This window comes from Mangifera indica, chromosome 19 (assembly GCF_011075055.1).
Source record: "Mangifera indica cultivar Alphonso chromosome 19, CATAS_Mindica_2.1, whole genome shotgun sequence".
Taxonomy (NCBI): Eukaryota; Viridiplantae; Streptophyta; class Magnoliopsida; order Sapindales; family Anacardiaceae; genus Mangifera; species Mangifera indica.
In genome coordinates, this window is record NC_058155.1 from 3,041,633 (window position 1) to 3,113,721 (window position 72,089).

General features: G+C 32.2%; 1 protein-coding gene, 1 long non-coding RNA gene and 2 pseudogenes across 2 annotated transcripts; 2 read left to right on the forward strand and 2 right to left on the reverse strand.

Annotated features, from left to right (window-relative positions):
• Nucleotides 1–422: 422 nt before the first annotated feature.
• Nucleotides 423–37,910, reverse strand: LOC123203442 (annotated as a pseudogene).
• A 14,474-nt stretch (nucleotides 37,911–52,384) lies between these two features.
• Nucleotides 52,385–58,291, forward strand: LOC123203443 (disease resistance protein RPV1-like). The gene is made up of 6 exons (XM_044619799.1): nucleotides 52,385–52,956; nucleotides 53,401–54,469; nucleotides 54,655–54,954; nucleotides 55,047–55,595; nucleotides 56,040–56,969; nucleotides 57,087–58,291. The coding sequence occupies exons 1-5, from the start codon at nucleotides 52,481–52,483 to the stop codon at nucleotides 56,892–56,894; spliced, it is 3,249 nt and encodes a 1,082-aa protein (XP_044475734.1). The 5' UTR covers nucleotides 52,385–52,480; the 3' UTR covers nucleotides 56,895–56,969; nucleotides 57,087–58,291.
• Nucleotides 58,292–59,160: 869 nt separating this feature from the next.
• Nucleotides 59,161–60,329, forward strand: LOC123203611. The gene is made up of 3 exons (XR_006499322.1): nucleotides 59,161–59,359; nucleotides 59,574–59,735; nucleotides 59,980–60,329. It is a non-coding gene; the product is annotated as an uncharacterized LOC123203611 (long non-coding RNA).
• Nucleotides 60,330–62,116: 1,787 nt separating this feature from the next.
• On the reverse strand, nucleotides 62,117–65,729 carry LOC123202547 (annotated as a pseudogene).
• Nucleotides 65,730–72,089: the final 6,360 nt, after the last annotated feature.

Sequence of the window (72,089 nt, forward strand, 5' to 3'; positions counted from 1 at the left end):
TGTACTCTGTAATGTTTTATATTTTAGTGTTCCTCCTTCACTGAACAAACACTGTAATTTCGCCCCTTACATGTAATTTATTATTTCTGTCATTGATTTTAAACTTTACTACGAAGGAACTAAGCTAATTTACATGGATTCATGGTAATTTCGATGAACAGACAATAGAGATGGATACAATGAATGATCTTCAAAATAGACATCCAGAGTTGAAGACCATCAAGATCCAAAGCACCAAACCATGGCAAAAAGTAGGGAAATTTTCGAAGTCTTGCCTTAAATCGTAAGAAAGTCTATGCAATTTGCAAAGTAAGCTAATCTGAATAAACTTTTCATTTGGGATCAAAATCATCATGTTTCTAAAGAATCCTGCATTTGATTAACCATTTAATATTGTAAGCTTCGAACATACTATCGATCGTGTAATTTCCAAGAACTAACATTATCATTTTCGTACAATAGTCAATTCCCTCCTGTTTTCACCCTTTGAAGACATACAATTTCAACAATTTATATGAATATGTTAGTTCTAGGCTAATGCTGGCATTCTCTCAATCTAAAAGAACCACTTGTATTCTTTTTAACCTTTTCTGTGTACATCCTTTCAATCCAGCCTGTATACACCTTCCACCAACAATCATTCTACCATCAGAAGCAAACCCAAACAAACTAAAAATAGGCAAAATTCCACTTAGCTCTTGCATTTCTCCCACCTTTTCTGATAACAGCCTCACACAGCCAGCAAGGCGATGTATCTGAGGCTTACTGCACGAGTCTTTCCATAGTTACCCAAGACACCACATCTCCTCCAAGCATGGTACCCTGCATAGGCCACAGGGTCATTAGCTAGGCCCTTGACATAAGAAGCTAATGATTCTAAGGATCTGAATTTAGTTCCATCTATTATTGAGTGTGTGGTGGGACAAAATCCCAAACGTTTGGGGCTCCGAAATATATGGGAATTGAACCAGAAATCTAGAGCGTAAAATAGTTTCTCTGTCACATAACTCTGTGTCATGGTGTTCTCGACAGCTAGTACAAATTTGTAGTGAGACATGGCACAATGTAAATGATCCCACCATCTTGGCTTGACGCTGGCATCATTGTTGCAGTCAGGATAGATAGAAAGAGCCATGTCTGAGCCACCAACATTGTTCAAGCACTTGCCAAACGAATGGTGAGGCAGCAAGCTCAGGAGATTTTTGGCCAGTCGATTTCTTTGAGGAAGACAGCGTGACGAAGACCAATAAACAAGTGTATCCTTCAGAAAAAGGAAAAAAGTTAACGGTATAATTTGCTGAAAAAATCCGTGGAAACTTCAAAAGAAGCAAATAACTTTAGCTAACACTATTGTCCTTGTAAGATGAGACCTGATAATTTCGACCATTGTGAAAGAGCGCACCAGCATACGTTGACTGCACATCATCTTTAGCATGATAACCAATAAATATATCCTCAAGACCTGAACGCTTTGTACCACCTTCAAGATCCATGTATACTCGAAGTGGATCACCTTTACGTCTCTGAAAAAATATAGGGAATGCATTGAAGTTTGTTAGCATAAATAGTAGAAAATGATGACGCAAAATGCAAAACAAACAGTTATTTGTACAAACCACCGAGTCAACTTGCACAACAGAGGACATTGGACAATGCTTATAAAAATGTTAACAGTTGAAAACCACAAAACAAGAACTTCAGATGGAAAATCAAGACAATAGCAACCAGTAAGTTGTTACATTAAACAACATTGTCAATACCAATGTTATATGAGGATCTTCACTCTTTCAATCAAATGAATATTTCAGTCTACTCTAAGCAGGGTAGAATGCTGTAAGTGTGACAAAAAATTCTCTAATCCATGATAAGATATAAGGCTTGTGAACACAATACCATTTGACTTCTTTATTCCACTACATAGGAAAGTCATCTAACATCTCACCATATTGCATTACATTTAATGAAAAACATGTAGAAGTTTTCTATTCACTCAGAAATGCCTATACATTTGGCACAAAAAGCAAAGATAGATTAGACACTTATATTTTCTGTAAAAGGCCTAAAATTCACTATAGATGAAAAGGGAAAAGGATTAAAAAAAATCAACAAAATGTACAATGACACCTTAAGATTGATTTTGGTAATTTCTGATGCTAATGTATAAGTTATTTGAAATCATATAAATTGTCTACATATAGAAGATCCCAAACTTGCAAACTAAATTACCCTAAAACTTTCCCTGAGAAAACCCAATGCCGATTGTCTATGTCTTGAATCCTATCCTAGGTCTATTAAACTTTGTAAGCATTGTGCTACTCTAATGTTGCTTTGAAACCAAATAGATTATTGAAAGATTAGAAGAATAAGACCATAAAACCAAACCGAAAGGATTGACAAATAAATTAAGATGTGGATCACAGGCTACCAATACTATTATCCACCAACTCCAGAACTTGACTCTTGTATTTCTTTCTAAATTGGGCACAACCCACTTGAGAATCTCATTTGAGACTTCGATTCTCAGTTGGGTTGGGTTTTTTCTCTTTAGATGGATCTCTAGGTTTTGGTTTTGAGACTTTTAGACTGTAGACTTATACATTTGTTTTACATTTTTATTATTATTATTATTTTGTTGAAGAAGAAAAAGAAAATGGGAATTGATCAACGAATTCTTTGAGTAACGATGACTTATAACCAAATCATAGTAGTCTAGTTTCTGATGTGTAATGGTTAGAGTTTAAAATATTATAGTAACACATTCGTCCAACTGAATTATAAATAGTATTATAGGGTACAAATATTATTTTTTCAAAATTATAAGGGTTAAATAGATATTAGTCTTATCTTGTTTTCAAAATCATCATATATCCACTTTATATATTTTAAAAATATAATTATAATGTTTATAAAATGATATTTACACCCTAATTTATTACACGCTCTTCAATTTTTTAAGGGTACAAATATCTTTTTCAAAACTATTAAAACGAATATTGAAATTTTCAATATTTTCACCTCTTAAAATTTTATTAACATTTTCAAAAATTATTATTCACCCTTTAAACATAAAATTATATATTATTAACATTCAATTTATTTTTGTACTAATAAATTTGTTTATTATTTTTAATTAAAATTAATATAAATTGAGGTACAAAATATTTTTAAAAAATTGGGCAAAGTGTTATTTAGTTATTATTATTATTATTATTATTATTTTGTCTTTCTAATAATTTTACAAAAATTTTAGTAGTTTTTTTAACAAATTTAGCAAATAGAATGAGTAAACTTATTTCAACTTAAAGAATGGAATGATCATTTTGTCAAATCTTGAGCAAAACTAATCATTTGGCCCTGTCAAAGGTAATGAAATTATCATGCTAATTATCCATTTAGATTTCAAGAGACTAATTTTGATTCAATGATCTATCAATTAAAAATCTATTTAATATCTAGGGATTTTTTTTACCTTTTAATTAAATTTGTTATATGCCCCTTATTGTATTAAGTCGTGCTTTAAAAATGTATACAAATATTTTAATCATCCAACAAACTTTAAAAAATTACTTATTCATCCCCAAACAAATTTTTAATTAAAATTCTCATCCTACAATCAAAAACTTAGCATCAAAATTCATCCCTAAACTTAATTAAAATCTAATATTCAATATCTATCAATAATCTCATCAATTCAACCTTATAAAAAAACAAAAATAAACCCTAATTAGTGGAATATCAAAATATATTTGTGTCGATTAACTTTAATTGACAATTTGACTGAAATAGGTGTTATGATTGTATTTTTTTGGTATTCACAAAACATGTGAAGTTTTTAGAAAATGCTTATTTAAAAATACTAAAAGTAAAGTGATTTTTCATTCTAAATTTAATTAACATAAGACAACACGTGTAAATTTATTTGTAAGTAAATATATTATGTGAAATGAAGGGGTGATGAATATATTATGTGAAATGAAGGGGTGATGTATTGATTACATCATAGTTTTTTTAAAAGTATGTTTCTTCTTTTAAGTGAACAATAAAATAACACGTTTAAAAAAAAGTAAATTAATCAAATCGTTGGCAAAGTAATTTGAAGAGATACAATTTGTTTAACTCCTAATGGCGAGAGTGGGGCACCCAAATAACAAAGAGGTTATGAGTTTGAAATTTACTAATAATATATCAAAATTAAATTTTTTATTAATCTAGTACAAAATTTAAGGTTTTACATATTTAATAGAATCGATTCACTTTGTTTGATCATTTGCAATGTCTTTTTTTTCTCGCTCACTTAATGAAGGTATAGGAGAGGTTTTGTTTTCTTTGATAAGTAGCTTCACATGAAACTCCAACTGCGGCTCAACTTGCCTCTAGAAGCAGTTGGAGCTTAAAGATATATGCACTCTTCCAGTGCATAGAAACTTATGGGTATTTTTGGCTACACTCCAAATTTTATAGAAGAACTTAGCTTTATTTTCTTTGACTTTACTTATTCTCTAAAAATCACACTTTTATAGTCTCTTTGGTGTAACAACTATGCAAAGACAATTGATGAGTTTGAAGAAAGAAGTATTACAAGAGCTCAAAGGGCCATTTTGTAGCGTATTTTAACAGTAGTGATCATCATGAATTAAAAAGGTATGTTGTTCACATGTCTTTCTTAAAGGTTCCCTATTATGATCACTATCGAATCCATGGCCTCGGCCTCGACCTCTCCTTGCGACTCTAACAAATTGTCGATGAGCTATTCTGGAATAGAAAAAGAAAATGTAGTAATTATATCTGTTGTGGAGAAAGGAACTGCAATAGTTATGTCTGTTGTAAGTAAATTAATTGGAATGGAATAGCATGCCTTTATTCACTAGTCTTGCATCCTTGTATATACATGCAAGCCAATGTTACAAAATAGGATAAATTAAAATATCACAAGTCCTACAATCCTACATGACCATGTCTATACCGAAACTAATTTGAAGATAATTAATTTGCTTTGTGGAATAAATCTAGTCTTCAGCAAAACTAAGAGAGTTGGTGAGACAAATGTGCAACTTCCTCACACTTTATTTACATATAAGAGACTAAGTCTTATAAAGAGAATATTTTGTCTTGCATGTCTACATTTGAGGGAATGTTTATGAACTATAAATGTGGACTGTAACAACTTCTTCCCCCTTAAAAAAACCTTATCCTTAAAGAAATAGGAAATTGGGGTAATCTAGGTAGAAGTTTCTTCGATTAACCCATGAAGTTTTCGATTCATCATAGCCTTGCCATTTGACAAACACTTCTTACCTCCATCCTTTACCATGAGCAACCAAAATGTTCTTTGGTTGCTTAAAAACACCAAAGAAATTATTTTCACACTCTAGAAGAGTTAAGGTGGCATTTTCATTGGTGTCCACATGTTTCTTAAGTAAGGACATGTGGAAGATAGGGTGTATAAGACTACTTTAACACAAATATAGTTTGTATGCCACTTTGCTTATTTTTTGGATTACTTTTAATGGACCATAAAAAAAAGCAGTAAGTTTTTGTGAGGTACTCCTTGAAACTGAGGCTTGTCAACAAAGGGTGCTAAGACCTAAGCCAATCTCGACAAATTTGATGGCATGGTGAAAGCAAATGACACCTTGTATGTGTACTCACTATCGTGCCTTGCACACATCCCATGCAGTCTATTGGACTAGCTAATTATGATACCATGGTCATATGGGAAATCTGGTCATAATCTCTCTTTTACCATATATGCTAGCTATAGGATTACTATTTGAAAACCATATTCGGATAGCCCCTACCATGGATATATTTATGATGCATCTCACTAACCACATGAAAAAATAACTAAGAGGCCATATCCCTTACCATGGACACATGAACTAAACTAAACTATATGGCTAATGCATCTCGGTGTTGAGTGCATGATGCTGCCTTACACCACCTATGTTCCTTTTTATGCTTATACACCAGCATGTATTGTGATATGCACTTTGCCCTTATGAGTTTCTAAACATTCCGACTGATTTTTGACAATTCAAAGGCATACGAAGGTTCTTTAGCTAGTCTCTATGCATCCTAATGTTCATTTCATAACCAAAAACATATATATTCACTTATAATAACATATCATGGCGTTTAAACTCAAGTTAATTAAACATTTTTCCATTCAATCACTATATTCACATATATATAATCAAATAATCATATATTCAACAAATAAATCTCATTATCGCTAAGTTAATAATCATCACAGCAAGCTCAACAACACAACCACAATCAATCAATTATCACAAAGCATAATTCTTCAAGAAAATCAATTAAGAAGTCACCACACTTACTTGTCCTCCTTAGAATGCACTAATCTTCACGTGGCAATAGGATTTTTGGTGATTGGCAGTTTCCTTCAACGAATAAATAAGCTCCTCTCTCTTTCCTCTCTTTTCTAGTGTGCAGCTAGGGCATACAAAATAATGAAAATTAAGTTAAATACTCCTTTTTATTTTCACTGTAAAACATAATATAAAAGCATGTATTTGAAGTAAATAGGTGTGTATGACATTATAGCTACTAAGACAATCTCTAATATTTTTATGATTCTTATTTTATCTTAATTTCAAACTTTGTCGACAATGTATGACCATGTATACCAACATATATGAGTGTGCATCCCGCTAAAAACTTCATTATTAAGTCGATTAAATGTCAGGGAAAAGACTAAAATGTCTTTGGATGTACCTATGGGTGTTGCAACTGTAAAGTGAGGGATCAAAACTTTAGCTTCTTGTTCCTTTTGGGATAAGGCATCAACAACAATGGTAGTCATCTTTTATTTATACATAATATTGAAGTCGTACCCTAAAAGCTGAATAATCCATTTTTGTTGTGTTTCAATGGCTATTTTTCTTTCCCACAAATACTCAAGGCTATGATGGTCAATTTTCTCAATAAAGTATCTTTCAAGGAGGTAAGGACGCCATTTTTTCACTACAAGGACCAACACTGTCAATTTTTTCTAATAAGTGGAGAGGGAAAGGTTTTTTCCTTTAAGACTAGAACTTAAGTATGTTATAGCTCACTTATTTTGCATATAGATTGTGCCAATGCCTATGTTGGATGCATCACATTCCACAATGAATGGAATGGAAAAATCTAATAAAGTGAGGACTAGACTCTTTGTCAAAGCCTCTTTGAGCCTGTGGACAGAAGTGTATGAAGCTTGGTTACATTGAAAGGCATTTTTCTTAAGCGTTTTAGTCAATGATCAAGCGATAACGTCATTGCCTACTATGAAACAACGGTAATATCTAGTTAGGTTGAGAAAACCCATTAGCTCTTTCACATTCATGGTTTTTAACCAACTTGCCATGGCCTCATTCTTCTTAGGTACTCCATGAGATCTGATTACATGTCTCAAATAATTAATCTATTGTCTAGCAAATCAACATTTTTCTTTCTTTTATGATCAACTTAGTTTCTCTTAACATCGAGAAAACAATTCTTACATGACTTAGATATTCATTCCATTCTTGACTATAGATTAAAATATCATCAAAAAATACTAAAATAAACTTTCTGAAGTACTGTTAAAAAATTGAGTTCATGATTACTTGAAACGTTGAAGGAGTATTAGAACGATCGAAAGGTATTCCCATGAATTCGAAGTGTTCATAATGTGTTTGAAAAGCTATTTTTGCAATGTCTTCCTCTATCATATGAATTTAATTGTACCCTGAACATAAATCTAGCTTGATAAACCATTTGGCACCATGTAATTCAGCCAAGAATTCTTTGAAAACTAGAATTAGAAATTTGTCCTTAATGGTGACTTTGTTAAAAGATTGATAGTTAACACCAAAAAGCCACAAGCTATCATTCTTTTTTACTCAAAGGATAGGGGATGAGAAGAGGCTTTGGTTTTGTCAAATGAGACCTCGTTCCAACATTGTTGAAACTTGTCACTCATTTAGAAGTATGGGTAGCTAAAAGGTCAAACACTAACTAGGCCACTTCCTAGTTGTAGGGTATGTGATGGTCTTGCTCTCGTTAGGTAACAAGCCTTTAAGATCCTTGAACACTTTAGGAAATTCTTGTTGAAGTTAATTCCATGTCGCTGACTCAATTTGATTTTCAATGTTTGCATTTACTGACGAAATTTCGAGGAGGGTTCCGTTTCCGCTATTTTGCCACAAAGTATTAGTGAAGAATTTTTCTTTAACTCGTTGAACTTCTAAAGATCCAATTTCCTATAATGTCACCATACCTTGGTTTGTTTTGAATTTTAATAACATATTCCAAATGTCCCAAATAATTGGTTAAAATGTTTGGATCCATTAGGCCCTAAGAATTATGTCACAACCTTTTAAAGGATAAAAAAAATCAATTGAAATTGTTTTAATGTGAAGAGTGAGAGCTACTCCATGACATTCCCCTTTGTTATGTAATTTTTCTCTATTGGCAACCATCACTGATAACATCGGTCTAGGTTTAACAGGAAGTTTTAGTGAATGTGTAATTATTTTATGTCGGAAACAATGGGTAAACTCTGAGTCTATCAATACTATAAAATTCATTCCTATGATCTTAGCTTGGATGCGCATCATTTATGGTATGGGTACCCCAATAGGAGTGTGGAGTGAGATTTCAGATTGCTCGAATTCATATGAAATGAAATTGGTTGCTAGTCCTCCATTTTCATTTTTCATGCCTTCTTCAAGTGCCTGCTTTAATTATATGTAAAAAAAGCTAATTGCAAATGTGTCTTGTCGTGAAAGGTTCATCGCTATGGAAACAAAGGCCTTGTCAGTAACACTCTTGTATTTTGGCTAGTGTGAAACATCAAATATAATTGGCGTTAGTTGTTGATAAGGTTCCTCTTATTGGTACATTTGTATAATTCTAAGATTGAGGGATACCTTATATGAGTTCGTTGGACCCTTTTCGGGGGTCCCTAGTCATGGTTCTAACTTTTGAATTCAAGATTGGAGAGTATGGTTTCAAATATCTTAAGTAACTTGATTATTGCGCTAAGATTGTGAGGACATTGTATTTGTACATCAAGTCTTATTTTTTTCCTAAGTCCATTATTAAAGCATCCTACCTTTTGATCAGTAGTTAATGTTTCAATTGTGATAAAAGTCTATCAAATTGCACCCAATAATCACACATTATACTGGTTTGTCTGAGTTTGCAGAGGTCTGTAAAAGCATTTTGATATGAAGATGTTCCAAAATTTTGTGAAAATTCCTCCTTCATAACTTCCCACGATAAGTGCCTCTTTAGTTGTCGTTGTCATTGAAACCATAGTTGCACGTCATCATCAAGATGATAAGCAACCAACTTGTTTTGATCTTCCAAACGAGTGCTCTAAAATTCAAAAAATTGTTTAACACAACAAATCTAATTAATTGGGCCTTTTGAATTGTCATACTTCAGAAAGTCTAGTTTTACGAATTTGGGAGCAAAGTTTCTGTGAGGTGTTTCTCCATCTGAAGACCCTTACCCAGGCCTAAGCTTACTAATGGAAGCTTCTTCCTTGACCACAGACATTTCCACCACTTGTTTCATTAGTTATTCTAGTCATGTGCTAAAGCTTACTATCTACTACTCCAATTAGTGAAAATCGAAATTTCATGGGTCGTTCACCGTGCATGTCTCTGATACCACGATATTATGGTCACTGTCGAACCCACGAGCTATTTTGGAATATAGTAGTTAAATCTATTATGGAAAAGGGAACTGTAGTAGTTATATCTGTTGTAAGTAAATTAATTGGAATGGAAAAGCACGTTTATATTCACTAGTCTTGCATCCTTATATACACATGTAAGCCAATAGTACAAAAGAAGATAAACTAAAATATCACAAGCCCTACAATCTTACATGACCAAGTCTGTAGCAAAACTAATTTGAAGATAATTAATTCGCTTTGAGGACTAAGTCTAGTTTTCAACAAAACTAGGAGAGTCGGTGAGGTGACTATGCAACTTACTCGCACTTTATTTACGCTAGAGAGACTAAATATTTTGAGGAGAATATTTTCTCTTACATGTTTGCATTTGAGGAAATGTTTGTGGATTGTAAATGTGGACTGTAACATTATTGTTTTCCAACAATGGTTACATATATTTGTCCAGGAGTTTGGGTTTTACAACAATGATAGAATCATTCTACCTTGCGATTAATCTACATTTCGAGGCTTTGCTAAACTTTTCTCTTAACATACTTAATTGTTTGATATTTGTAATATAAGATTTACCATCTTTAACAATGTTTAATACTATCTCAATAATTCTGTTTGGTGTATTTTATGTCAAGGTTACAAGTTTTATGGTTTTAGTATACGAATGTTATATTAATGTATTGATATAGTGTTGTACTTAATAAATCCTCATTCTTTTCTAATATCTCACTACAATAAAATTAGAGTAATATCATACATAACCATTTTGAGTACATAAATGAATACACACTTTATCCTTTGATTGAATATTATTTTATTTTTAATTTAAAATCAATCAATCACATAGTGATACACATCGAGTATATACCAATTTGTGTACTCAAAGCATATACACATAGTTTTATTAATAAAATTATGTGTACATATTTTTTAATATACAATTAAGTATACAAATAATGTGTCATCACATGATTAAATTATTTTGAATTAAAAATAAAGTAATATTCAATCATATGATTACACATCATCTATTTATTTTTTTATATTTAAAAGTAGGTCAAAGGACTATTTCTCACATAAGTTTTAGATCAATCTAAAAATCATACCCATGACAGATTAAAAACATAAACACCTACCCATGGGCTAACTACTATTAAAATATTCAGTTAGAGACAAAAGTCAAATCGTTATTTTACCCTTAAACCCTAAAACTTTAAAAAATTTATATCATTTACCCCTTAGGTTTTATAAAACAATCCATTCCCCCCCTCCCCCTTAATGATTAAACTTTGAAAAACTACATTTTCCCCTTAAGGTCTATCTTTTCTTCTTCTTTGACGATGAAGTTCCACTCTGACCAACTTTCTCTTCCCACCCATTTTCTCTGACGATGAATTTCCTCTCTGGCCAAAGAGCAATCGCACTCAATCGTCGATTCAACTTTGCTCTCTCATTCAACTTCGCTGAATCCAAATCTCTGAATCGCCAACCGAGATTTGTGCACCATGTTATGTCTTCACTCTTTGTGCTCTTTACTGTGAATCCAATATTTTTGTTTGGACGATGATTCATCTAGGCATCATCATCTAGATGAAAATCATCTGAATTTTTAGAAGAAATTCATCAATTTATGGTCGAAGAGGTGAGAAAACTTTGACGATAATCGTTTAGGGTGGATTAGACTGTTGTCAGAGATGAAGATGGCGGCTAGAGAAGAGACACAAGCTCTAGAGGTGAAATCCAAACTTTTCAAACTATAATAATAGGGGTGAAGTGTTAGTTTTTAAAACCTGAGAAGAAATGATTTAATTTTTAAAGTTTTAGGGTTTAATGGTAAAATGACAATCTTACCTTAGTCTCTAACTAAAAATTTTAATAGCAGTTAGTTCATGTATAGGTCTAACTAAAAATTTTAATAGCAGTTAGTTCATGTATAGGTGTTTGAGTTTTTTATCTACCGTAAATATGTTTTTGAAATTGAACTAAAACTTAGGTGAGAAATAGTCTTTTGGCCTTAAAAGTATAAACACACAACATTGCTTATCTCACTATAAATGATGTGAAATCTGTGGCGAAACATTCTGTAATAATGTTTGATATTGTTATCACCATGCAAATCAATACATATAGATTTATAATCAGGAATATGAGCTCAATCCTTGTAGTGTGGATTGGGATCCAACCCAAATTTCCACCTCTAGATAGATTGACTAGTTGTTTCTCATACATAGAAGTTGCAAAATCAATGATAATACGTAGCTTATTTCAAATCTAGTATAGTGATGTTACTCGGCATACTAGATACATCTTAATTCAAAGTATTTTGATATTAATGGTTTAAACGAAATTGGTTTTCATAAGAAGTGAAAATGAAAAATGAAATGGGCCCCTGGATTCAGCCCATTGTTAGACTTCAGAAAGGCTTGCCCATGTGGTTCAACACCAAGCCTAAAGGCCCAATCATTTGATCACACCCAATAGGCCTTTCAAAGATTATTCCAATATAGAATTTTCAAGGAATTTATAATTGGGTTTATGTAACAGTATAACCACAAAAATGTTTACTTAATTTTAAAGATATTTTCTCAAATCAATAGAATAAATTATACCTTTTTTATAACCTTCATTGGAAAAGAAAATTTATTAATACAAATAAATGAAGTAAAATAAACAAAAAAATCTAAGATCAATAAGGACATAATGTATGAACACTCAAGTCTAAGACCTATTAACTTTTTTTACATTAAAAAAATTCAAATTTTAACATTCCTTTCTGACTTACTAAAAAGGAAATAGAAACAATAATACAATAAATAGTGACATGATAGAAATAGCAAAGTCAAATATTATATTATACATTTTAAATTTAGAGTAATATTATGTATACTTATTTTTGAGTATACAAAAAATATATACATATAACATATCATTATATAGTTACATATTATTTTATCTTTATTTAAAATTATTTAATTATTTAATAATATATATTAAATATGTATCATTTATATATTTAAAATTTAATATGTATATTCTAAAGTTAGAAATCCATCCGTTGAATTCCTCGTATACACATGATAAATGCTGAAACATGCTTATGTATTACTGCATCTCATTTCTCCATTCGCACACGTTTCTTGTCTCCTAACTTTTTCTTCTTCCACTAATTAATTCTTTTATGTAAACTTCTCTTTTTGTCTTTTTCTTTTTTATGAATTTTTAAAGTTAGATTCATGCTCAATATGATTTTAAATTAAATAGATACAATATGTTATTCATATTATTTATCATATATGATTACTTTTATACAACTTAAAAAACTTAATAACTTCAAAATATTAGAACAATTATCAATAATCATTTTTGTGCTTTTGAGAGATAGTTTGAATAATAAAAAATATAAAATCTCTGTGTAAAAAAATAAGTTTACGTAATACAAGTAAATCTTATTTGATTGTGATACCAACAACTATAATTAGATTTTATTTATTTGATATGATTGATTCAATCCCAAATATTTGACTTAAGTAAATCTCTATGTTAAAAAATATATATATCATTCTTATGATACAATTATAATAATAAATAATAAATATTTGGCCAAATGACTATTTCCCACCCAAGGTTTGATGCAAACCTAATTTCTCACATGTTAACTATAAAAAATCTAAATATTCATCCATTTGTTAAATTTCACTGTAACTATTAAGGGTAAAATAGTTATTTAATAAAAATATCTAAAAAATTATAAATTCAACACGTTTTCTCCCACTAAGTTTAAAAACTAACAATTCCCCCCCAAACCCTAAGTTTGAAAATTGGCTATTTCCCTTCTAGGGTTTGTATTTTCTCTTTTGTTGTTTTTCCGACAATTGAAGCTTGCAAGCCTATTCCCTCACATCTTCTAGACAAGGGTGAATTTTTTATCAATTGAAGATTGATTGATGATTTGTCAATCAAGTGTCGTAGATCTGTCGGACACACAAATTTGCTTCAGTTGGCCGACAATTCATCCTCATCCTAGAGATGGGAGGGAAGAGATTGGTCGACTTTGGTCACTGGAAAAGCGACAAAGGAGAAAATGCAAACCTTAGAGGGGAAATAGTCACGTTTCAAACTTTAGGTTTAGGGGAAAATTGTTAGCTTTTAAATTTGGGGAAAAAAACATCATGAATTTATTATTTTTTAAATATTTTTATTAAATGATAATTTTACCCTAATAGTAATAGTAAAATTTAACAAATAAGTGGTTATTTAGATTTTTCATAATTAATGGTGAAAAGTTGAGTTTGCATCAAACTTTGGGTGGGAAATAGTCATTTGGCCTAAATATTCTCACAATAAAACTTTTCCTTACATGCACGGAAAAGTGAATATTCCCATTAAGGAAATGAAAATCTAGGGAAAACTTTATAGGGGTTAGTCCATCTCATTAATTATGTTCATTATCTATGTATCTCAGTCAAAATTAAGATGATTGGATCATTTAGCCACCAACCATGTATAAAAATGTTGTTTAAGTAATTATTTAGAGGAAAAAAATAACCCAAAATGAAATTGAAGCTCGTGCGTCTTCATTGGTATATGAATGGGAGAGAGCTAAAATTTCAAAAAATTTACAACCAAGATGTAGTTGTAATACAGAATTTAGTGAACATCCAGCTACCCTCTCAATTTTTATAATCAACATGTCTTATTGTATTCGGTGCTTAAATCCATGTTGGCAATCTATGTTAATATTATAATCAAGTTTAATTATTTAATTTAGATTACAATTTTTTTTTTATGTAAATTCAATGTACACATAACTTGACAATCATGTATTTTCATAAAAGCAAAAGTTATAATATATATTTTTTTTATATTTATATTAATATTTTATAGAAATAAAATTAAAGTTTTTTTAAATGATAAAATGCAATTCAATGTATTGAATTAGAAGCCACAAAGCGTGCAAATTATATTTAAATGTGGTTCAACATTCTTCTATATAAACAATTAAATATTTATGCAAAGTTTGCTCCTCAAATTCATGCCGCAAATGGGGATTCATTTTCTCATTTTGCTTAGTGGGAGGGAAATGCACAAATGAATGTAAATAACTATTTTTTTCTCTTATAATATATAATTAAAAGATGCTTATGATGTAAAATTTAATGTCATAACCTTTAAAGGATTGTTTGAAAGGCAAATGAATGAAATTTTAAATATAAAAACAATAGTTTAAATTCCCTACGACAATATTTTAAAGGCCATAGGACTATTTTATGCCCAAGTTTTAGTGCATTGTTAAAGTCACACCCACGGGGTTTGAAAAACCTGAAGTCCCACTCATGGACTAACTTCCGTTAAAAAAAGTAATGGTAAAATCATCATTTTATTAATTATATTAAAAAATATAAAATTCATTATAGTTTGCCCTCACAAATTTAAAAACTAACAACTTCACCTATGTCTAAAGTTTTCTAACTTTCAAAAGTAACATTTCTCCCCTCTAAACCTAGGGATTATTTTTCAAACGTTCTCCGGCCACCATCTCCGACAACCGACTACAACGCTTTAACCAACTACTCGTCGACCACCAAATCTTCACTCTCCAATGGAAGAAGAGATGACAAAGATGGGTCTTCATCGATTCCAGACGAATTGACGAAGATGAGCATCTTCGTCGATTCTTCTAGAATCGACGAAGACCTTTGTCTCCATCAATTCATCTAGAATCGACAAAGATGAGTTTTCAGTGCATCATCTGGAACTTTGGAGGTGGCCGATGAGATCGTGGGTTGAAGCTCTTTCTCTAGTGACCAGAGATGGTGACCAAAGAGCCTCTAGAAAATAAACCTTAGGTTTGGGGGGGATAAAATGTTACTTTTGAAAGTTAGAAACTTTAGACAGGAGTAAATTTGTTAGTTTATAAAACTGTGAGGGGAAAACATAATAAATTTTATATTATTTTGATATAATTAATAAAATAATTATTTTACCCTTATTTTTTTTACAAAAGTTAGCTCATTGGTGAAACTTCGGGTTTTTTAAACTTCGTGGATATAACTTTAAGAATGCACTAAAATTTGGGGCTGAAATAGTCCTTTGACCTATTTTAAAATTAAACTCTTATAGTTATAGGGTTAGGTTAACCTCAAAAGAATAATCTAACTTAAATTACACATTATTTATATATTTAACCATATAGGAAAAAATGTTAGGAATTAAACAAACTTTTCCAATAAATCTTTAATACTTTATTTGAAAAAACAGAAATCAATCGAATTTAACTATCAAAAGTATATAATAATAATCTAATTATTCAATAATATAATAAACATAGAAAGTAGTGTTAAATAATCTGACTTTAATTATTAATTATAACTATAATTGCTACCATTTATCTCGCTAACTCATGACCTATTCTGTTAAATTGCTATTTTTAAAGAATTGAATTGAACCTTTTAGAAATGAAATGGCACCATTCTGAAAGTCAAATATTTTTGCTTACCCAACACGCTGCCCTTCACCGAGCCAGCCTTTGCATGAGTTTATCTGACTTTTTTTTTTTTTTAACTATTAGATTGGGTAATCCATATCAATAATATATGGGTGTGAATAGAGTTGGATAATTTTATTTTTATATATATGAAATGTTGATCGAAATTGATTTATATCCAAACTAAAAACCTGCTAAATTATATATTTACAAAATTAACTCAATTATAGCTTTTAAAAATATAATAAGCTTGATTTCTATTAATGCACAAGGAGGTACTGTAGTACGACCCGGAGGAAACTCAATTCAATCGTGGACTTATTAAATTGATTATTTAAACGTAACCAAGCCACTTGAGATTGAGTTCTCAAGTTCACCGGTGGAACTCATGGTCATGAAAGTAGGGATAATTTCCCTTCCCGCTTAGTTTTTGGTAATTAACGTGTCACTCCCTCAAATAAATAATATAACAACTACTACCAAAAAGAGCTTGGTTGGATATTGTCACGATTTCAAGTCAGGACAATCATCTACATCGATGAAGACTATTTTTTTATTGGCCAAAAACTTACTCCCAAGCAAGTTTTGGTATATTTTCGAACTCTCATCATTAAAATTTTAAAAAAATATTAGGGTATTTAGGTGTCTATGTTGACTCATAAATATATAATAAATTATAGTATATTTTGCATATGTTTAAACATAACATTTTATTCGTATAAAAATTACAAATTAATATTATTTGATATTATTTTTTTAGTAGTATTATATGTATAAATAATATTCATAATTTTATATATAAATGATGATATTTCAACATATAATTAAGTATTATTTTATCTTTTATAATTATTTAATCATATAATAATATATTATTATTTATATATATAATTTTTCATGACAAATGGTCCACTTATACCATTATTGTTATTATTCTCTTATTTAACCTTGATTTACTTATTTACTAAGAAAACTTTTTTCACCAATAAATATATGATATGTTTATTAATTAAAATAATATAATTATAATATAAACATTAACTTAAATATCAATGTTTTATGTCATCATTTAATTAATAATATTAAATTAAAATTAATATACACTTAATAACAACTTCAATTAATACTCAATATTAACTGTATGTAACAATATTTCCAGTTGAAAATTTTTCATTTTAAATATTAAATTCTTTATGAATCTCTAACTTTGACATGTTGACCAACGATCATTCTTACTTTATTATCACAATTACTTCTTTTCTTCTTCCTTAATTGAAAGTAAGTCTTGATCAAAATGAATATTATAAGTCTTTAATCAAAGAAAAAATATTTTTTTTCTTTTTTTTAAAGTAAACACATTCATTTATTTCCATATTTTTGGTTGAAATTATGGAAGCAAACACATCAAGTTGAAATTATGTAAACTGTTTACATCATAATTTGGCGTATACTATTTATCAATTGCATATTTTAAAATGAATTTTAATTTACCTCTTTATAAAGTATCAAATTTATAGCCATAATTTTATGTCTAACACTTCATTAAAATTTTAATATATTTAATTGATGATTTTAAATACCATTTTTTTACATTAAATTATTGACAATTAACTCGTTTTATCCAAAAATTTCATAAAAACATATTAATGTGTGTGGAAACTTAAATGTTATTGTGCGTGTTTCACATGCATATTGAGATAAATAAAACTAAATATATATACAATAAATATAAATTTATATACAAATAATAACATGTCACCATATTATTGAATGATTTTGAATTAAAGATAAAATAACACTTAATCATATGGTGATATATCATTATTTTGTATACAAATTTGTATTTATTATTTTATGTACATATTACTATTGAATTGAGTTAACAAGAACACTGTTAATGTGAGCTTATCGGATTATGAAATCACTGTTAATTACATGTTTGAAGCATTTACAACTGTTGATAAGAGAAAAATATGGTAATGTAATAACATATCATATGAATGTTGTGATGAGAGTGCAAAATATAGTGTTTTTGCGTGATTCATAAAAACAGTAAAATAATGAAAGAAGATTAAGTATATTAAGTGGTTCCGTTAGACTACCTATGTTGTATTGTTATTACCTTTTTTTTTTTTTAACAATGCATTCATAAAAAACAATTATAAAGAGTGATTTTAAGAGATTATTAAAAGAATTATGAGGAAAATTCAAATAAAATTTTCTTGTTTATAAAAAGTCAATTAAATAAAAAAGGATCCAAAAAGAAAAATTTCTCATATTATATTTTTTTATTGGTTTATATACTTAGAGGGAGTGAATGTTGTGCCACCGTCTATGGGCACGTGGTAACTGAATGTTTCACTAAACTTGCCAGTTCAAAGGTTATTTCCAATCTAAGATGATGAAGCCCATAAAAAAGCTTTTCAAGTTGCAATAAAATTAAAAAACAAAATATGGCCAAGCCCACTTATCATTTCAAATATTATTTCCAACCTAAAATGATGAAACTCGGGAGTAATTTTAGAGAGAGAGAGAGAGAGAGTAATATTATGTACATCTATTTAGGATACTTAAATATGTACACATTTATATAAGTCATCGTATGATTGAATGTTATTCTATCATTAATTCAAAATCACTTAATCATATAATAACATATATAAATATGTATATATTTGTTTAGACAAAGTTTGAAATATATATATATCTAAGTTATTATAAAATCATAAATTTCATTTATTTTTATTTTTCAATTCAATTCCTTTAACCCTAAGTTAAGATATGCAAGATTACATTTTTAAGATTTTCAATTTAATATTATTTAGTTATCATCAAGATTTTGTTCTCAAGTCTAATAAATTATGTTGATGATATCATCATTTATGTATAAATCATGATTTTTACTTTTCAATTACCTTTTTTTTTTTTTTTTACAATGTATTCTTATGAAACAATTACAAAGAGTGATTATAAGAGATTTTATAAAGCTATGGAGAGAGTTCAAATAAATTTTTCTAGTTTATAAAAATTCAACAAGATAAAAAGGGGTTAAAAAAGAAAAATCTTTTATATTATATTTTTCTACTGGTTTATATACTCAAAGAAAGTGGGTGTTGTGTCATCAACAATGGGCACATAGTAACTGAATGTTTCACTAAGTTTACATGTTCGTTTGATTAAAAAAATACATACATATTGAAAGAGATTGGCTTTAGTGTCAACTTTTTACATTTAATGTGGTATGCATTGTCTAATTGGTTTTGTCACTTTGTATTTTATGTGCCACTATAACATTACATCTTTTTTATATTAAATGTGATATAACTTATTTGGTTGACAAGATGATGATTATATTTAACAGTTTAAAAACTTTGTTTGATGATATTCCAATGGTTATAAATAACTTGAATATTTTCTTAATTAGAAAATATTATCTCTTCTTACTACATTAGGTTAAGAATATGTGTATTAGTATTATATAACTATATACATCTAGGCAATCCCTATTGAGTAGATTGTGTATTCTACATGTGATCATGATTTTGTATGTTGGTCATGTATATAATTATTTATGGTTTTATTTGTTATATAAATGTTTCATTTATGATTTTTTTTATTAGGTATATGATTTCATGTTTTATATATTTTATTACAATATTTATATTGTGGTGTTACTAAGAATAATTTACCCAATAAGTATGAACATAAACTTCAGCAATACATGAAACGTAATACTAACATCTTTGGCTTTTCAAAAAGAACGGTATCATTTTATTTAGGTTATTGAACAACATTGTTTTTCAATTAATGTTGTTAGAAATTTTTTCTAATACTAATTTGAATAAGATTGAGATTGAGTGTCATTTTTACAAGAGAGTTCTAATTCCACCCTCTCAATTATCTTGATTTTTAAAATTTTTAAAATTTTACTTGCATGAATACCTTTGACTTAAAAGTGTTGTTTATTTTTTAATCTTTGGACCCCATAACTTTAATTTTACTTGATTCTATTTTTTTTTATTGTATCTAATAATAAGATAAAGTCAAAAGACCACATTTTTTTTTAAATTGAAAAAAATGAGCTATGATTTATTATGCCTGTTTGATACAAGTTGTGATTATTGAATTATAATCATATGAATAAGTGATTATATGATAATTAATTATTGTTTATATGGTACAACTTATGACTATTGAAGTATAGGTTTACTCTTGTTAGCTGTTAAGAATCTTTTGTCATGTCTACGTCTACATGTTAAGAGAATAAACAAGATAGAAATGTATAAAAAGCCGATTATTTGTCTTAAAATATTTAATTTATCTAATATTTTAGCTCTATTTATTAATAGACTAGTATGCTTAAAATTTTAAAAAAATAAATTAAATGCCTCATTTTACCCTGAACTAAATAAAAATACACCCTTCTCTATTTCTCAAGTAAAAATACCTATGTTTTCAAAATTTTAAGCAAAAATGTCCTAAAATTTTTTTAAAATGTCAATATTATCATTTACCACTTTTATATAAACTCTCACTCACATCTTTCTCACATTATTTAAACTTTCACTTTCATCTTTTTTTTTTCTCAACATTTGATACTATGAATTTATTCGAAAGGAAGAAAATTTATATTCCTGAATTCAAATAGAAAAAAATCAATTTATGAGAACAAGATGTTTATACGAATTTTAATCCAAAACTTAATTTGATTTGTTAAATCAAGTTTATATATTATACAAAGTGGGTATTTGAATATTTGATAATAAATCAAGTTTGTATATTATGAGATAAAATATTGGGTTTTAATATGAGAAAAAATAGATATGAAATTTAAAAAATTATACATCAAAATACTCTAAAACAAGAAAAATCAGATATAAAATTTAAAAATGATGCGTTAATAAACTTTAGATGAAAAAAACTATTAATTTGCCTCCTTGACAATTTTCCTCTCTCCCAAAAGTATAAAATATGTAAAAATACTAAAAATTCTCTCTCTCAATGGGTTGCATTATTTAAAAAATCGAAATTTTTTTTCCCTCTCAAAGTTCCTCTTAGGATGCTATTAAAAAAAAAAAACCAATTTCAATGACAACCCAAGATTGTTAAAATGAATTTTAATTAACCTCTTTTTAAAGTATCAAATTTATATAAATTTATAGCCATAATTTTTTGTCTTAACACTTCTATTAAAAATTTAATATAATGAATTGATGATTTTAAATACCACTTTTTTACATTAAATTATTGACAATTAACTTGTATTTATCGGAAATTTCATAAAAACATATTAATGTGTGCGGGAACTTAAATGAATTGTCGTTTACTGTGAACATGAATGAATTTTTCAGGGAATAACCACGTGAAGAAATGTAATATTTATAATAAAAGCGAGAAAGTGCGCTTCATATGTCGGATTGACCACTGACTTCATTTGTCGTGGTGGAGAATGATAATAAAGTGCGCTTGCAAAAGCAGCTAAGCTGGTTTCCAGCCCTAGTGCTATGTACGGTAGGCAATTACAGTAGAGATCAATTAAAAAATGGCCAAAAAACTTGTTTCCACCCAAAATATGTTGCTATATCAAGTTCTCTCATTAATCTTGAAAATTGTATTTATTCAGCCATAAATAATTAAAATTAACGGAACTCTAACCCCTTAAAATTTTATCTCTTTTTCTCTCTTAAACTATAAAAGTTAATTATTTTCCTTTAGATCAAGTTTTAAAAAATAATATTCTTCTAGGGTTTAGTTTTCAATCTCTAGCATCAAATCCAACATTACCATGACGACGAAGCTTCCCTAACATATCACCATACTTCGACGGTCTCTCTCTCTTATAATGTCGGCAGATGCAAATTTGGCATGGAAAGACGAAGCTCTTCTTCTTTTCAAGCTAAATTTACATCAGTCAATATTCTAAAGGAGAGGAGAGAGACCGTCAAAGCATGGTGATGGGTCAAAGAAGCTTCATCGCCAGTGATAGCAATGAATTTGAAGTTGAAGATTGAAAACTAAACTCTAAGGGGGAAATATGATTTTTTTTAACTTTGTATAAGAAAAAATGATTAGTTTTTAAGGTTTATTAAAAAAAAATTAAATTTTAATTTATTTATAATATTATAGATAAAATAATAATTTTATTTTTAAAATTGTTAATTTTAGTTATCTATGAATTAATAAATAAGGTTTTTAAAATTAAAAGTTAGCAATTGGGAGTAGAGCATACCTTGGGTGATAAACAGTCTTTTGACCATTAAAAAATGTGCAATCAAATGAAAACTGGTGCGTATTTTATTATATTTTTGTTTGTGTCGGTGCGTGTTTTATTACATATGGAAATGAGCCATGTTCCACCCAACTTTTAAGCCACTCTCAATCCTATTCCCATGTTAAATAGGGAAGGAGAAGACTTTCCGGTTTTTATATTTTTGCTTGTGTCGGTGCGTGTTAGGGGGCTACACGTGCATTCACATGTTGGTTGAAAGCCCCGCTGGGCGGGTGCTTTAGCCTTTCGTTAACCAAGTAATTTTTGGAGATCCTCCTTAGAAGGGTATATTTGTCATTTCAAAAAAATATTTCCAGATTCTTCTTACCCATTAATTTTCAATTGGCCAAGATGGTATATCCCACAAGATTTGGTTAACTTATTCCTATTGAAACAGCACAAAATTTTGTAGCATTGTTTTTTATAAATTTTAGGGATATTTTAATTTTTAAAAAACATAGCTAATACATCTATAATGTAAATAATTTGTTTTATATAAATAATACTGGAATATATAATTAAAATTTTGTTTTTGTTTGTGCTTTAAAATATTTCATAAAATAATTAGGTACTAAATTACAAAGACACCCTTTGGCGTCACCATGGAAGAATCGATGTCTAATATCCAGTCAAACAGCCAACTCTGTCTCTCTGTGGTCCATAAACATTCTAGCTCAACAGCTTCTTAAAATATGGACGGTATCTCCACTGTGCTGTTAGTGAAAAATACTTAATTATTTTAGTAATTTTAATAACTTTGGGATGCCAAACCAGCCTGTACCAGTCTCACAAGGGTATATCTAACAGGCCAAAAAGCTTCGTACCACCCAAGGTTTAGTGCATTCTCACACTTATAATATGGGGTTTTAAAAACCTAAACATCCACCCATAATCCAAACCCCATTAAAAATTTCTGTTATATATAAGGCTAAGATTATCATTTATCAAAAATTTAAAAGAAAAAATTTTTATCCTTTTTTCTTACCCTAATTTTGAAAATTGGTAATTTTCTCTCTAGTCTAAAATTTTTCATTTAAAAAAAATGATTTTTTCCCCCTTCTTTACTAGAGTTTCATACTTTTCAAGTTATCATAATGTAGCTGCCCCTCTAAACTTTTTCAAAATTTTTATTTCCCTCCCCCAATATAGTTTTCGTCACTGCCTTTCTTTCGACCGCCCCCTTCCTCTGTCACCTATCACCTCTCTCCATCTAAAACTTCGTGCTAACTTCTCCAACTTATAGAAACTCGAAATGAAGTTGGCCCCCCATATTGTTGAAATTTTTTTTAATAATGTTCAATATTTATATAATTATAAAACTCATTATAATTTACACTTTGACTTATGGTCTGCTTAGCACTTTCACTTTAAATATTAAAATATTAACAAAGTGATCTTAATTTTGTTATAATTTTATCTTTATTTATTAATCTTTTAAGATTAAAATATTCTCATTTTAATTAAAATAACAAGTAAATGAAAAATATTTGAGAAATAATATATTGGCCATAAGATAACAACTTAAAAAATAATTTAATTAATTAATTTTATAATTTGACAACATAAAAGAAACTTAATTTATTATTAAGGAAAATATAGTAGAATATTTTTCTCTTGAACCCTATCATTATTTTGGTTGGCATGCACTTTTGTAAAGATGACATGTACAAACTTAAGTTATATCTTCTCTTGAACCCTATTATTGTAGGAACTCTAACAGGCTTTCAAGACGGAAATGGCTAGTCTTCTTTGTTTTTTTGGCTCAGGATTGGTTCTTGTTGTTCTTCTTCAATAAGACGGGCTTAGGTTGTTCCTGTGACCTAATTAGAGGTTGCATTTGTGTTGTTAATATATTTTTTACTTACCAAAAAATATATATATTAAAATATACACAAAGTAAAATTTTAATATAAGACATGTTAGTTTAAGCAAATACAATACTAATTTATATTCAATAATCTTTTAAGGATATTCAAATAAAATAATATATTATTATTCATTTATTATTGTTAACAAAAGATAATAATTATTTATATATATTAAATTTATCAAATATAATAATAATTTATACTTAATAATCTTTCAGTTAATCAATCTTTGTGGTAATTTTTTATTTTTAGTAATAAAAGATTACTTGAACTAAACATTCTCTTATTGATAATGAAGGTAGTGAAGATGCTAATGAATCAGATGAGCCAAAGTTTGTAGAAAACTTTGTAGCATTTACTACAAATATGCCAAAAATATTTGATGCCTAGATTGGGGAGGAGTTTGGTAATTGTGCTGAGTTTTATAAGAAGCTCTTGATGAATCCTTGAAGGTAAGTTTGGGAAAGAAAAAAGTTGATTAGCTAAAAAAATTTCTTTGTTAATCAGAGATCTTTTCAAGAAGTAATTATTGTTTGATTATACTATTAAAGAGTTTGGTCCCGCTAGAACTACAATTAAAAATTTGAATACAAGAAAAATTAAGGTACATGAAGTATTAAGCCAAACAATTATTGTTGGATTCTATTTTAATATGTTCAATGTAATAATGTTATACTGACATTTTGTTTTTTTTTTTTCTATTCAATCATTATATGATATTTCTTGTTACGAACTCCAGGGCTTTACAATCTTATACGAGCACTATGGTTTTGAATCTTGACTACATAATCATTAATCTATATATTAATGTTTTATTCTTGTTGTTCTTTTATGCATTTTCCTTGGAAAGAAATCTATATATCAATGGAATTACGCATTATGCCTTGGTTTATTTGCATCAATAATCGCTTCTTATAAAGGTTTATTTGCAAGCGATGTCAAACTAGCTTTTAAATGAAAAATTTTGAAATTTGTAAGTAATCATCAATCACTTGGGAGTGAAATGTTGTTCCCCATATATTATATTGTAAAAGTGTTTATTATTCTTTATAATTTTAACTATTGCAAATTCAAATACATAGTGTTGTTATTCCAAGTAAGAAAAAATTTTAATAGTTAGTTTGTTCATTATGTTATGGATACATTAATCTTAAAAAGTGGTTATTTTCTCCAATTATTCATTTTCATAGTATTTTTTCAATTACTTCATTTGTTGTGTATTTGGTCTCTTGTTTGTTCTAAATACATTTTCGTTGTAATTTATATAACTTGAGTGAAGATGTTGATGTCATATTTATTAATAATATTGTACTTTGACAACTACAATGGATATTTTATATATGCCCAAACGCAATTAAAATTCCACCTAATTGCAATTTTTTAGTCTAATTTGGTTTGAAGAACAAATTGATTTAATTTGATTTAAGATATTGTTAAATTATTTTTTTAAGCATGTTTTGGAAAATTTTCTAAACTAGATCGTGCATACTCTTATATTTAAGAGCCACAAATCTAGCGATAGAAGTTAACACAAGAGTAAAACTTCATGTTCACTTAACTAATTTTTAAAACTCTCATATTGACAGTTGTTTATCCTCAAAATTGAAATATTTTGAGCATTCTACTTAGTTATTCAATCTCTCATTGAACTTTGAGGCTAAAATCCTTTTAGCTTCTAGTCTTGAAATCGCTTCAAAGTCTAGTAATAAATGTGTATCCTATTATCTGAGTGGGTAAACTTACTTGCAAGATGAATATAAAAAACAAACAAAGAGAAAGTTTATCAAGAGAAATTTATATCTAATCTCAAAATTTGAAAAGACGTGTGTAAACTCATATACTAAAAACAAATAATAGATACTCATTTTCAACAATCTTTTCAATGAAATCTATCATTTTTCAGTGATTAAAATAGAGAATAATTTGATATATCATTCCTTATCAAACATTTTTAATTTCACCCTTAGTTAACACAAATAACACTTTCTCATCTAAAATCAAACTTCGTTAAAAAAACTAATGATGTAACACCAAAATAGTAATTATACTATCCATTAATTTTGAACCAAAAATTAAAAAAAAATCTTTATATCATACTCAAATATCTTATACATGATAATTTAATATTAAAAATATTTAAAAACTCATAAATCAATCTTTACAAATTTTTTTCAAATCCTTATATATTTTAAAACTACTATATAGTTTTAATAGTTATAATATCATGTATAAGAGTTTGATAATTGTAGTGAGTTTGATAAGAAGCTCCAAATGAATCCTTGAATGTAAGTTTGGCAAAGTAAAAATGGATTAACTGAAAAAATTTCTTTGTTGATCAAAGATCTTTCTAACAAGTAATTATTGTTTGATTGTACTATTAAGGAGTGTGGTCTCGCTAGAACTACTATTAAAATTTTGAATACAAGAAAAATAAACTGTGATTTTGCCTCTTGTCGTTCTCTATTCTGTCAATTCAATGGAATTATGTATTATGCCTTGGTTTATTTGCATCAATTATAGCTCCTTATAAGGGCTCATTTGCAAGCGGTGTCAAACTAGCTTTTAAATTAAAAGTTTTGAAACTGTAAATAATCATCAATCACTTGTGCATATAAGTTTGATGAAATAAGTTAAGTAAATAAATAAATAAGAGAGAGAGTAGGATCCTACTCAGTTGTTCAATTTCTTCTTGAATTTTTAGCCTATTCTGGAGGTTTTCCTATCCTAGACTTATGGAAAATTTGCTAGCATGGGAACTTGTATGTCCCTCTAGGACTATATAGGAATGACTTGAATAGATGATGGAAACCTACTCAAAGCGTTTATAGCTGCGGTCCAACAAATCTAGCAAATATAATCAGCTAAGCAATTAACTATTTGCCAATTACATACTGAAGTCAATTGACATAAGAGTAAAACTTTTTTTAAAACTCTCATACTAATAGCAGTTTATGCTCAAACTTGAAATACTCCAAACATCCTACTTAGTTATTCAATCTCTCCTTGAATTTTGAAGCTAAAATTCTTTTAGCTTCTAGCCTTGACATCACTTTACGGTCTAATAATTAATGTGTATCCCACTAAAACTTACTAGCAAAATGAATATAAAAAACAAACAAAGAGAAAAATTATCAAGAGAAATTTATATCTAATTTCTAAATTTAAAAAGACTTGTGACAAACTCACGTACTAAAAGCAAATAATAAATACTCATTTTCGACTATTTTTTCAATGATTAAATAGGGAACAACTTAGTATATCACTTCTTATCAAACACTTTTACTTTTACCCCTAGTTGACACAAATAACACTTCCTCATCCAAAATCAAATTCCATTAAAAAATCTAATGATGTAATAGCAAAATAGTAATTTTATCATCCATTAATTTTGAAACAAAAAATTAAAAAAAAAACTTTATATCAAACTCAAAACATATTAAACATGATAATTTAATCCTTAAAAAGGTTTACAAACTCACAAATCAATCTCTAAAATTTTTTTTCAAACTTTTATATATTTTAAACTACTGTATGATTTCAATAGTTGTAATATGACATTCATACCCATAATTTTTTGCGTTTTATTTAAGTTTTAGGTGTATAATTATCATTTTTGAAACTACAAGCAGACATAAAATATTTCAAAAATTTCTCCAAACTTTTTACCATTTTTTTAATAACCCCTAAAAATTTCAAAAAAAACATATAATATTTTCAAAAATTATAATTTATTCGTAATAGACAATTATATGATAAAGAAACTTTTATTATAAGAAGGGAGGAAGAAAAAGTAAGGGTAAAAAGGAATGAAAATAAGAGACTTCTTATATAATTTGGATATTTAAAATATTATTTTAAACTTTTGTTAATTTAAGATGATATAATAATTTTAAAAAATAAAAAATAGCAATATAATAGTAGTTGATCCAAAAAATGATCTATTTCGTCCTAAAAAATAAGATAAAAAAATACTCGGTTCTAAAGTATTGTATCTGAATGTCATTGGAGCCTTATTATATTTGGCTTAATGCACTAGACCAGACATATCCTTCGTAGTTAATTTGTTGCCCGATTTAGCTCTGCACCAACCCGTCGCCATTAGAACGAAATCAAACATATATTCCGTTACCTATATGGAACTAGAGATTTGAGATTATTCTTTTTTGTCAAATCCCCTAAAAATCCTAGTTTGGTTGGATATGCAGATGCTGGTTATCTTTCTGACCCCTATAAGGCTCGATCACAGACGGGATATGTTTTCACTTATTATGACACAACAATATCATGACACTCCATCAAACAGACCTTGGTTGCAATGTCTTCAAATCATTTAGAAATTCTAACTCTCTATGAAGCCAGCCGAGAATGCATATGGTTACGATCCGTCATCCACATATCCAGAATACATGTAACCTTTCTTCTACAACAGGCACTCCTTCTATATTATATAAAGACAATGCAATATGTATTGTCCAAATTAGAGGAGGATACATCAAAGGAGATAAAACCAAACATATCTCACCAAAGTTCCTTTACACTCATGAACTCCAGCAGAGTAGAAAGATTAATGTCAAGCAAATCAGATCCAATAAGGATCTTACAGATTTGTTCACCAAAACACTACCGACATCAACATTTGAGAAGTTAGTGTATAACATTGGTATGCGAAAGCTCAACAAGTAACCAAATTAATCCCACTACAAAGAGGGGGAATATTCATCAGGGGGAGCATTTATTAGGCCAATTTTTGAAGTATATCATATTGTGGACAAAATGTGCATTGTACTTTTTTTTCTTTGACTAAGTTTTATCTCACTGGGTTTTCTTAGTAAAATTTTTAATATGGCAGTTTAAGCACGTCCAATACCAACTTACAAGATATTAAATAATTATGTTCATTTACTTTGGTTCTTACTTCATTGAGTTTTTCTTTAATAAGGTTAATATAATTATTTGTAAGTAATGAAAATCCAAGAGAGAGTATTGTATAAGGTGGATTTTTCCATCACATGAGAAGAAAACGGAAAAGTTTGGGTGTGAATGCATTAAATTGATGGTGAGCTACATCATTGCCTTGGTGGACATTTGCCTTGTGTTTAGCCATCTTCCTTGACTAAGGGGGCAGCCAAATAATACCAACCCACCACACCCCACAATTCCTCTCTTCATGAAGAGAATGTGAGACACTTCTTTCCTCCGATTACATATATATAAAATCCTCTCTTACTTCTTTCTCTCAATTCTAATAAACCCTTCCTTCTTTCAATTCTCTTTTATTCTTATATATTCATAATAGAATTGATGATTTTAAATACCACTTTTTTTTTACATTAAATTATAGACAATTAACTTGTTTTTATCGGCAATTTCATAAAAACATATTAATATGTGCGGAAACTTAAATGAATGTGAACATGAATGAATTTTACAGGGAATAATTGATTAAAGTGGACTCCCACCACGTGAACAAATGTAATATTTATAAAAGCAAGAAATAGATGGTTGCATGGTAGAATCCAGCATTGACTTCATTTGTTGTGGTGGAAAATGGAGATAAAGTGCTCTTGCAAAAGCAGTTGAGCTCGTTTCCATTACTACTAATGCGCATGCAGTCATCGCATGAACAAATGTAATATTTATAAGGGAAATTATACAAAATGGCCAAAATACCCTCCCACTAAACAAAAATGCCCAAATTCACTATTCCTAACAAAAATGCCCAAATTCACTATTCCTAACAAAAATGCCCATGACTTTTTCTAAAATACCAAAATTACCTTTCTCCTCATTTATATAAACCCTCCTCACTCACTAAGATGGGTTAAATGAAATTTTATTAAAATTAGGGGTATTTTGATATTAAACATTGTAAATGCATTTTGATATTTCTTTATTTCATAACTTTTTCTAAAATACCAAAATTACCCTTCCTCTCATCTATATAAACCCTCCCCACTCATTTTTATTATACACTTCTCATATCACTCAAATACTCACTCTCATTCTCAGTTTTATTCAAGGTCAATTAGTAGGGTTTCGTTCGGAAGGAAGAAGTTCGTATTTTTAAATTCGATTCGAAAAAGGGTATTTATTCCAATCTTCGCCTAAAAACTTAATTTTATTTGTTAAGTCTAGTTTATATATCATAATATAGGGGTTAAATCAATGTTAGACAAATATAGGGGGTTAAATGTAATTTTAGATAAATATGGGGTTTTTTTTGATATTATACAATATATAAAGGATTTATATAACATGTTAAGAATAGATAGGTATTGCTTTGATACAAGACAACATACATGGGTGTTAAATAAAGAAAGAGATAATTGAGAGGTCAAATGAAATGTTATTAAAATTGGGGGGCATTTTGATATTAAACATTGTAGGAGCATTATAAATGAAATTTTAGGTTTTTTCGAATTTCACCGTTTTAGGATATATCGACTCGTATTTTCTAGATTTCTGAAGAATTTTTCGATTGTTACCATTCTAGGGTATTTCAACTTTTAGAATTCGAATTTTAGTTTCGTTTTTTCGAATTTCACCATTTTGGGATATATCGACTCGTATTTTCCAAATTTCTGAAGAATTTTTTGATTGTTATCATTCTAGGATATTTCAACTTTTAGAATTCGAATTTCAGTTATATTTTTTTGAAAATCATCGTTTTATGATATATCGACTCATATTTTCCAGATTTCCAAAGAAATTTTTGATTGTTGCCATTCTAGGGTATTTCAACTTTTAGAATTCGCCGTTTTATGATATATCGATTCGTGTTTTCTAGATTTTTGATGAATTTTTCGATTGTTACCATTCTAGGGTATTTCAACTTTTAGAATTCGAATTTCAATTCTATTTTTCTGAAAATCACCGTTTTATGATATATCGACTCGTATTTTCCAAATTTCTAAAGAAATTTTTGATTGTTGCTATTCTAAGGTATTTCAACTTTTAGAATTCGAATTTCAGTTCGGTTTTTTTGAATTTTACTATTTTAGGATATATCAACAAGTGCTTTCTAGATTTTCGAAGAATTTTTCGATTGTTGCCATTCTAGGGTATTTCAACTTTTAGAATTCGAATTTCAATTCCGTTTTTTCAAATTTCACCATTTTATGATATATAGACTCGTGTTTTCTAGATTGTTGATGAATTTTTCGATTGTTACCATTCTAAGGTATTTCAACTTTTAGAATTCGAATTTCAGTTCTATTTTTTTGAAAATCACCGTTTTATGATATATCGACTCGTATTTTTCAGATGTCTAAAGAAATTTTTTATTGTTGCCATTCTAGGGTATTTCAACTTTTAGAATTTGAATTTTAGTTTCGTTTTTTCGAATTTTAACGTTTTAAGATATATCGACTCATATTTTCTAGATTTTTGATGAATTTTTTTTATTATTGTCATTCTAGGGTATTTCAACTTTTAGAATTCGAATTTCAATTCTATTTTTTTGAAAATCACCGGTTTATGATATATCGGTTCGTATTTTCCAAATTTCTAAAGAAATTTTTGATTATTGACATTTTAAAGTATTTCAAAGTATAGAATTTGAATATCTATTTGAAAGTATAGATATTATAAAAACGTTTTAAATGGAACTTTAAGAACAGATAGATGCATTTTGATATAAGATAACATACGAGAGTGTTATTGCAATTGTTAAATAATTATAGGGGTTAAATAAAATATTAGAAAAATATGAGGAGTTTTTTTGATATTAATAATTGTACGACTATTTTACATAGTTATTACAGATTTTTTTATTATAAATGAATAATTATTTTCTGAAATTTGTCATCACAGGATTGATAATTAAAATGGATGGTTATGCATCGGTTCGTTATCAGGGAGAATGGATTCAAGGTGGCAACAACACAATGAAATATGTTGGAGGAACCAAACAATTGATTAAAATCCCTTATGGAACAACATTTGAGGGATTTATTGAGCTTTTGAAGGAGTCTTGCGGTATTGATCCAATGAAAAACTACCTTCAACTATCAATAAAGCCAAGAAAAATTGAGATCGACTGCCCTGTATAGATCCAAAATGATGAAGATGTCCAAGGTCTTATTGATATGTCCCAGTACTTATAGGAATGTATTTCTGTTTTTGTTACATGTACCCCAAGTGAAGGGCAGAAGGAAGAAGATGAAGAAGAAAGTAGTGGGGTCAAAAAAGAATACGATTTGGAAAACTTGATTGATTTCAATAATGACCTGTTGTACATTGCAAACTTATAGGCTCATGGAGAAAAAGATAGAGTTCCCTACTAGGGTGACTTTGATGGAAATGATATGCCTGATATTCCTTCAGAAAATATAGAGCCTGAGTATATGGCTTCAGTTACCGAGGGTATGGATAGTTTGCAACTTGACGATCCTATTTCAGGTGGTGGAAATTATTCTGGGCCATTTTTTGACAATACCCCCACTGATCCATTTAGGTGGCTTCCTGATTTTCCTCCACAACCATCAATATCATCAGGTGATTCCAGATCGATCCGAGAGGAGAATGGTGTAAAGGTTGGTAATATTTTCCATAATAAAGTTCAATTGAAAGACGCTGTGAAGCAATTCACCTTACTTAAAGGATTTCAATTCAGTGTAAAAAAGTCTGACAAGAAACGATGGGAAATTAAGTGCAAGGTTAAAAATTGTGAGTGGTATATATATGTAACTAAGTCCACAGTCGGTGAAGTGTGGGGGATCAACTTTATAAATCCTACCCACACATGTTCAATTGATCAAATCATGCCACATCACAAACAAGCTAGGGCCCAAGCTTTAGATCAATTAATGAGATCAAAGTTTGTGATGATTGATCGCATTTATCAGCCTAAGGAAATAATTGTAGACATCGTCGACCAATAAAAAAATTGATATTTCATACTCACAAGCTTGGCGGCCAAGAAACTGGGCTATAAATTCATTGAAGGGCTCACTGGAGGAATCATTTATGCTTTTACCAGATTATTGCTACAATCTATAACGTATTAATCCGGGCACTGTTACTGCTATTGAAATGGATGATGACCATTGATTTAAGAATTTTTTCATAGCATTAGGATGTTTCGTTCGTGCATTCAGAGAATATGTCCACCCAGTTATTTGCATTGACACTGCATTCCTTAAAGGTCGATATATGGGGTATTTATTCATTGTTGTGGCTCTTGATGGTAATAACCGGATATATCCCATTGGTTTCGGTGTCGATAAAAAAAAAGATCATGAAACATGGTGTTGGTTTCTTCGGAGGATTAAAGAATATATCCATGACCTATCTGAGTTGGCAATAATCTTAGATCGACATCATGTTATATACTCGGCAATGGCTGAAGTCTTTCCAGATGTCTACCACGGATGTTGTTGTAATCATCTTCTGTGTAACATACGGGCAAAGTATAAACGAGACTCAAAGGTATAATGTTTAAACAAGTAATTAAAATTGTAACAGTTTATCCTTTTCATACATTTTAATTATAATCAGTTCTCATAATTTTTTCCATCTTACAGGTTGCGGGGGCATATTGGAAAGCCACAAAATCATACACAAAATCAGAATTTGGGGTGATGATGTAATCTCTGGACTCAATGAACCCTCAAGCTAGAGCTTATCTACGTGATGTCAGATTTGAGCATTGGAGTAGAGCGTACTTTCTGAGGCATCATTACAACATCATGACCACTAACATTGCTGAGTCATTTAATGCCCTTGTCAGACATGCACGAGGCCTACCCATCACAATACTCCTAGAGTTCATTCATGGTACCATGCAGTGATGGTTTTACGAGAGAAGAAACCATGCAAGTAAGTATCAAATCGTTATTAATTAAATGTTTTTTCTCGTGTACTTTTCCTCCTTAGTTTTGGATATTACCAAATGTGTTGTTAATATTTTTTTAAATTACAGACGAATGTCCTAACTTTATCACCCTTTGGGGGGAGGAGAAGATCAACAATCATCTAGCAAAGTCTGCACGTTTGGAGGTTTGATCGATTACACGGACTCGATATCAGGTTGTCGATTTTGGTAGATTCATGGGTATTATAGACTTCAATGAAATGTCTTACACATGTAAAAAGTTTCAGCTTTCACATATTCCGTGCAAGCATGCCATCGCCGTTACACGACATATGAGGCTCACGAATGTCAATGCATGGGTTCGTCCATTCTTTTGGACCAATATCTATTGTGCAATATATTAGGAACCTGTCAATCCTCTTGGAAATCAATCTGATTGGTTGCACTCACCAGAAGGAATGGTTATTCTGCCCCCCTCCTCTATAGTCATCGTCCAGGTCGTCCCTCTAATAGAAATCGAGGTCCTTCATAGGGAGAAAATATGACACCGAGGATTTGTAGTTGTTACCATGAACCAGGACACGTACAAACCCAATGTAAAAGCCCAGCACCCGTGCTAACCTCTGCCCTGCAGTGTTTATCTAAAAAAGGCAAAGGGACAAGATCTTGACATTCGGTGGAATCAGTTTTGTTAGTTATATGATTCATCATTGTTGTACTTCAGTTACATATAACCGATGTATTTTTATTATTGTTTCAAATGTGTAATTGTATTGATATGTGATATAATAACTTTAGTATAAATTATTTCTTCATTTTATATTTGTTAGAATGAGTTGTTTGAGTATTTCTTTATTTCATCTAACGTTTGATAGTAAAGAAATAGAAAACAATAAAAAAGAAAATCAAATAAAGTACATCATACACATTCACACATAAAGTACATCACCTATTCACTCTCACTCTCATTACATACATTTTTTTATATCACATAAATACTTACTTTCACTCTCATTTTTATTTAATATTAATTACTATGGGTTCGCTCGAAAAGAAGAAATTCGTATTTCTAAATTCGAATCAAAAAAATCAATTCGTGAAAACTATATTGAAAATAACATGTTATAAATAAATAGATATATTGAAATATCTTAGAATGTCAATAATAAAAAAATTACTTGAAAATCTAAAAAAACAGATCTAAATTTATAAAACTACACGTTTAAATAGCTTATGAACGAGAAAACCGAAAAATCGATCAAAAATTTTGTAATTTCATCGTAAAATGTGTCTAAAAAAGCACATCATAATTACAAATATTAAATTTGAAAATGTCATATGAAAAAAGTCTAGTCCGGTCACAAACAAACTCAAAATCATAAAAACCGAAAATCCTAAATTTGATAAAACAATAAAACTACATAATACAAATTGAAACAGTTTTATTTTGGTCTCCAAATTTGGTGCAACCAACAAAGCTGTTTATTATTATAGAACTCGAAACGAGCTTCGCGTTGATCTATTATAGGCCTCGTAACTCCTCCCGGATCAAAAGTTATGGTCGTTCAAAGTCTACCTCATATAAACCCTATAGTTTTAAAAAAGTCAAGCCTGCTCACTATTCAGTGTAAAATTTCACATGGACTCCCGTAGATCTCCCCCTGTTCCCTCTCCCCTTAAAATTTTAAAAACATTAAATTTCCCCCCCATCCCATAACAAATTTCAAAAATGTCCATAGTGGAATGAGGACTTTCACATAGCCCCCTAATATTTTGAAAGCACTAATTAAGCCCCCTAACCTATTATCAACAGTGGGAAAAATCATCCGATAGTGGGAAACACTGTTCTCACTGTCGGACTGCCAAATGTTTCGGAAGGGATTTTCGGCCAAAATTCGTCGATTTGTCCTCCAATTTTAACACAAATCAAATCTACATAGGCTATAACACAAAACCTCTCAACCAATTCAATGAAATCAACCAAGAATCAAAACATTTTAAGCATTGTTCAAAATCGAAACCCTAAAGTTGATTTAAACAAGATGACGGAAGATATGCTAACTTTCTATGCCATTTTCGATCGTCAGAAACGACAAAAATTGTCTAAAATCAGGACGACAGTGGGATGACAGTGGGACAGGGAAAAATTTCAAATTTTCTCCTGTTTATGAACAGTAAACTTACAGTGGGGACAGGGGGAATTTGTTGTGTTTATATATGGGCAGTTTTGATATTTCACAAAAGTTGGACATTTTTACTTTAATCTAAATATTTTGGATAATTTTGCTTAAACTTGCTAGCTTTTACCTATTTTTTATAATTTCCCTATTTATAAAAGCAATAAATAGAGGGTTGCATGGTAGAATTCAGCATTGACTTCATTTGTTGTGATGGAAAATGGAGATAAAGTGCTCTTGCAAAAGCAGCTGAGTTGGTTTCCATTACTACTAATACACGTACAGTTATCATAAAAGAGGTTAGTATGACTGTGACTAGTCCAGGTCAGGCCAGTATGAGTTGGCTTCCATTACAAAAGAGATCAGTTAGTACTCTTTCGTTTGGATTAGTGGTATAAGAGTTTGGACTGGTAATTTCGACTCAAAGAGATTAATGACTTTTGCCTAGCAGGGTTCTGAAGGTCTCAGTTTCATCAATGGGTAAGGTGGAGTAAAGGGAAGGAATGTATGGGGGTTACCCTGGTTGGTTATTTCTTTCATAGAGCAATCAAGGCTTAGACCAATGTATACCAGGGATTATGGTAGTGAAACAGACAACTCGTACCCAAGGTATGACCCGATTTGAGCCTAACAAATTGTGAAGGCTTGTGGAGGGTCCTTTTACGAGCTTAAGGTCGCTCAACACATATTCAACCTAACCTTTTATGGATTCTAAGTATTTGGACTACTCTGTTCTAGCATGGAACCAACCCGTACGAGTTTTGGTGTACAAGATCTTTGTAAAACAAGGTAAGTACAGAGCATACTTTTGTCTGGATTAGTGGTATAAGAGTTTGGACTGGTAATTTTGACTCAAAGAGATTAATGAATTTTGCCCAAGACTTAAGAAATTAGGCTGTTATACTATGCATAAAGAGAGAGAGGTATATGGAAAGGTTGATAATCCCTTCGAAGAAAATGGATTTCTATTTATAAGCAAAGTTTACAAGCAAAGGAGATACCGGCTGTAAGGCATCGAGTACAGGTGTAAGCGCATACATCATAACTGAATAATTGAAATTACATGTGAAAACGAAAAGATACAAAAGCAAAATAATTATACATAGTGTCGGCAGGTGAAGTCAAAACAGTCTGAAGCTAGAGGGCCAAGTGAGGAGACGTGGAAGATCCTGGACCTTGAGAAGTGGAAGTAGTTGTCCTTGTAGTTGTCATTCTGTCAGATAACTGATGGTGTTGGGCCACTAAAGCATCGATAGCTTCAAAGTTGATATCTTCAATAGATTTGAATTATTGAGAGAAAAAATCATGAAGGACTGAGAGATTGTCACGTAGGGAATCTTCTGAGTAGATGTCTGGAGCATTGTTATTTGGAGTATTAGTACAAATCATAAAATGTTTATAATTATGAGTGCACGTACTTTGAGAATAGAAAGCAACATATGAATCTTCATGCAGATACTTGTACACTATTGGATCCTGATCATAGGTGGGATACGTGGCTAGATCAGCATCAGGATGAACTGGAGCAGAAGGGAATTCTCCTTCAATTTCAATGATAGGATTAGGATTATGCCACGTGGATAAAGACAATTTAGGAGATAACTGAGGTGAAATTTTCATGTCTTGTGAGCTAGAAGTAGACTATGTTGGCTCTGTCAGCTTGTTGGATTCATTGATCTTTGAATAAAAAATATCTCTATCATGTTTAAACTGGGCCATGTAAGGGGTCGGATATTCTTCCCAAGGGGCGTCATCGGCAGGAGTAGGCTAGACTTGGTGTGGAATGATTGAGTTGGCTTTAGTGATGGAGCATTCAAAATTACGGTATTCTTGGGTTTATTTGGTGCGATATTTTTGTAAGCTATATAGAAGATAGGCATATTTACGGGTATGGGTTTCAAGCAATATCTTTTTATGATATTTCAGGATTTGGGCCTTGCGAGTGAAAAATAGGATGGAGTATTGGGCTTTGGCAGGTCTACTGAAACTTTGATGGTCTAATTGATATTGGAAGAAAGTGCAAGTCCACCAAGGTAGATGATAAAACCAGTGGAGAAAGATCTTGAATGAAAGGAATACTAGATCATATGGGCCATGTTCAATGTGATAGAGCCAGGTAAGAATTAGGCTAACAGGGAATTCAATGGCGATAGTGTATTTTGCAAGTAAATACCACAAGAACCATAGGGAATTCCAAGTAAAATCTCAAGTAGGGTTTCTAACAGAGAAGAGCATGATGCAGGGAAAATCGGGATAGATGCCAATGGAACCTAGAGTGTATGGACCAGTGTCTTGGATGGTTTTGGTTTGATAGGAGAATAACAGGGTTTTGAAGGTCTCGGTTTCATCAATGGGTAAGGTGGAGTAAAGGGAAGGAAATTCAGGAGGTAGGTTTGTAATGCTAGGAGGTAAAGGATTAGAGGAAGACATGATATAGATTTGAAGTGGAGGTGAGTATAAGATATTTGGCTTAAAAGGCTTTTTATATGAAGGTCGGGAAAAATAATCAAGGACAATGTGATATTTTCCTTTGACATGTTTGACAGTAAAAGAGTAGTTTGAGAACCACTCATTCCATCATATAAGTTGTGGATTTTGAAGGCGTTTGGATTTTGGGACCAATATTGATGGGAAAGAGGTCATGTCTGTTTCAACTGTGAAATGATGTCCACTGAGATGAAATTCAAATTTTTCAATGCCTCTTTTGACAACTAAGATTTCTTTGAAGGTGGAATGATAATGTAGTTCTTCAGGTTTGAAGTGTCTACTTTTGTATCCATACATGTGTCTTTGTCCATTGAGATCTTCAAAAAGAATGGCAGACTAGCGGTCATTGCTTACGTTAGTCTATAAAATCCTGCTTCCTTCTAAAAGAAGTTTGAGCAGGGGTTAATGAGGGATTATGGCCTTAAGCTTTTGAATAGACTAAGTGCGTACATCTGTCCATGAAGGAGGTTCTTTCCTAAGCATCTGGTAGAGGGGTTTGGTGTAATGGCTGATATGTGGGACAAACTCGGAGACATAGTTGACAATTGTAAGAAACTATTCGATCTGTTTTTTGGAAAGATATTCATTAGGGAAATCTTGTAGGTGAATTCCAATATGAGGCTAAGAGACATAAAAGCCATTAGAGATTGTCATTCCTAAAAATTCAATGGAGGATTGTGCAAGGAGCATCTTTTTTTCAGAGAGCATTATACCATGGGTTTTTACTAGGTCATGAAACTGAGTGAGAAGGTTCACATGGTCTTTCTCATTTCAAGAGAATAATAAGATATCATCAATGTAAATTGGAGCTTGGTCTTGGATTGGGCTAAAGATTTTGGTTAAGGCTTTTTGAAATAGGGAAATGGCAGTTTTGAGTCTAAAGGGCATGACGATCCACTGGTAGTGATGACCAGGAAGTGAGAAAGCAGTTTTGGGCTTATCTTCTAGAGAAATACCAAGTTGCCAAAAACCAGCTTTGAGATCGAATTTGGAAAGGACTGTAGCTTGGGCTAATCTTGCAAAGAAATGTTGCTTATTGGGTATTGGAAATTTGTCATCTGGTAGAAAATTGTTGAGAGGTTTATAATTAATTACAAGCCTTAGTTTTCCTTTGATCTGTTCAGCTCATTTGTTGATGTAGAATGCAGCACATGCCCAAGGAGATTGAGTGGGCTCGGTGAGACCTTCTTGTTTAAGTTGGGCCAATTCTTATTCTGCTTGTTGGGCCAGGTCGAAATTGAGTCCATGATGACTTGCTTTAGTAGGGTTGATATCTTCATTCTTTTTAAAAGGGAGAGTAATAAACTACTTAGGATTCTTCCACAAAGGATAATTACACTTACTGAGGAAATCCGTATGAGAAATGGCATAAGACTCCGTAATAATTTACTACTTCAAGGCTTCAAAAGGGGTAATAGTGAAGTAATTTGGAATCTTACTCCATGGGAGAAATTGTTGAGTATGCTGTAAACCATTAGAATGCAGGTAGACTCGTTTGTCCAAGAACTTCTGGATGAGGTCAAACCCAATGATTACATCCTTGCCAGGAAGGTCAAAGGCAAGAAACTTGTGACTGATGTTGATGGAAAGAAATGGTTGTATGGTCACAGTTTTGGTAATAGCATCAGTAGCAAAGACTTCATTGTTTGCAGCATGAAAGTATTGTTTGTGGGGCCTCCAATAGCTATGAGGAATCATAGAGGGTTTAAGGATAGAGGAAACAACTTCTGTATCGATCAATGCAATAATTTTGATAGGGTATTCATACTTGTACAGTAACAGCTTGAGTTCAGCGAGAGGTTGTTGATGTTGTGGATGATGAGCTTGTAACATGACCTCATATGATGGAGGGAGGTCTTCTTCTTCAGAGGAGTTTTCTAAAGAACCATCTAATGGGGATTCATAACGAATAAAATCTAGTTCTGAATGTTCTCATTCAGTTTCAGAATATAGAGATTCTATATCATGATTTGCCAACTCAGCAAGTTGAGAGATCTGCTGGATCATCTTTTTCTTTTTACGAGAGGACATTCTTTGGAAAAATGGTCTTTCTTTTTGCAGATGAAACAACGATCATTTTTCTTGAAAGATTTCTTTCTGCGAAAGAAACGTCATCTAGATCGACGAGGTTTGAAAAAGTGAGTCCTTCTTCTATACTTAGGATTGTATCACCGGTGATGTTGTTTCTTGGTGGTATGACAAGCATAAGTTTTATCGTTGTAGGAACATTTGATCTTGAGGTCAGGACGATCACAGGTTCGTCTCAATGATTTGCCAAGTTTATCCACATTGATAAGAAACTTAGATTTGTTGCAGAGCATTTGCAATTGGTTGAGTACTAATTGGTAAAGATCACCAAGAGTAGTTTAGGCTAGTGTTCTGCCTTGGAATTCTAGAAAACGGAGAGTCTCATTGCCAAGAGGCTCGGGCAATTGATTGAGATAAGCTTGCTTCAGGTTTGGATCGTTAACACCTTTAAGGATGTAAAAACGAGCACGGGCTTTCTTGAAATATTTTTCTAGATCTTTTGGGTTGAATGAACAGTATTTGAGCTTGAAAAATTCTTCATGGGCCTGGTCTGCAATATGGGTCAGACTGCCTACAAATTCCACATAAATATTGTATATAAATTGATTAATATTGGGAATTTGCAACAGTTGAGTTTGTCTGTACTGAGCAAGAGCAATTCACCATCTTTTTAAGTCACCAGTGAAATGAGATACAAAAGAAGTCAAGACCTGTATAAGATTGGCACCAGGTTTCAACATTTCAGTATTAAGGCAACCAGTCATTTCATGGATATGGTTACGATACTAGGAGATTGGGATGTTATCAAAGGTGAAAGTCTGAAACTTTAAAGTAGTGTTGGGCATATACTGAGATGTCTGAGAGGGTTGTTCTGGAGGAAGAGGTTATTCCATAGTGGATTCTGCTTTGTCTTGAGGTTGTGAAGTTTGACCATATTCATAAGTCAAAATAGGTTGAGTGTTAGAAAGATCAGAATGAGTATCTAAAATCGTAGCTGAGAATTCAGTACTTGTGTCTGAAGAGCCAAAGGTGGATTTTGTAGTATGGGCCATGAGATAATCACTGAAGGGATTAGGAAAGATAGCTTGTTAAGAAGGTAAAGGGTCAGTCTGGCTAGTGTCAATGGGTTCAAAGATGACAATGGCTTTTCCATGAGAAGGTGAAGGTGGGGGAACAGGTGTAAAAGGATATCGAGATGGAAAAAGAGTATGACGGGGTGCAGAGGGTTTAGGTTTAAGGTGAAGAACCGAAGAATCTCCAAAAAGGCTTTTATAATTAGCAAAACCTTAAAGATATCTGTCAGTATAAATTTTTTGGGGTTCTTTTGGTAAAAGGGAAGGAGAAGGGGCATCATAAGGGTGAAAAGGGAAAGCAAGAGGAATAACAATTTGAGGGCCTTGTTGGACCATAGCTTCCAAATGGGCTAATTGGGCTTTTAGAGAATTCATCTTTTGTTGTTGATAATGAAAAGGGATCTGTTGGTCAATATAAGACATGATGTCTATATGAACTTATTGGATCTTTAGTCTTAGAGCATCAATGGGCTTCATGACCATATGGGCCTGAGAATCTAATTTCTTTTTAATTCTTTGGGCCGTATGGTGTAAGTCTTAGAACACATGGTTTTGGGCCAAGGCATTATGAGATTGCCAATTAAGAACTATTTCAGCTGGGCTGAGCTTTTCAAGAGTATCATCAGGTTTAATAGTCTGAGGGTCCTTGATTTTCCACGCCTGAGTAATTCTTTGAACTGGATCAGAGACAGGTTCTAATAGAGTAAAATCAGTTGGTTGAAACATCATGCAAGGTAAAACAGAGGAAACCAAAGAGTGTGATGGTTGCTTTAGAATCCACTTCTATTGTGACTTTTTCTGAGGAAAAAAACTGCTTTGAGTTGAGCACTAAAAGAAGGAGGTCGTTGGGAATCATCAGAATCATCATCATAAGAAGAGCAAGAATCTGGCCAACTGGTAGGAGGAATATAATCAGTAGTATCAGCAAAAGGATCACCATGACCATAATACACAACATAGTCAAATTTTCCAAAGGGGTCTCTAAAGAGATCATAGCCAGGTACACGAGCTTTATATCATTGCCAAAAAAGTCTTTGAGTGTCGACTTTCTTGGGCTTAGGTCTTGAAGAGCTCTTTGACGATTTATGGAAGAGAAAAGATTGGCCTGTTCCATGCAAGAAACACATCTCCAACGAGTGTTGTTTAGATCGTGTGGTTAGAGTAGATAAATACTTTCACCCAGAGGGGTAAAACCATAAATTTCTTCTTGAGGTTCATTATTAACAGGTGTACATGAAAATTGGGTTGGAAAGCATTGAGGTTATTTTGTTAAGGAAGAAGGTCCATCATAAGAGATAGAAAAATGTCCACTCATAGATCTAGTAAACTGAGGATCTGTATACTAAAGCGGTGGAACTTCTGTTGTTTAGATTTGTTCATAAGCAGTGTACCATTTCTTTGGAATCAGGGCTTCTAATTGATCTTTAGGCATTTGTTTTGGAACCAAAGTACAGTATGGCTTCCTGTCCATATCAACAGTGAGGAAGATAGCATCATGGGTTTGATCAAGAGTTACAATATCCAAGGAGTGATTCTGGACTCGATAAGCAATTTGGTAGTGAATCATCGCCATTAATGTTTGACCTTGTGGGATAGCACCAGTTGCTTGGACTTGAAATTTCAAAGCTTGGCATACCAAAGGGTCTTGTAATGACATACAAAAGTTAGGAAAAAGGGTCACCATGATAATACCAACATTAAAAGTGGTTTAGACTGTTCCCAAATTAGCAATCAAGGCTTAGACCAGTGTATGTCAGGGATTATGGTAGTGAAACAGACAACTCGTACCTAAGGTATGACCCGATTTAAGCCTAACAAATTCTAAAAGCTTGTGGAGGGTTCTTTTATGGGCTTAAGGTCACTCAACACATACTCAACCCAACCTTTTATAGATTCTAAGTATTTGGACTACTCTGTTCTAGCATGGAACCAACCCATACGAGTTCTGGTGTACAGGATCCTTGTAAAACAAGGCAAGTACAGAGCATACTTTCGTCAGGATTAGTGGTATAAGAGTTTGGACTGGTAATTTTGACTCAAAGAGATTAATGACTTTTGCCCAAGACTTAAGAAATTAGGTTGTTATACTATGCATAGAGAGAGAGAGGTATATGGAAAGGTTGATGATCCCTTCGAAGAGAAGAGATTTCTATTTATAAGCAAAGTTTACAAGCAAAGGAGATGCCAGCTGTAAGGCATCTAGTACAGGCGTAAGCGTTTACATCATAACTGAATAATTGAAATTATATGTGAAAAATGAAAAGATACAAAAGCAAAATAATTATACATAGTGTCGACAGGTGAAGTCAAAACAGTCTGAAGCTAAAGGGCCAAGTGAGGAGACGTGGAGGATCTTGGACCTTGAGAGGTGGAAGTAGTTGTCCTTGTAGTTGTCATTCTATCAGATAACTGATGATGTTAGGCCACTAAAGCATCGATAGCATCAAAGTCGATATCTTCGAGAGATTCAGATTGTTGAGAGAAAAAATCATGAAGGACTAAGAGATTACCACGTAGGGAATCTTTTGAGTGGATGTCTAGAGCATTGTTATCTAGAGTATCAGCACGAATCACAAAGTGTTTATAGATATGAGTGCACATACTTTAAGAGCAGAAAACAGGATATGAATCTTCACACAGATACTTGTATACCATTGGATCCTGATCATAGGTGGGATACGTGGCTGGATCAGCATCAGGATGAACTGGAACAGGAGGGAATTCTCCTTTAATTTCAATGATAGGATTAGGATTGTGCCATGTGGATAAAGACAATTTAGGAGATAACTGAGGTGAAATGTCCATGTCTTATGAGCTGGAAGTAGACTGTGTTGGCTCTGTCGGCTTGTTGGATTCATTGATCTTTGAATAAAAAATATCTCTGTCATGTTCAAGCTGGGCCATGTAAGGGGTCGGATATTCTTCCCAAGGGGCGTCATCAACAAGAGTAGGTCAGACTTGGTGTGGAATGATTGAGTTGGCTTCAGTGATAGAGCGTTCAAAATTACGGTATTCTTAGGTATATTTGGTGCAGTATTTTTGTAAGCTATATGGAAGTTGGGCATATTTGCTGGTATGAGTTTCAAACAATATCTTTTTATGATATTTTAGGATTTGGGTCTTGCGAGTGAAAAATAGGATGAAGTATTGGGCTTCGGTAGGTCTACTGAAACTTTGATGGTCCAATTGATATTGGTAGAAAGTGCAAGTCCACCAAGGTAGATGATAAAACCAGTGGAGAAAGATCCTGAATGGAAGGAATGCTGGATCATATGGGCCATATTCAATGTGATGGCGCCAGGTAAGCATTAGGCTAACAGGGAATTCAATGGCAATAGTGTATTTTGCAAGTAAATACCATAAGAACCATAGGGGATTCCAAGTAAAATCTTGAGCAAGGTTTCTCACAAAGAAGAGCGTGATGTAGGGAAAATCGGGATGGATGCCAATAGAACCTAGAGTGTATGGACCAGTGTCTTGGATGGTTTTGGTTTGAAAGGAGAATAATAGGGTTTTAAAGGTCTCGGTTTCATCAATGGGTAAGGTAGAGTAAAGGGAAGGAAATTCAGGAGGTAGGTTTGTAATGCCAGAAGGTAAAGGATTAGAGGAAAACATGGTATAGATTTGAAGTGGAGGTGAGTATAAGATAATTGGCTTAGAAGGCTTTTTATATGAAGGTCGGGAAAAATAATTAGGGACAATATGGTATTTTCCTTTGACATGCTTGACAGTAAAAGAGTAGTTTGAGAATCACTCATTCTATCGCATAAGTTGTGGATTTGGAAGACATTTGGATTTTGGGACCAACATTGATAGGGAAGAGGCATGTCTATTTCAACTGTGAAATGATGTCCACTGAGATGAAATTCAAATTTTTCAATGCCTCTTTTGATAGCTAAGATTGCTTTGAAGGTGGAATGATAATGTAGTTCTTCAGGTTTGAAGTGTCCACTTTGGTATCCACACACGTGTCTTATTCCATTGAGATCTTCAAGAAGATTGACAGACCAGTGGTCATTGCTTGCGTCAGTCTATAAAATCCTGCTTCCTTCTAAAGGAAGTTTGAGTGGGGTAAATAAGGGATTATGGCCTTAAGCTTTTGAATAAACTGTTGGATCTGTTTTTTGGAAAGATATTCATCAGGAAAATCTTGTAGGTGAATTTCAATATGAGGTTGAAGGACATAAAAGCCATTGGAGATTGTCATTCCTAAAAATTCAATGGAAGATTGTGCAAGGAGCATATTCTTTTTAGAGAGCATTATACCATGGGTTTTTACTAGGTCATGAAACTGAGTGAGAAGGGTCACATGGTCTTTGTCATTTCGGGAGAATAATAGGATATCATCAATGTAAGTGAGAGTTTGGTCTTGGATTAGGCTGAAGATTTTGGTTAGGGCTTTTTGAAATAGGGAAGGGGCAATTTTGAGTCTAAAGGGCATGACGGTCCACTGGTAGTGATGACCAGGAAGGGAGAAAGCAGTTTTGGGCCTATCTTCTGGAGAAATACCAAGTTGTCAAAAACCAGCTTTGAGATAGAATTTGGAAAGGACTATAGCTTAGGCTAATCTTGCAAAGAAATGTTGCTTATTGGGTATTGGAAATTTGTCATCTTGTAGAAAACTGTTGAAAGGTTTATAATTAATTACAAGCCTTAGTTTTCCTCTGATCTGTTCAGCTCGTTTGTTGACGTAGAATGCAGCACATGCCTAAGGAGATTGAGTGGGCTCGATGAGACCTTCTTGTTTGAGTTAGGCCAATTCTTGTTCTGCTTGTTGGGCCAAGTCGGGATTGAGTCCATGATGACTTACTTTAGTAGGGTTGATATCTTCATTCTTTTTAAAAGGGAGAGTAATAAAATACTCAGGATTTTTCCACAAAGGATGATTACACTTAGTGAGGAAATCCGTATGAGAAATGGCACAAGACTCTGGAATAATTTGCTGCTTCAGGGCTTCAAAAAGGGTAATAGTGAAGTAATTTGGAATCTTACTCCATGGGAGAAATTGTTGAGTATGCTATAAACCATCAAAACGCAGGTAGACTTGTTTCTCCAAGAATTTCTGGATGAGGTCAAATGCAATGATTGCATCCTTGCCAGGAAGGTTAAAGGCAAGAAAGTTATGACTGATGTTGATAGAAGGAAATGGCTGTATGGTCACAATTTTGGTAATAGCTTCAGTAGCAAAGACTTCATTGTTTGCAGCATGAAAGTATTGTTTGTGGGGCCTCCAATAGCTATGAGGAATCACAGAAGGTTTAAGGATAGAGGAAACAACTCATGTATCGATCAATGCAATAATTTTGACGGGGCGTTCATACTTGTGCAGTAACAGCTTGAGTTTAGCAAAAGGTTATTGATGTTGTGGGTGATGAGCTTGTAACATGACTTCATAGGAGGGAGGAAGGTCTTCTTCTTTAGAGGAGTTTTCTGAAGAACTATCTGATGATGATTCATAAAGAATGAAATCCAATTCTGAATGTTCTGATTCAGTTTCAGAATAAAGAGATTCTACATCATGATTTGCCAAATCAGCAATTTGAGTCATCTTTTTCTTTTTTACGAGAGGACATTCTTTGGAAAAATGGTCTTTCTTTTTGCGGATGAAACAACGATCATTTTTCTTGAAAGATTTCTTTCTGTGAAAGAAACGTTGTTTGGATCGACGAGGTTTGAAAAATTGAGTCTTTCTTCTATACTTGGGATTATATCGCCAGTGATATTGTTTCTTGGTGGTACGACAAGCACAAGTTTTATCGTTGTGGGAACATTTGATCTTGAGGTCAGAACGATCACAGGTTTGTCCCAATGATTTGCCAAGTTTATCCACATTGATAAGAAACTTGGATTTGTTGCAGAGCATTTGCAATTGGTTGAGTACTAATTGGTAAAGATCACTAAGAGTAGTTTGGGCTAGTGTTCTGCCTTGGAATTCTAGAAAGCGGAGAGTCTTATTACCAAGAGGCTCAGCAATTGATTAAGATAAGCTTGCTTCAGGTTTGGATGGTCAATACCTTTAAGGATGTAAAAGCGAGCACGATTTTCTTGAAATGTTTTTCTAGCTCTTTTGGGTTGAATGAATAGCATTTGAGCTTGAAAAATTCTTCATGGGCCTGGCCTGCAATATGGGTCGGACTACCTAAAAATTCCACGAAAATATTGTACATAAATTGATCAATATCAAGAATTTGCAATAGTTAAGTCTGTCTATACTAAGCAAGAGGAATGGTGGATTGCTCTTGCTTAGTATAGACAGACTCAACTGTCTGTATTGAAGGAGGTTATGTCAGAGCTCATGTCTGTTTCCTCTGCAATCAAGGCTTAGACCAGTGTATGTCAGGGATTATGGTAGTGAAACAGACATGACCCCTTTCCCATCAATGTTGGTCCCAAAATCCAAACGCCTTCCAAATCCACAACTTATGTGATGGAATGAGTGGTTCTCAAACTACTCTTTTACTGTCAAACATGTCAAAGGAAAAGGCCACATTGTCCCTGATTATTTTTCCCGACCTTCATATAAAAAGCCTTCTAAGCCAATTATCTTATATTTACCTCCACTTCAAATCTATACCATGTCCTCCTTTAATCCTTTACCTCCTGGCATTACAGACCTACCTTTTGAATTTTCTTCCCTTTACTCCACCTTACCTATTGATGAAACCGAGACCTTCAGAACCTTGCTATTCTCCTATCAAACCAAAACCATCCAAGACACTGGTCCATACACTCTAGGTTCTATTGGCATCCATCCCGATTTTCCCTACATCACACTCTTCTCTATGAGAAACCCTACTCAAGATTTTACTTGGAATTCCCTATGGTTCTTATGGTATTTACTTGCAAAATACACTATCGCCATTGAATTCCCTGTTAGCCTAATGCTTACCTGGCTCCATCACATTGAACATGCTTACAAGACTTTCACCTTTGATGACATCCTAGTCTCCCAGTATCGTAACCGTATCCATAAAATGACTAGTTGGCTCAATACTGAAATGTTGAAACCTGGTGCTAATCTTGTACAAGTTTTGACTTCTTTTGTATCTCATTTCACTGGTGATTTAAAAGAATGGTGGATTGCTCTTGCTCAGTACAGACAGACTCAACTGTTGCAAATTCTCGATATTGATCAATTTATGTACAATATTTACGTGGAATTTTTAGGCAATCCAACCTATATTGCAGACCAGGCTTGTGAAGAATTTTTCAAGCTCAAATGTTGTTCATTCAACCCAAAAGATCTAGAAAAACATTTCAAGAAAGCCCGTGCTCGCTTTTACATCCTTAAAGGTGTTAAACGACCTTAAGCCCGTAAAAGGACTCTCCACAAGCCTTTAGAATTTGTTAGGCTCAAATCGGGTCATACCTTGGGTACGAGTTGTTTGTTTCACTACCATAATCCCTAACATACATTAGTCTAAGCCTTGATTGCTCTATAAAAGAAATAACCAACTAGGGTAACCCCATACATGCTTCAAAATTTCCCGCTCCTCTTTTAAGGTTTGATACTTTCCAAGTTATCATAATATGGCCGCCCACTAAACTTTTTATAACTTTCATTTCCCTCTCCCTATTTAGTTTTCGTCATTGTCCTTCTTCCAGCCACTTCCTCCTCTATCCCCTGTCGCCTCTCTCCATCCAAAACACTGTACTAACTTCCCCAACATGTAGAAACTCAAACGAAAATCATCCTATATTGTCGAACAATTTTAAATAATACTCAATATTAATATAATTATAAAATTTATCAAATTTTATATCCAACCATATAGTTTATTTATTACTTTCGTTTTAAATATTAAAATATTAATAAAATAATTATAATTTTATTTGTACTTGTTAATCTTTTAAGAACAAAGTACTCTTATTTTAATTAAAATAATAAGTAAAGTGTAAAGTATTTTAGAAAAACTATATTGACCAGAAAATAACAAATAAAAAATAATTTAATCAATTAATTTTATAATTTGACAAGATAAAAAAAACTTAATATATTATTAAAAAGGAACATATATTAGAATATTTTTCTCTTGATCCCTATCATTGTTTTGGTTGGCGTATGCCTTTGTATGGATGATATGTACAAACTTAGGTTATATCTCTTTTTAAACCCTATCATTGTAAGAACTCAGATAAACTTTTAAGACGAAATTGTCTAGTCTTCTTTGTTTTTTTACTCAAGATTGGTTCTTGTTGTCCTTCAATAGGACGAGTTTAGGTTGTTCCGTGAGCTAATTTGGAGGTTGCCTTTGTGTTGTTAATATATTTTTTATTTACCAAAAAATGTATATATTAGAATATACACAAAGTAAATATTTAATATAAAACGTGTTAATTTAAACAAATATAATACTAATTTATACTCAATAATTTTTTGAGAATATTTAAATAAAATAATATATTATTATTAATTTATTATTGTTAACCAAATATAATAATTATTTATACATATTAAATTTATCAAACATAATAATAATTTATACCTAATAATTTTTCAGATAATCTATCTTTGTAATAATTTTTTATTTTTAGTAATAAAAAATTATTGGAACTAAACGCTCTTTTACTGATAATGAGGGTAGTGAAGATACTAATGAATCAGATGAGCTAAAGTTTGTAGAAAACTTAGAAGCATTTACTACAAATATGCTTTCTAACATGTGAGTATTGTTTGATTATACTGTTAAAGAATTTGGTCATGCTAGAACTACCATTACAATATTGAATACAAGAAAAATTAAGCTAGATGAAGTATTAAGCCAAGCAATTATTGTTGGATTTTATTTTAATTATTGCATGATATTTCTTGTTACGATCCAGAGCTTTACAATCTTATACTGGTAATGTGCTTTTGACTCTTGATTACATAATCATTAATCTATAAATTAATGCTTCATTCTTGTCGATCTCTATTATGTTAATTCAATGGAATTATGCATTAAGCCTTGGTTTATTTACATAAACAATAGCTCCTTATAAGGGTTTATTTGCAAGCGGTGTCAAACTAGCTTTTAAATTAAAAATTTTGAAATTGTAAATAATCATCAATTGCTTGTGCATACAAGTTTGACGAAATAAGTTAAGTAAATAAATAAATAAGAGAGAAAGTAATATCCTACACAATTGTTCAATCTAGACTTGTGGAAAACTTGCTAGCATGGGAACTTGTATGTACCTCTAGGGTAATATAGGAACGACAAATCTATCAAATATAATCAACTAAGCAATTAACTTTTTGTCAATTACATACTAAAGTCAATTAACTAATTTTTAAAACTCTCATACTAACAGTTGTTTATGCTCAAAATTGAAATACTCCAAGCATCCTATTCAGCTGTTCAATCTCTCTTCGAATTTTGAAGCTAAAATCCTTTTAGCTTCTAGCCTTGAAATCCCTTCAAGGTCTAATAATAAATGTGTATCCTACTATCTAAGTAAACTTATGTGCAAAATGAATATAAAAAACAAACAAAGAGAAAAATTATTAGGAGAAGTTTAATCTAATTTCTAAATTTGAAAAGATGTGTGATGAACTCATGTATTAAAAGTAAATAATAGATGCTCATTTTTAATGATTTTCTAGTAAAATCCATTATTTTTCAATGATTAAAATAGGGAATAACTTCATATATCATTTCTTACCAAACACTTTTAATTTCACCCCTAGTTGGCACAATAACACTTTCTCATCCAAAATTAAATTTCATTAAAAAAAACTAATGATGTAATGGCAAAATAGTAATTTTACCATCCATTAACTTTGAAACAAAAAATAAAAAATCTTTATATCAAACTCAAATATATTAAACATGATAATTTAATCTTTAAAAAGATTTACAAACTCACAAATCAATCTCTAAATTTTTTTTTCAATTCTCTATATATTTTAAAACTACTATATGGTCTCAATAGTTGTAATATGACATTCATACCCATAAGTTGTTGCATTTTATATGAGTTTTGGGTGTGTAATTATTATTTTTGAAACTATAAGAGGACAAAAAATATTTCAAAAATTTCTCCAAACTTTTTTCCAATTTTTTAATAACCCATACAGATTTCCAAAAAAACCTACAATACTTCCAAAAATTTTAGTTTACTTATAATATATAATTATATGATAAAGACACTTTTATTATAGGAAAAGAGAAAAAAAAAAGTGAGGTTAAAAAGAAATAAAAATAAAATTTTTTTTATATAATTTGAATATTTAAAATATTATTTTAAACTTTTATTGATTTAAAATGATATGATATTATGATAACTTTGAAAAATAAAAAAGTACAAATACAACAAATTGTAAGGTTATATTTTGCATGAAAAATTTTTATTTATACTATCTAAGATTGTGCTTTAAAAAAAATTGTAATTCACTCTACTAAAATATGTCAATTTACCCCATTGAGTTGGGGGAAGTTTCGAGAATATTTCGTTATTTAAATTGGTCTTTTAGATATAACCCTTTGACTTTCGGGTGGGACAGGATGTCGGTCACTCTATTAATTTCCTGAGAAAAAGCAAAGAAATTGAACCCAGGAAAAAAATATACAACTTGTAACTCTGTGAGAAGAAATAGTCTTGTTGCTTCAATTAACTGCGATGGCTTCGTCTTCTTCTTCTTCTCAAGTGAAGTATGATGTTTTCCTCAGTTTCAGAGGTGAGGACACTCGAGACAATTTTACCAGCCACCTCAAAGACGCGTTGTGTGGGAGAAAGATTGTTACTTTCATCGATGATCAACTTGTAAGAGGAGATGAGATATCACCATCTCTTTTGAATGCGATTAGTGGATCAAAGATTTCAATCATCATATTCTCGAAAGGTTATGCTTCTTCTACATGGTGCCTCCAAGAACTTGTAGAGATCCTCAATTGCAGGAGAATGTACGGTCAGATTGTGATTCCAGTGTTCTATCATGTAGATCCATCAGATGTAAGGAAGCAAACAGGGACTTATGGAGATGCATTTGACCAGTATGAAGTAAAATATATGGAGGAAAAAGAGATGTTGCAGAGATGGAGGAATGCTTTGACGGAAGCAGCCAATCTATCTGGCGTTGTTTCAAATTCCATCAGGTGGGTGCTTTTTGTGCTTTGATATTATTATTATTATTATGATAATTCTTCTATATAAAAATCACTTTCAATTATGAAAGATAAAATTCAAATACAACTTCTATAAGTCCAACTATACGATTGAACCTTACTTGGTTCCTTTAACAAAATTCCATTTCAGTTGTTTGAAAATAGCTTAATTTATATAAATCAAACTTCCCCCACATTATTTATCTTAATTTATTTATTAATCAAATTATTCTTAGATTTCACGCTATAACCAAATTATTATCAGTTTCATGAAAAAAGTTGTATTTCTATAAGTTTTATTTAATATATGCATAAACTCTCCTGGGAAAGTCCAAACCAAAATTGGGCTCTTGGAATCCGACTTTGTCTCTATTTCTTTTTCATTAATTTATTGATAAGGTTATTGTTGTTTTTACCTTTTTGTTTCTAATGTAGGCCTGAATCGGAACTTGTTGACACAATTACTGAATGTATTTTGGAGGGTTTGGATGATAAGTCTTATAGCCATAATAAGAACTTGGTTGGAGTAGCAGTGAAGATCCGGAAAATTAAATCTTTATTGTCTGATCAGTCAAGTAAAGTATGCAAGTTAGGACTTTGGGGTATGGGTGGCATAGGCAAGACGACTCTTGCTGAAGCAGTCTTCAATGAAATCTCAAGTCAATTTGAAGCTTCGTATTTTGCTCGAAATGTTAGGGAAGCATCAAATATAAATCAACTGCGTCGTTTGCAAAAAGAATTTCTTTATGCAATATTAGGGGATAGACACCTTGATATAAGAAACACATCCACAAAAAAAAGGCTTGGACGTAAAAGAGTTCTTACTGTTTTTGATGATGTGGCAGATTCGAAACAAATAAAAGAATTAATTGAAGATCTTGAAGACTTGGGTTTTGGAAGTCAAATCATTATAACCACAAGGGATAAACAAGTGCTAACAATTTGTGGATTGGATGATTCTACCATATATAAGGTCGAAGGATTAGGTAGTAAAGAATCTCTTAGACTTTTTAAACAACATGCCTTCAAACAAAACCATCGAATTGATGCAGTTTGCTTGATGCTTTCAGAAAAAGTTATAAGTTATACAGAAGGTTTGCCTTTAGCTCTTGAAGTTTTAGGTAGCCATCTCCTTGGTAGAGGAAAACTTGAATGGTATAGTGCACTTGAAGATTTACAAAAATCTCCGGATGAGGTTATCCAAAAGGTGCTTAAGATGAGTTATGATGAATTATCTGATGAAGAGAAGACTTTATTTTTAAATATTGCATGCTTCTTTAAAGGATGTGATAAATATCAAGTTGGTAAATTTACTTCACATAATCGAATACGTGTTCTTGTTGATAAAGCTCTTATATCTATTCTATTTACCACAATAGAAATGCATGATTTGATTCAAGAGATGGGTCGAGAAATTGTCCGACAAGAGTCAATCACTAAACTTGGCCAACGCAGTCGATTGTGGCATCATGAAGATGTAGATCGAGTATTGGAAAAAAATATGGTAAATATACATGACATTAACTTTCAATTTATATGTTATAGTATATGGGATATATTGAAATGTTTGAACTAGTAGTGTATCTTTTTCATTTTTCCCTATAGAATAGTTCATGAAGTAATTGGTTTCGGGTTTAGAGGTATATCATGTTATTTTGCTGTAAACTTATCTTTTGATTTTAATTGTAGGGAACTGACAAAGTGAGAGGTATGCTCTTTGAAATGGCTGAAATGAGAAAGATCCACTTAAATCCTCATACTTTCTCAGAGATGGCTAATCTAAGACTCCTTATAGTAAAAAACTTATATTGGAGATGCAATAATGAAGTTCATGGTTTTGACAGCATTGAATTTGATTTCTCAGAGTTAGAATGCCTCTGTTGGGATTATTATCCCTTCCCATCGTTGCCTTTGAAATTTGATCTTGATAACCTTGTTGTACTTAAGATGCAAAACAATAATCTTAAACAACTATGGACGGGCATCAAGGTATATGTTGATTTCTTTTGAAAATTCTCTTTCATAAATTTTAAATATTAGATTTTTTTAATTGTATTGGTCATTTCTTTTTCCTGATACAGAATCTTGCTTGTTTAAAATACATTGACCTAAGTCACTCAAGACATCTACTTGAAGTCCCAGACCTTTCAAAGGCTTCAAATCTAGAGCGGTTGATTCTAAGAGATTGCACAAGCCTTGTCAATCTTCCAATTGGCATTCAATCAAGGTCTTTAAGAGATGTTTTTCTCTTTGGCTGCTCTAATCTCAACACTGCTCCAAGGGTATCAGGTAATATGGAAAGATTGTGTTTGGATGGAACTGCAATAAAAACCTTATCGTTTTCCATAGAAAGCCCTTCCAGACTAGTTGAACTGAATCTTAAGAACTGCTTAAGCCTTGAAAGTCTTCCAAACAGCCTTTGTAATTTGACGTCTCTTCAAAAGCTTGATCTCTCTGGTTTGTCTAATCTAAAGATGGTTCCAGAGTTCCCACCTGAGATCCAAGAGTTGTATTTAGATGGAACTGCGGTGAAAGAATTGTTTTCATCGATTGGGAAAGTATCATCTCTGAGAAGATTAAGTCTTAGAAATTGTTCAAGCCTTGAAAGTCTTCCAAGTAGCCTTTGTAATTTGACATCTCTTCGAAAGCTTGATCTCTCTGGTTTGTCTAATCTAAAGATGGTTCCAGAGTTCCCACCTGAGATCCTAGAGTTGTATTTAGATGGAACTGTAGTGAAAGAATTGTCTTCATCGATTGGAAAAATATCATCTCTAATAAGATTAAGTGTTAGAAATTGTTCAAGCCTTGAAAGTCTTCCAAGCAGCCTTTGTAATTCGACATCTCTTCGAAAGCTTGATCTCTCTGGTTTGTCAAATCTAAAGATGGTTCCAGAGTTCCCACCTGAGATCCTAGAGTTGTATTTAGATGGAACTGCGGTGAAATAATTGTCTTCATCGATTGGGAAAGTATCATCTCTGAGAAGATTAAGTCTTAGAAATTGTTCAAGCCTTGAAAGTCTTCCAAGCAGCCTTTGTAATTTGACATCTCTTCGAAAGCTTGATCTCTCTGGTTTGTCTAATCTAAAGATGGTTCCAGAGTTCCCACCTGAGATCCTAGAGTTGTATTTAGATGGAACTGCAGTAAAAGAATTGTCTTCATCAATTGGGAAAATATCATCTCTGATAAGATTAAGTCTTAGAAATTGTTCAAGCCTTGAAAGTCTTCCAAGCAGCCTTTGTAATTTGACATCTCTTCAACAGCTTGATCTCTCTGGTTCGTCAAATCTAAAGATGGTTCCAGAGTTTCCACCTGAGATCCTAGAGTTGTATTTAGATGGAATTGCAGTAAAAGAATTGTCTTCATCGTTTGGGAAAGTATCATCTCTGATAAGATTAAGTCTTAGAAATTGTTCAAGCCTTGAAAGTCTTCCAAACACCATTCATAAGCTGAAATCTCTGAAATATCTTTGTATGTCGGGTTGTTCAAAACTTGAAAGATTGCCTGATGACTTGGGAAAGTTAGAGAGGTTGGAAGCAATTGAAGCTAGTGGAATTACTGTTAAAGAGCTGCCTTCAGTTATCGCTGTTCTATCAGCTTTGCAATTTTTAAAGAGATTAGAGTTGAATTACTGCAGTATTACAGAGTTACCCAATAATATTGACAATCTGCCCTTACTCGTAGATCTAGAATTGGAAGGAAACAATTTTGAGAGCATCCCAACAAACATCATGAACCTTTCCAAGTTACAAAGCCTTAACATAAGGTTTTGTGATAGGCTTCAATCCTTACCAAAGCTTCCACGCAATATAAAAGAACTTCTAGCAGATGGTTGCAAATTGCTGAAAGAATTATCAGGTTTTACAAATCTAATAACTCCAGGACCTGATAGAAGGTCACTGAGCTTGTTCAATTGTGTCAGTTTGGATTAGGACGCAATCAAAAACATTTTGAGTGATTCTATATTGGATGCGTACTCAAGTAAAATTAACCATTTCGCATATGAGGTATCATTTTATCTCTCATTTGCACATGATTTCAATTTCTTTTTCTGATCTGAAGTAAAAAAAAAATGATGTTAAATCAACAATTTTAGTTATAACAAGTTTTCTGTAATGTATTAGGTAACTCCCCAGCGAGAAGTTGAAATTTGTTACACTGGAAGTGACATTCCGGAATGGTTTAACATTCAAAGTAGTGGATCAGTTATTAAGTTACCACAAGTTTCATTCAATGAGAAGGTTCTGGGTCTTGCCTTTTGTTTCATTGTTGAAGTTGAAGATAATTGTGATGAGTGTAATTTCTTTGGTGTTGGTTCTACGTTGCAACTGAGTCACCCTGATGTGGACAGAATGTCTAGTGAACAGACGTATCTTTTGACCAAGTGTATTAAGTCAGATCATGTATTAGTAACATATGACCACATTATATGGGACGTATTTGGGACAAAAGATTTTAAATTCGCTTGTGATATGAAAGTCGTTATCTGTTTCCGTCCCTTAGATAGTTTAGAATTTACAGAGACAAATTGGATAAAAAATATAAAGAAGTGTGGGGTTCGTTTATTGTTCACTGAAGAGTTGGAGGAAACTATGAAAAGATCAGGATGTTCCATCCATGGTGCAGAAGATGGATTTAAATCTTCAAATTTCTATAAAGGCGAATCCAGCTCAAGGTATGTAATTACATAACTTATATATATACGCCTTCTTAACTGTATATAATTACGTAATGCTTTCTCTATGTCTATACTATTTTCATGCTTATGACTGATTTCTGAATGGTTTTCTTCTGGTCTGTGTTATCATTTCTATATATGTTCATATACTTTGGAATTCTCAGAATTCAAATTTGTAATTTATGATTAGTGTTATTATTAGTAGAATCATGAACTCAATCTTTAAAGAATATATATTTTTGGTCTCTTTCACCAACCATATTGTCGCAACTCAAAAGACAATTGGGGCCTTCCATGGTCAGCCAACCTCTACCGGACTGCATGACTGAAAAAGGGGAATTGGAGCTTCTGCCGAGGGAAGTTCTCAAGCACAGGTATACCGACAATGGTGAGCTGGAGGTTTTTGTTGCCTGGAAAAATTCACCAGAATTTGAGAATCATGAAAGCAATACACTGTCTTCAAACAAGCTTTCCCACAATTCCACCTTGAGGACAAGGTGCCTCTCGATGGGAGGGGAAATGTTAGGTCTAGAATTTATGTATCACACAAGAGGAAGAGAGCCCAAATGAAGGGTACATGATACGAACCTTAGGAGAACCACACCTCAAAAGCTAGCTATTGAGATGGGAGAGCCCAAGGCCATATAAACCCCACATTAGTTGTCCATACTTTCCAATGTGGGATCCAAGTCCCATACCTTGCATTTAGGATCGTAACATACCACCACGCTCCGCAGCCCCGGCGCCCACGCGGGCTGGCTGTGCGCTAGCTCCCTGCTAGCCCCGGGCGAACACTGCAATGCCGGCGTCACCACCCGCGCCGCACGATTGCAACTGGGAGACATGGTGATGGCTCTGATACCAAATGATACGAACCTTAGGAGAACCACACCTCAAAAGCTAGCTATTGAGATGGGAGAGCCCAAGGCCATATAAACCCCACATTAGTTGTCCATACTTTCCAATGTGGGATCCAAGTCCCATACCTTGCATTTAGGATCGTAACATACCACCACGCTCCGCAGCCCCGGCGCCCACGCGGGCTGGCTGTGCGCTAGCTCCCTGCTAGCCCCGGGCGAACACTGCAATGCCGGCGTCACCACCCGCGCCGCACGATTGCAACTGGGAGACATGGTGATGGCTCTGATACCAAATGATACGAACCTTAGGAGAACCACACCTCAAAAGCTAGCTTTTGAGGTGTGGTTCTCCTAAGGTTTATATCATTTGGTATCAGAGCCATCACCATGTCTCCCAGTTGCAATCGTGCGGCGCGGGTGGTGACGCCGGCATTGCAGTGTTCGCCCGGGGCTAGCAGGGAGCTAGCGCACAGCCAGCCCGCGTGGGCGCCGGGGCTGCGGAGCGTGGTGGTATGTTACGATCCTAAATGCAAGGTATGGGACTTGGATCCCACATTGGAAAGTATGGACAACTAATGTGGGGTTTATATGGCCTTGGGCTCTCCCATCTCAATAGCTAGCTTTTGAGGTGTGGTTCTCCTAAGGTTCGTATCAGTACACCTGGCAAATTGAAGTTAAAGCAAGTGGCAGAATTAGATTGGCCTGAGCAACAAAAAGCTGGAGATGTAAGTGGCAAGCAGAGAGCTTGTTGTTGGAAACAAAAACAAAAGAGAGGTGCCAGTCCTGGAGGAGAGAGCAAGCAGAATTAAGGAAAAGTAGGAGTACAAGGGGAGGGACTAGGCCTCTCGAAAGCCCAGAGGTCAGTTATTTTTGCTTATTGTCGTTTCTGGGTATTTTCTGCATTTTGTAAGAAGAAAGAGATCCTGAGTTCATGTAATTACTAAAATTGGTGATTTGACTTTGTAATGCACTTCCAGTTAATGAAGAAGAATATCTCTTTTTTTCTTAGTTGATTTGGAATGTTATATTATTGATTTTGTATTGTTAATTTTTGTTATGACTGTTGTGATTAGATTGTGGCATGATGATGTTGAGTATGTATTGCTGGAATGAAGATGAGAGCAGTAAGGAGTAGAGAATATTATTGCCGTGAACTGTCTTAATATAACAGAACTAAAAGCTTGACAGCATTGAGTGTCGTTTACAAGGGAAGGTTGCTGCTGGAATTGCTTCAGGTACCTATCACCGTTGTTCTGTTAATGTTTTGTTTATAAGTAAGATCAAATTTCTGTATTCTTTTTGCAAAAAGATGACCATCAATATTTATATGGTTATCTAGAGATGACAAGGTGGAAATAGAATATAAGTAATCTTACATATATCTGAGTTGATTTGATTCATTTCATACATCAGTTGTTTGATCATGATTATTGATACACCTTTGTTGTTTTGCTCTATCATCAATTTGGATGTGAGAAGTTCTGCATTGCATGGAGTTCAACATGAGTAAGAAGTGGAAGAGTTTAGTGCAAATGATTCTGATTTGGATGTGGCAGCCATAACTGTGCTGAGCCCTAGAGACAATTATGGGGCAAAAGATAATGTATGTTGCTGCATAATTTTATGATGAAGATGGATGAAAACTAAAGAATTCAAATTTTATGAGAAGGGAAGCTGCTGAGGTACTAATGTCTGTTCTAAACAAAGAAAGCATATTTGAATTCAAGCTTAATATGCACTTGCATTTGGCTGTGTGCTTAAGGACCTGTATTATGTCTATTATTTGGATGCTTTTATTTTTATTTTTATAAAATTGAAGCAAAGATCAATGTTGTTTGCATTAATATAATGGATGAATTTGATAGTAGAATTATTGATTGGGGGGAACATGTTATTTAGGTTAATGTGGGAAAATGACGCAAGAAGATTTTCTCTTCCTATGAGAGGTAAGGATAGCCAGGAAATAGAAAGATTTAGGTTACTGTGTGAATTGACGATTTTGTATAGATACCCAAATCTGTCCATTAACTTATATTGGTAGCTTATACTTGAAAATGTATTAACTTAAAGTTCTAAGATCAATTAATAGGCGTTTCATTATAGATGAACATATATTTTTGTCAACAAAACAGAAAAAAAAGGTCATTTCAAGCACAGAACTGTTGTTTTATGTTTCATAAAAAGCAAAATAATCGTTTCAAAGATTTTGTTTTGCCCATTCCAAAATCCTAGTAGTTGTTCCAAGAATAAATAGGTCATTCCAGGAGGAATGAGGGTATTTTAAGTATGATGATTTTATTATAATTATATTATTATTTATTAATTTTTTGAGATAAAAATAAATTTATTTTTAATTAATATGATAAATAATATAAAAAATATTTAAAAATAATTATATTCAAAGACATTTAAATAAAATAATTTATTAGTAATCTTTTATTACCTTTAACTAAATATAATAATTATTTATACCTATCAAATTTTATCAAATATAGTAATAATTTATATCTAGTAATCTTCTAAGTAATCTATCTTTAAGGTAATATTTTATTTTAGTAATAAAACATTACTCAAACCAAACACCCCCAAAGTGTATAGCTTAGATGTCATTATATGAACAAATGTAATTATGCAATTTTAATCTGCATAATTTATACAAAAATTATAAAATATTGAATTAATAAATTACGGAGTATAGAAATATTTGATATGTTATGCAATCTGAATTTGTAACGTTGTTGAAATAATCTACATTGAAGTAACAGATCTTCCTTCCTTGAAATCTCTTTGAATAACCGTTTTCAATTAACAAAATTGTTATAGTTTTGAAGAATATACCTAACCAATATGTAATAAGTTATTAAACTTCATCAATAGTCTAATAAATATTGAAGTCCTTAAGGGTATTATGAGTCTATTTATAAATTATCATTGAACTACTCAATTAACCCATTTTTTTAAACCAAAATTAAGAATTTTCTGGCAAATAATACTCCTAATCTTTCACCTTGAGAGAAAAAGAAACCTGTTGAAGGGGAAGAAGAAGCCCTGAAGAAACAGATTAAAGCTCTCAAAAAATGGGTACTTCTCATCATCGGATTCAAAAGGAGACCTATAGATATAAGATTTCATCATTTAAAATTATTGTTTCATTTGAAACTTTATGTAATGGACTCTGTAATGTTTTATATTTTAGTGTTCCTCGTTCACTGAACAAACACTGTAATTTCGCCCCTTACATGTAATTTAGTGTTTCTGTCATTGATTGTAAATTTTACTATGAAGGACAACAGAGATGGATGCATTTGACTGACCATTTAATATTGTAAGCTTCAAACATACCATCGATCATGTAATTTCCAAGAACTAATATTATTGTTCTCGTACAATATTCAATTCCCTTCCGTTTTCACCCTTTGAAGACATACAATTTCAACAATTTATATGAATATGTTAGTTCTAGGCTAATGTTGGCATTCTCTCAATGTAAAAGAACCACTTGTATTCTTTTCAACCTTTTCTGTGTATATCCGCTCAATCTAGCCTGTGTACACCTTCCACCAACAATCATTCTACCATCAAAAGCAAACCCAAACAAACTAAACATAGGCAAAATTTCACTTAGGTCTTGCATTTCTCCCACCTTTTCTGCTAACAACCTCACACAGCCGGCAAGGCAATGTATTGAGGCTTGCTGCACGAGTCTTTCCATAGTTACCCAAGACACCACATCTTCTCCAAGCATGGTACTCTGCATAGGCCACAGGGTCATTAGCTAGGCCCTTAACATAAGAAGCTAATGATTCTAAGGACCTGAATTTATTTCCATCTATTATTGAGTGTGGTGGGACAAAATCACAAACATTTGGGGCTCCGAAATAGATGGGAATTGAACCAGAATCCAGAGCCTAAAATAGTCTCTGTCACATAACTCTCTGTCATGGTGTTCTCGATAGCAAGTACAAATTTGTAGTGAGACATGGCACAATGTAAATGATCCCACCATCTTGGCTTGACGCTAGCATCATTGTTGCAGTCAGGATAGATAGAAAGGGCCATGTCTGGGCCACCAACATTGTTCAAGCACTTGCCAAACGAATGGTGAGGCAGCAAGCTCAGGAGATTTTGGGCCAGTCGATTTCTTTGAGGAAGACAGCGTGATGAAGACCAATAAACAAGTGTATCCTTCAGAAAAATAAAAAAAATTGAAAGTAATTTTTGTTGAAAAAATCAGTGGAAACTATCAAAAGAAGCAAATAACTTTAGCTAACACTTGCATTGTTCTTGTAAGATGAGATCTGATAATTTCGACCATTGTGAAAGAGTGCACCAGCATAAGTTGACTGCACATCATCTTTAGCATGATAACTAATAAATATGTCCTCAAGACCTGAACGCCTTCTACCAGCTTCAAGATCCATGTACACTCGAAGTGGATCCCCTTTCCGTCTCTGAAAACATTTAAGGAATGCATTAAAGTTTGCTAGCATAAATGGTAGATAATGATGACACACAACACAAAACAAACATTTCTTTGGACAAACCACCAAGTCAAATTATACGACAGAGGATGTTGGACAATGCTTATAAAAATATTAACAGTTGAAAACCACAAAACAAGAACTTCAGATGGAACATCATAACGATAGCAACCAGTAAGTTGTTATATTAAACAACATTGTCAATGCCAATGTTATATGAGGATCTTTACTCTTTCAATCAAATGAATATTTCAGTCTACTCTGAGCGTTGTGGAATGTTGTAAAAATGACAAAAATTTCTCTAATACATGATGAGATGTAAGGCTTGTGATCACAATACCATTTGACTTCTTCATCCTACTAGGTAAGAAAGTCATCTAACATCTCGCCATACTGCATTATATTTAACAAGAAACATATAGAAGTTTTTCTGTTGACTCAGAAAAGTCTATACATATGGCACAAGAAGCAAAGGCAGATTAGGCACCTATACCTTTTGTCAGAGGCCCAAAATTCACTACAGATGAAAAGGGAAAGGACAAAAAAAATCAACAAAATGTACAATGATACCTTATGATTGACTTAGGTAATTTTTTATGCTAATATATAAGTTATTAGGAATCACATATATTCTATATATGGAAGATCCCAAACATGCAAACTAAAACTTTCCATAAGAAAAACCGGTGTCTATTGTCAATGCCTTAAAATGCTATCCTAGGTCTATAAACTTTGAAAGCATAGTGCTACTCTAATCTTACTTTGAAGCCAAATAGATTGACGCAAGCTTAGAGGAATAAGACCGTAAAACCAAACTGAAAGGATTAACATATAAATTAAGATGTGGATCAAAACCTGCCAATACTATTATCCACCAACTCCAGAATTTGGCCAAATCACCAAGGAAAAATCAACCACCTAAACCATGTCATTACTGCATACATTATCCTCTAAATCCATAAAAGAATTTAGATTTCATGATATAAATATATAACAGATTGATAAACTCTAGTACAAATTCAACACAAGAACCAAAAGAATTCTAGAGAGAAGAAGCTAAGAATACAGAGAACCAATAAAGAAGACAATAAACACTATATGTTTCATAATCTCCAAATCTGTTACATGCATCTTTTAAAAGGATTCTTTCACAAAACTATTTAACAGCTCATAACTAGCTAACAACCACGTCAGTTGCCTTTTTTATTCTGTAGTAACAATTTACTTAAAACCAAATAAAATCTAATTCAAACAAAATGCAAAACGTAATGCAATTAACAATGAGATATGCATAGCTGCAGAACGACACCGTAACGACGAAGTCTGGTTTGCTGAAACTATACTTTTTGATCAACTTCCCGACCATTAGCAATTGATTCAAATTCATATCACAAATCAAAACTTCATGGCCACAATTCAAATATCATCCTAAAGATTTCAACATTACAATGCAATCATTAGCTCAACCAATTCTAATTGTCAAGAATATACCAGGTCTATAAGTGTGAAAATCAAAACTCATATTACACAAAACAGTCTCTCACACTTACACACTATTTATTTATATTGTATTTATTAGAAGTGGGATTTTAGTATCCAATACTCTCCCTCAAGTGTAACCATCATAGGCTATTAGGTCTACCATTTGGCTGAGTCTATTTTAGACAGATGCGTTGCCACTTGTATCTAGAAACACCTTAGACTGTTAGGCCATAAGTTGTTATCCAGGAATACTTTAGGTTTTTAGGCCATAGGCTATTAGCTGAGTCCATTTAGACGGATGCATTGTCATTTGTATCCAAAAACATTAAGTTGTTAGGTCATAGGTTGTTGTCACTTGTATCAAAAAACATAAGGCTATTAGGTCATAGGTTGTTAACTAAGTCCGTTTGGATAGATACATTGTTACTTGTATTCAAAAACATTTTACGATGTTAGGTTATAGGTTGTTAGTTAAGTCTGTTTGGATGGTATCCAGGAACACTTTAGGCTATTAAGCACGTCATTTGACTTGTATTTTGATACCATATCATAAATTTATTAGACCTATAAGTATAAAGATTAAAACTCATATTATACAAAACTAACTGACTTGTGTTAAGGTTCAATCTCTCACACTTATATACCACCTGCTTATATTGTATTTATTAGATAAGAGACTTTAGTCTCCAACAGTAATCACCGAATCACTAACCTCATAATTTGCAAAAAAGCACAAAAAGCATAAAACTTTTTAAGATTATGCTGAAGAATGGATACCTAAAGCAGAGGTGTAATGGTCTCAAACAACAAGGTGCCAAATTCATCAACAAGAACCAAAGATTTAGTCCACAAACAACTCAACCCACATTGACAATAATACAAATTATCCTAATTATCAGGAATCCAAGTCCACCCTTTAACCTAAACATTAACATTCTCCCATTTCAATCTATCACATTTCCCATCAACATATTCTTGTATCGAACCAGACATACTAGAACCCGCCTTCGACCCAGTTTGACTCTTGTATTTCTCTCTGAATTGGGCACAACCCACTTTAAAATCCCATTTCTTGAACACACTTAACATATCAGCGAAAGGCTCTAGTGTGGAATTAACAAGAGGAAAACTTGAATCTGTGTGTTGCTGTTCATGAATTTAGGTCCAAACAGAAGGAAATTCAAGGAAGCTTGAGAAGAAGAGGAATAAGAATGTAAAGAAAAACATTAGAGTTTTTGTAGAGGTATTTAAGGGCTTTAATTGCATGATAATTTGAGACTTCGATTCTCGATTGGGTTCAATTTTTTCTCTGTAGACGAATCTCTAGGTTTTGATTTTGATACTTTAAGATTTGTTTTATATTTATTATTATTATTATTATTTTGTTGAAGAAGAAGAAGAAAACGAGAATTGATCAACGAATTCTTCGAGTAACAATGACATGTAAACAAAGCAAAGTGGTCTAGTTTTTGGTTTGTAATAGCTATATGGGTGGTTAGGTAGGCAAGAAAAATGGAACCCAAACCCAATCTATTTGGTTTGGGTTATCAGGAAATATCTCATTCCAAAAGGGCCAAATAACTATTTCTTACTTTAGTTGAATATTGTTATAAGAGGACGTTTAATTTACATAATATTTTATTGTAGAAATTAAAAAATTACTTTAAAGATAAATTATTTAAAATATTATTTGATATAAATGATTACTATGTTTAATAAAATTGAGAGGTATAAATAATTATTATATTTGATTAGAGGTAATAAAATAATACTAATATATTATTTTACTTAAATGTTTTTAGGTGTAATTAATCTAATATATTATTTATATTACTTATAAAAAAATTAATAAATAAGAATGGATAGATATAAATAATTATTGTATTTGATTAGAGGTAATAAAATAATATACTTTATTTTACTTAAATATTTTTGGGTGTAATTAATCTAAAATATTTATTATATTACTTGTTATATTAATTAAAATTGAGGCTATTTTGTCATAAAAAATTAATAAATAAGAGTATAATTATAATAAAATTAAAATTACATCGATAATCTTTTAATACTTAAGGTGAATGTGATAATCAGATTATTATCTATATTATTTGTCATAAACCAAACAAAATAAAATAAATAATAAAAGTTAGATTATCAAAGTAATTTTTGTTTAATAACAACCACACAGTCCTTGACTATAGAAAATAAAATCTTTTTTTTTAATCTATTTACTAAAATCAACTATTAATTTTACCAATTAAAAATATTTATATAATTGTATCCAAATATTATAATAAGATGTAATTAAGTATATTTTATCTTTAAGTTTAAAATAATATAATAATATCTTTATGGGAAAATTGTGAATAGTATTGAGGGTGTAAACTTATTTTTAATAAGGGAAATTATAGAAAATGGCCAAAATACCCTCCCACTAAGCAAAAATGCCCAAAGTCACTATTTTCAAGCAAAAATGCCCAAATTCACTATTCCTAAGCAAAAATGCCCATGACTTTTTCTAAAATACCAAAATTACCCTTCCTCTCATTTATATAAACCCTCCTAACTCATTATGAGGGGTTAAATGAAATTTTATTAAAATTAGGGGGGCATTTTGATAGTAAACATTGTAAGAGCATTATAAATTTCTCAATGAAATTTTAGGAATAGATAATTGAGGGGTCAAATGAAATATTATTAAAATTGGGGGGCATTTTGATATTAAACATTGTAGGAGCATTATAAATAAAATTTTAGGTTTTTTTGAATTTCAACGTTTTATGATATATCGATTCGTATTTTTCAGATTTCTGAAGAATTTTTTTATTGTTGCCATTCTAGGGTATTTCAACTTTTAGAATTCGAATTTCAGTTCCGTTTTTTTGAATTTCATCGTTTATGATATATCGACTCGTATTTTCCAGATTTTTGAAGAATTTTTTGATTGTTGCCATTCTAAGGTAATTTAACTTTTAGAATTTGAATTCTGTTTTTTCAAATTTCACCGTTTTACGATATATCGACTCGTATTTTTTAGATTTTTGAAGAATTTTTTTATTGTTACCATTCTAGGGTATTTCAACTTTTAGAATTTGAATTTCAGTTCCGTTTTTTTGAGTTTCACCGTTTTATGATATATCGACTCGTATTTTCCAGATTTTTGAAGAATTTGTCGATTGTTACTATTCTAGGGTATTTTAGCTTTTAGAATTCAAATGTCAGTTCTGTTTTTCAAATTTCACCGTTTTATGATATATCGACTCGTATTTTCTAAATTTTTGAAAAATTTTTCGATTGTTCCCATTCTAGGGTATTTCAACTTTTAGAATTCAAATTTCAGTTCCATTTTTTCGAATTTCATCGTTTTACGATATATCGACTTGTATTTTCCAGATTTTTGAAGAATTTTTTGATTGTTGCCATTCTAGGGTATTTCAACTTTTACAATTCGAATTTCAGTTTCGTTTTTTGAATTTCATCATTTTACGATATATCAACTCATATTTTGTAGATTTTCGAAGAATTTTTCTATTGTTGCTGGGTAGTAACATCACTCAAATCACATATAAAATGAAATCAAATGCATATCTATATATAATGACAGATAAAGTATATCGTACACATACGCACATATAATAAATATATACATACGAACATATGAAGAACGATAAATAAACAATGAGCTAACTAAATATACATCCGTGAGCTACTCGATATAGTGAAAATACAACTGCGATGCTAAACATCGACGCATAAAGATAGACGACTCTCGAGGAAAATCGATGCTCTGTGACAATGCCAAACACTAAAAAAACGTAACATAAACATGCCACAGTCACCGGAGCCCAGTCCCTACTGAGGGACATCCATTGCTCGATATAAAGCGAAAGAATCACGTCATGGAGTCTATCCAGAAGCGGTCCAAAAACTCATCGCCTCTAATAATGCGGGTATGAATGTCATATACGGTCACATGCGCTGCTCAAGAGACCTCATATTTCCTGAATATGGTACATTTAAATCGTATACTATAGTCAACCACTCACGAAAATCTATAACTCCGGCCACCCAATGTGCGTCGTCGAAGTTTATAGGGATGTAAACATATAAACAGTGACAAATTTTAGTCAATTATAGACTAATTCAATGTAATGAAAATACATATATACTATACCTGATCGACCATCCCCCATGGTTTGTACATCAATCCTAAGGTGTACGCTGCCTTAACCATCCTCTTGAAGAGCCCCAAAAACTCAAACTCCTCAAACGGTATGGTCTACCAACTCTTCCAAGCCATCTCAATATGGCCTCCGAAGAATGTGTGGGCAGTCGTCAAATGCTATGAAACAGTCACATGGTGGTCGTCCTAGTGCCGATGTAATAAAGCCAAAAAAGAATCCATATGCTAAAATGGTATAAACAAGTTCACATGTGTTAGTTATTGATAAATATATCAAACTTTTTCTCGAATTATATAGTATAGACAACTTACATCGTTGGTCAGCCACTCGTGCAACTCTACAACAAGCCGCCAAAAACTGTCCTTTGACTTCGATCCGATGAAGTAGACATCATGTGTGTCAGAAGCCATAGCTCTAGTGTACCACGTGAGGAAAGATTCCTCGCGCTCTGAGGTAGAGGATGGAATGGTCCTAAGTTACCGTTTTGCCCTCCCTTTGAGTGGATTTGTATACGGGGTATGAACCAACAAACCTTTCCAGATGATCCGGCTATATGCTGTACGAATCAGCTACATGATCCCAAAAAATAATTAATTCATCATTCCATCCTACGTAACAATTAGCATTAATCGATTTATTTTACCTTCTTCATGTATGCGAGAAGAGGTTTAGCTGGAGAATCCTGAATCACGATCAAGTCTATGACGCATGCTCTCTCATTGAACTTTAAAATTGTAATTTTAAACATCTCAGTGACTAATATATACGAATATTTATATACTAAGTATAATTGATATACCTCAATATGAATGGCTTCAGAAATGTCCTCTTGGAAGTCCTCCTCCTGTGAACTAATATCCACTATCTTTTTGGTTGAACTCGGGATATCAGCAAGTAACCATAATTGCTCGTCTTGAAAAAGAGTCAAAACATCATTAAATAAACAATATAATTGAAAAGACAAATCGATCAATGACATTTTTAAAAAAAAGTTAACCTCAACTTCCGGAAAAGGTGTTCGGGCAGAACCCTCGATCGATAATATATCAATGCCGGTTTCTTATATGCATGAAAAGGATAAAATGGTAAATGATATTTCATATAAAATATAATATCTATAATAATTATCATACCTTAAGTGGAGGATCTGAAGCAATTAAAGACCTTATACGAATATATATACCCTATATTAATCGATAACCGAACAATCATAAAAATAAAGTTCCATTGATAAGTGACATACCTTAGCTCGGACAGGTGATGCAACAGAAGGGCTAACCGGTGCCTCCTCCTGGCGACTACCCTAAGATAATAGTAACAATAACTTAATAAGTGACATTTCATATATAACAATACTATAATATAATAACGATATTTAACATTAAATATAAATTTAAAATGTCATACAGACCTCATATGGCTGATGGGATGGTATTGCGGTATCAATGGGAGATGTCAGTCGAATATCGTCATCCCTCTCCCGTACGAATGTAATAATAGTTGTCAGAATAATAACACTGTAGACATTTTTTATAAGTAATAAATTAGAAGTGGTTTTACAACCTGAGCGACAAGGGTTGGATATGTACGCGTGACGATGTCCTCCAAACGAGCCATATGATCCTATAATCGAGTCATCTGGGAAGAGATATCATCACAAAGACTCGATATCTCATGTAAAATCGTAACACGCCAGTGCACTAATGTAACATCTAATGTAGAAATACTAGGTGATACGAATAGAGGACACTACTCCATAACATGAGGCTGAATAGGCTCCTCATGCGTCTCAGAAGTCTCGATGGGTATATCTGAAGGTCCTGAGGCTGGAGAAGCCCTATCTCTGGTTGCGAGAGGAACTGAAGAAGATGAGGAGTAATCAACATCGGGTAAACTAGTGTACTCGTGAATCTCAGCATACCATGGTAAACCCTCCTCGATCGATGATGGATGAAGGGGGAATGTGATATCCTCTTAATGATGAAGATATATAAGTCAAAATAATTGTAACATATAATGAATTAATCGACTTATTAATTAATGAGTACATATCAGATCACCAGTGAAAATACGACTTATATGAGTCCAACTAGGGACGTTTTGTGTACGTCACCTAAACATCTGTGGGGACGTATAGAGATCAACAAGGTCAATCCAATCGTATAACGTGTCCAAAGTCTCATATATCCAATACTGCAATATAATCATTTATGATTTAAATAAGGCCAAACGACTATTTCCCATCCAAGGTTTGATGTTTTCTCAAAAGTCCCCCCTTTAACTATGGAAACACCAAACACCCACCCATGGACGGTTAGATTTAACCAAACCCTAACGGTGGTAGGGGTAAAATCATCATTTTTGCTATAATATTAAAAATAAACTAAAATAGAATCTAATTTTGCCCCCCTAAACTTTAAAAACTAAAATTTTCCCCTAGCTTAAGTTTTAAAAAATGGCAGTTTCACCCTAGGGTTTGGTTTTGAAATCTTCGGTGACCGTTCCGGCTCCATTGCCAACGGCCTCTCCCTCCCAAAGCAGCCTCTCCTTCCGGCGAATGCTTTTCTCCCATTTGGAGGCTCGATCGGCATCGAAAACGCCTTGGGAGACGAAGAACTTCGTCGGGGAAGACAAAGTTCTTCGTCTCCCCAGACGAAGACGAAGCCGTCGTCTTCGTCTGGGAAGACGATCATCTTCCCAGAAGAAGACCTCTGGGAAGACGATTGTCTTCCCAAACGAAGACGACGGCTTCGTCTTCGTCTAGGGAGACGAAGAACTTCGTCTTCCCCGACGAAGTTCTTCGTCTCCCAAAGAGTTTCTGACGTCGATCGAGCCTCCAAATGGGAGGAAAGCATTCGTCAGAAGGAGAGGCTGCTTCGGGAGGGAGAGGCCATCGTCAATGGAGCCGGAACGGTCGTCGGAGATTTCAAAACCAAACCCTAGGGTGAAACTGTCATTTTTTAAAACTTAGGCTAAGGGAAAATTTTTAGTTTTTAAAGTTTAGGGGGGCAAAAAGAGATAAAATTTTCAGGCGTTAGGGTTTGGTTAAATCTAACCGGCCATGGGTGGGTATTTGGTGTTTCCATGGTTAAAGGGGAGACTTTTGAGAAAACATCAAACCTTGGGTGGGAAATAGTCGTTTGGCCTTTAAATAAATCAATTCATATTTTTTCCAATTAATATATATAATCAATAAATTAAAACTAACCTGAAATGCGAAAGAAAATCCGTAGAGGTCGTATCTACATATCTCAAGCATCCATCCGAAGCACACTCTGTCACTCGTCTGTGACATAGACTCGTATGTCATCTGCCACACGGGGATACCCTAGGGGTAGGAATTAAACCCGTCCAGATGATCAACCAATTGTAAATATTCTGAAGACACCTTATTTCGTTGATCATTTCCTAACAAAACCATGTAAAGAACATACAATAAGGA

Bases quoted from the DNA above. Each gene is read 5' to 3' on its own strand.
- LOC123203443 (XM_044619799.1), top strand. From the start codon at position 52,481: ATGGCTTCGTCTTCTTCTTCTTCTCAAGTGAAGTATGATGTTTTCCTC. The intron at 52,957-53,400 runs GTGGGTGCTTTT...TTTCTAATGTAG, and splicing joins GTTGTTTCAAATTCCATCAG to GCCTGAATCGGAACTTGTTG. The intron at 55,596-56,039 runs TTGACATCTCTT...CTCTCTGGTTTG, and splicing joins TTCCAAGTAGCCTTTGTAAT to TCTAATCTAAAGATGGTTCC.